This window comes from Leptodactylus fuscus, chromosome 4, assembly GCF_031893055.1.
Source record: "Leptodactylus fuscus isolate aLepFus1 chromosome 4, aLepFus1.hap2, whole genome shotgun sequence".
Taxonomy (NCBI): Eukaryota; Metazoa; Chordata; class Amphibia; order Anura; family Leptodactylidae; genus Leptodactylus; species Leptodactylus fuscus.
Genome location: NC_134268.1, coordinates 43,079,222 through 43,151,310, shown reverse-complemented (window position 1 = coordinate 43,151,310; position 72,089 = coordinate 43,079,222). Strand labels below are relative to the sequence as shown.

At 42.8% G+C, this 72,089-nt stretch overlaps 2 protein-coding genes across 2 annotated transcripts; both read right to left on the bottom strand.

Moving 5' to 3' along the window:
- Positions 1–40,175: 40,175 nt before the first annotated feature.
- Positions 40,176–48,637, bottom strand: LOC142201284 (aquaporin-4-like). Its single transcript, XM_075272118.1, has 4 exons — positions 48,272–48,637; positions 44,262–44,426; positions 41,240–41,320; positions 40,176–40,440 (listed from the first exon to the last, which is right to left on the bottom strand). The coding sequence occupies exons 1-4, from the start codon at positions 48,635–48,637 to the stop codon at positions 40,252–40,254; spliced, it is 801 nt and encodes a 266-aa protein (XP_075128219.1). The 3' UTR covers positions 40,176–40,251.
- Positions 48,638–56,291: 7,654 nt separating this feature from the next.
- ZFAND1 (zinc finger AN1-type containing 1) lies at positions 56,292–70,699 on the bottom strand. Its single transcript, XM_075272117.1, has 8 exons — positions 70,580–70,699; positions 69,093–69,135; positions 67,842–67,881; positions 67,161–67,288; positions 66,517–66,608; positions 65,681–65,802; positions 58,259–58,414; positions 56,292–56,476 (listed from the first exon to the last, which is right to left on the bottom strand). The coding sequence occupies exons 1-8, from the start codon at positions 70,632–70,634 to the stop codon at positions 56,306–56,308; spliced, it is 807 nt and encodes a 268-aa protein (XP_075128218.1). The 5' UTR covers positions 70,635–70,699; the 3' UTR covers positions 56,292–56,305.
- Between the last annotated feature and the right edge of the window lie 1,390 nt (positions 70,700–72,089).

Below are 72,089 nucleotides of genomic sequence, written 5' to 3'. Positions count from 1 at the left end.
AAGGGCAAGCATAATTTAAGAATAAGATTAAGACTTGCCATACAAATCAGATAAAAGTTGGCCAAAATGGTGGAACTAGGCAGATATAGACAACAGATGATTAAAAAAATGAATGCAAACAGTGAACATTTGTGATGTGTTTTTTTTTCTAAACTGGCCTGATTGGGCAATTTAGTTGGATTTGTTGATGATGGGATCGCTTGTATGTGTAACGCCCCCATCAATCAATAGGTACCATCATAGCTGAAAATAGGACCCCTGAGCCCCGATCACCTTCCCTTGCAGACTCAATGGTGCCGAGTTCCTCCACTTCATCTGGGTCAGCGCTGCTATCAAGAAGGAATCTGAAACAGTGGGAAAAATCATTTTGCATCACTCCAAGAATCAATTGCAAGTTTACACAAGTAATGTTGGAAAGTGGTTATGATGTAAAACATCAAGTAACAAGAAGTAAGACATGTCGCAGGATGTTTGTTTTAATTACAGTTATGAATCATATTCTAGAATAAAATTGAAATAATGTTCATACATTATATGGCAATTAAAATATACAGAAGGCCGTACTGAATTCTGCTATATAGATGTCACATGCAAAAGGAAACCACGCAGATCCCATTATACTCATGTGGAGAGAAAGTGCTGCTTTCCGGACTTTTCTCTCCACATATTTCGTGTGGAAAACTAGCGGTAACCACACGGACCCCCACAGATTAGACATTAGGAAAAACTTTCTGACAGTGAGGGTAGTGAGAGAGTGGAATAGGCTGCCACGGGAGGTGGTGGGCGCTCCATCAATGGAAATCTTCAAGCGGAATCTGGATAAACATATAGCTGGGATGATTTAGGAAAACCTGCACTCGCAGGGGGTTGGACCCGATGGCCCTTGAGGTCCCTTCCAACTCTACCATAAGATAAGATAAGATAAGATAATTATAGTCTATGAGGTCCACGGGTTTCCCAGATAACTGCTTTTTAATGCATATAGGTTTTCGTTTGGGTGGTCCTCAAGCGGATTCCCCAAACAGAAACCCGAACGCAGATGGGAATAGGGCCTTAATTTGCACTACGCATAATGTGTCTGTATTGTGATATGTACTGTATGTAATGTGTATATACAGTGTTGTTTTTTCCTTAAATGTGTTGTACCATTGTGAGTCAGGAGCAGAGGTTTATTAGGAACTGGTCAGTATGTTCTGGAAAAGAGAAGGAGATCAGGAGGTTTTTTTTAGTCCTTAGAGGAGTTTGGATGTGCAGAGAGCAGTAAAACTGAATAGGAGACCTTGCTGGTCTGGAGACCATCTTGCTAACCTAAACTCAACACAAGTAATAGAAGGGTGCAATGGGTATTGTTAAATAGTCTTTCGGACTTTTGTGACAGGGAAAGAAATGTACAAAGAAAAGCAAAGACAGCCTTAGGCTAAGGACCGCTAAAGCACTGCGGGAAGAATCGCTGCATGATCGCATTGCGGTTCTTCCCGCAGCACTTCGAAGAGAAAGTTCACAGAGATTTCCTCTTACTATTATATCTACGGGAATGCCACCAGCGTTTCCATAGATATAATTGACATGCGATTTCCAAAACCGCAACGGTTTTGGAAATCGTAGCGTGTCCGCGCTGCAATTTCTTCCGCAAAGTGGGGATGGGATTCGCACTTTGCAGATACTGTATAATGCTGCAATTTTTCCCACGGCATCTCCGCCGCGGACAAATCGCAGCGTTTCAGGCCCGTGGGGCCCTGGCCTTAGCCAGGAAAATGCAGAAACGTTGCAAAAATTGTACCTTCATACTTGGATGCGCATAACTCATGTCTCCTGAGTCTTATACCTGCAGAACCATCATGGGCACTCCAACTATCATCAAGCTCAGTAAGGTTGAACATTGGTCCAAGAGTAATACTACTCCCATCATGAACCTTGCAGACCTCCTCAGCATGACACTAGTTAGAGGAATTGGTGTAATTGTGACAAGCCATTGTGACAAGTTCAAGTACAACTACTCCCAGTCAAGTGTGTATGAATGTACCGACACATACATGGACTAGTAGCCTGAACCTTCTAAAAACCAAGTCTGCTATTGTGCCTCTGGCCAAGTCGGCTAACCCCATGGTGTGAAACTGGGCAGCTAGCACCTTGCTTACCATTCCCCAGGTGTTCTCCCCTCATGGGGGCTTCATATAAGACAGAATAGTGTTAGGAGGTGTCCTCTGCCAACTTACAACCAGCGCTTCTCTCAAGGCGGTTAGACCCATTGCTCAGAAAATGATGTTGTACAGATATGCCATGAGTGTGGAATGGGAAAAATCCCCCCAAACTATCCAAAAAATAAAAGAAAAATCTGGCAAATGGGCAATGGGTATGTAAAAAATAACTTTTAATCCAAAAATCTCATTACTATCACTGTACTCATGACACTTTTTGATGCCAACCATAGCAAAACACACAACTATGTCTATAGATAAGAAAACCTATTTGTGCAAACACTGAATATGTAGGAAATTATCATCATTTCCCTAGCTGGAGGAAAAAAGAATTAGCTTCATAAATAGAGTCCGAGAAATACATTTGGAGTGGGACCTCTCTACAATACACAGCAGCCAAAAATGAAAGAGGACCTTCCGTGTCCTCCTGCACATGCGGTTTTATACACCGCTAGAAAGCTGACAGTGCCTTGTATTCTGCCACTGTCGGCTTTCCTGTTATGTAGCCCAGGGCTGGAGATATTGGTGCTGAAACTAACGGCACCGATATCTCAAGCCCCAGGGCACAGAATGGGAACGCCAACAGTGCACTGAATTCAGGGGCTTAGCCTAAAGAGTTCTATGAGTCCTATGACAGATGGTAGTTATGCAGTGTGACCAGGGGCGTAACTAGTAAAAAATGGGCACTATACTTTTCACTGTACATGTCTCACACATGCGGCATAGTGCCCCTTTTCCTGGCCCCACATGATATAATGCCCATTTACATACACTATCATGTACCAAAGTGGCCTCCAAACATTATATTATCCCATAGCAGTACCTCCACACAGGATAATGTCCCATTGAAGCCTCTCTACACAGTATGATGTCCCATAGTTTCCCCGACACACTGTATAATGCCCTATAGTGGCCTTTCCAGACAATACAATGTCCCTTAGCGGCCCCTCCACACAATATAACATCCCATAGTGGCCCCTCCACACAATGTAACATCCCATAGTGGCCCCTCCACACAGTATAACATCCCATAGCAGCCCCTCCACACAGTATAATGTCCCATAGCGGCCCCTCCACACAGTATAATGTCCCATAACAGCCCCTCCACACAGTATAACATCCCATAGTGGCCCCTCCACATAGTATAATGTCCCATAGTGGCCCCTCCACACAGTATAATGTCCCATAGTGGCCCCTCCACATAGTATAACGTCCCATAGTGTCCCCTCCACACAGTATAATGTCCCATAGTGTCCCCTCCACACAGTATAATGTCCCATAACAGCCCCTCCACATAGTATAACATCCCACAGCGGCCCCTCCACACAGTATAACATCCCGTAGCAGCCTCTCCACACAATATAATATCCCATAGCGGCCCATCCACACAGTATAATGTCCCATAGTGGCCCCTCCACACAGTATAACATCCCATAGTGGCCCCTCCACACAGTATAACATCCCATAGTGGCCCCTCCACACAGTATAACATAGCGGCTTATGAGCAGTCCCCTGCTGGTTGTGTTCCTGTGGGTCGGCTCTACACTGTTGCATTTTACAATGACATATTGGCTTGTTAATTGTGTCCTGGACTTTTTCCCCATTGTGTACATGTGAACATTGTGCCAAATAATCCAATATTACATTGAAGTATGGATAGAGAGGAAGGAAATAACTTGTGTTCGGGGTGTATACTGTAATTAGGAATTAATTTACAAATGTTTTCCTGGCCACAATGACTATATTCATGCCAGCTTTATAAAAAGAAACATTGTGTCCACTTATCTTTGGCTGCATTATTAAATATATACTAGTTATATATGTGCATGACATCTATACAAACACATATGCTAAATTAAACATTAAGTAAGGATAAACACTTTGTTGCCACTGATTAAATCTGTACAGTAGAAGTCTATGGAAAGGGGAGGAGATTGGGAGTTCCTGAAACTAAAGAGACAACTGTGTTATATGATAACTTCATCTTTACCCAGAATATTAAAATGTAATTAAATAAATTATAGGGGTTGTCTATAGCGCATGCACGGATGCTTGTCTTCGCTTCTGCTGGCGTTCTATTGCGCAGGTGCCTGCTCGGGCTCCCAGGCGCGGCAAAAGAGAGTACAGTGGCACGGAAGTCATCTCTAGGACGAGAAGACAGGTTAGTTGGATTGGAGGGTTGGAGGACTGAGTTAGTTAGCTAGGTACGTAGGGCTAGTAGTCCGTGGGCTAATCAATGAGTGACATGAATGTGTAATGTAGAAGTGTGGTCAGTAATGTGGAACTGGATTTTTACCAATAAGGAGATAGTTGTTGTAGTTGTAGCATGCTCTCACCCCCAGATAGTCACAGCAATGAAAGATATTTTATCGCTCTGTAGTCACAATGTAAACTTTTTTGTGAAGGCCATGAACACAGCTCCATGCTGCACACATCTACTCATTCTGTATCCACTAAAAAGCAGAACAGGTCAATGCTTGGACTAGGACAGTCTCATATAAGCAGCTTTATTGTTAGACTATAGAGATGAGCGAGTACTGTTCGGATCAGCCGATCCGAACAGCACGCTCCATAGAAATGAATGGATGCACCTGGTACTTCCGCTTTGACGGCGGCCGGCCGCTTAACCCTCCGCGTGCCGGCTACGTCCATTCATTTCTATGCAAGCGTGCTGTTCGGATTGGCTGATCCGAAAAGTACTCGCTCATCTCTATTAGACTAGCATGTGCCCGCAACTTTGTCTGCGGGTCTGTGTCGGCGCCGATCCACTGTTAAGTAGCCAATCGCTCGTGCAAATGATACACCCGCGCACGCGTGTCGGCTCTGTTACATATCTCTGTAACTGCGCTGTATACCCAGGTGTGTCCCTGAAGCCCCTAAAACCACCTCGGGTGCAACCTCCCTTCCCACATGCTCCCACTATGGCCCCCGCTAGCCCCACCCACCCGTACACATGCGCAAACCTCCCACCACCACGACCACCGCCTCCCCCGCACCTCCCCCTACCCAGCCAACACAAACCCCTGCACACACACCCCCAAAACCTCAGTACCCCCCCACCACCACCGCGGCTGGGGTACATAACTAAATTGGGCCTTTTAACGTTGCGGTCTGCGGCCGATGTGGAGGAAAGTACGGTGCTGACCTGCAGCTCTGTTCCCCCCAAAACAGGAGTGGGTCCAAGAGAGAAAGTAGAAATCTTTCCATTATAGCTTTTCTCTCTGTGGATTCCACTTCAGATTTTGGAATAAAAATACATATGTAGAAATATACTGCCAAAGTGCTCATGTTTCTTGTATATGCATCAAGAACGGTTCCTAGTGCTGTCTAGTTATAGAAAGTCCATAGTTGCCAACTGTTCAAAATCTGTCAAAACAGTTCAGAATCTTTGGAGACAATCCTGGGAAATTTGGGCTTGCTGGGCGTTCATGGCTTACACAAATCCTGCCCAATAGCAGGTGGTAGCATTGGTTCAGGGAGACTGGCTTAGAAGTTTGGGGACACCACGGGGGAGTTTGGGAGTGGTCCAGGGCAGTGTTGAAAGGGAGTATGTTACCAGAAACTGACATATCACCCCAGTCCAGCAGATAGATAGGTTATTGTCACCTTAATCAAACAGTATTTTCTCCTTGTGCATTGGCGCCTCCATTGCTGAGATATTGATAAAAAGAAAATAAGCTCTTTGTAGCAACAAGGGTGTTTCCAATTTGGAGTAATAGCAATGCCCTCATTGCACCAAAGGGGTCATTTGCATATTGACAAAATAGTGATATCTGAGCACCAGGGGCACCTATTCACAAGGTGTAATCACCATTTGAATCAGAAGACCCTAACCTATCGGGGTTGAGTTGATAGGATAGGTTCTGGTGGCCGACTCCCATGTAAGTTCCTGCCACACAGTGAGTCTATTCCTATACAGCAGCCAATCCCTCACCAAAGCTCTAATGATAAGTTCTTATCATACTCAGATACTGCAGCTCAGACACAGTGTCACACTGAATGTAGAGCTTTTGCCAATCTCCAAATCTCCCCTTCCCCTTTAAGGACACCCTAGGTGGCCACCTATCCGGCCTATCCCTCAGGCTGGAGCTGCTGTTACATATAAATATAGCCCCGCTCATGCAGGCTCCAGTGATTACAGCGCAGAAGCCGTTGCGATGACTGTGGTTTCTATAATTGCTGCTCTTATACAGACTGTTCTTTAGTTGTTCATTAGTCCGGATTGTGCCGTGGATCTGGCATGGGCACAGCGACATTATGATGACTTTGGAGTTTGCTTTCTATGCTCTAATGACTGCTACTTAAGCCCTGCATTCCCGCAGCGATTAGTGCGCCAGACAGAGATGCTCGCAGTGGGAAAGGAATGTAAGGCCAATGAAGGCTGGGAAAATAAACACAGATCCCCTTTACCTTCACAGATGTAACAGTAAGCAAAATGGGAGAACGTCATTACACTAATTCAGAAAAAGACTGGTATGCTGATCAAAGCCGTGCCAGTGACAGCTCAGTGTGTTCCTGGATTGTAGTCATCAGCAGTCATGTCATTGCCAGGGCAAGTTATGAGTTAGACTCCTGACTTGTGCACTGACCACAAAATACACTGAACAGAATCTATTCATGATTACAGTGTTGGCCAAAAGTATTGGCACCCCTGCAATTCTGTCAGATAATACTCATTTTCTTCCAGAAAATGATTGCAATCACAAATTCTTTGGTATTATTATCTTCAATTAATTTGTCTTTAATGGAAAACCACAAAAAGAATTGTCAAAAAGCCAAATTGGATATAATTCCACAGCAAACATAAAAATGGGAGTGGACAAAAGTATTGGCACTGTTTGAAAAATCATGTGATGCTTCTCTAATTTGTGTAATTAACAGCACCTGTTACTTACCTGAGGCACCTAACAGGTGGTGGCAATAACTAAATCACACTTGAAGCCAGTTGAAATGGATTAAAGTTGATTCAACCTCTGTCCTGTGTCCTTGTGTGTACCACATTGAGCATGGAGAAAAGAAAGGAGACCAAAGAACTGTCTGAGGACTTGAGAAGCAAAATTGTGAGGAAGCATGAGCAATCTCAAAGCTACAAGTCCATCTCCAAAGACCTGAATGTTCCTGTGTCTACCGTGCGCAGTGTCATCAAGAAGTTTAAAGCCCATGGCACTGTGGCTAACCTCCCTAGATGTGGACGGAAAAGAAAAATTGACGAGAGATTTCAACACAAGATTGTGCGGATGGTGGATAAAGAACCTCGACTAACATCCAAACAAGTTCAAGCTGCCCTGCAGTCCAAGGGTACAACAGTGTCACCCCGTACTATCCGTCGGCGTCTGAATGAAAAGGGACTGTATGGTAGGAGACCCAGGAAGACCCCACTTCTTACCCAGAGACATAAAAAAGCCAGGCTGGAGTTTGCCAAAACTTACCTGAGAAAGCCAAAAACGTTTTGGAAGAATGTTCTCTGGTCAGATGAGACAAAAGTAGAGCTTTTTGGGAAAAGGCATCAACATAGAGTTTACAGGAAAAAAAAAAGAGACCTTCAAAGAAAAGAACACGGTCCCTACAGTCAGACATGGCGGAGGTTTCCTGATGTTTTGGGGTTGCTTTGCTGCCTCTGGCACTGGACTGCTTGACCGTGTGCATGGCATTATGAAGTCTGAAGACTACCAACAAATTTTGCAGCATAATGTAGGGCCCAGTGTGAGAAAGCTGGGTCTCGCTCAGAGGTCATGGGTCTTCCAGCAGGACAATGACCCAAAACACACTTCAGGTCAGCACTAGAAAATGGTTTGAGAGAAAGCACTGGAGACTTGTAAAGTGGCAGCAATGAGTCCAGACCTCAATCCCATAGAACACCTGTGGTGGAGAGATCTCCTGATGGCAGTTTGGAGAAGGCCCCCTTCACATCTCCGGGACCTGGAGCAGTTTGCCAAAGAAGAATGGTCTAAAATTCCAGTAGAGCCTTGTAAGAAACTCATTGATGGTTACTGGAAGCGGTTGTTCCCAGTTATTGTGTCTAAAGGTTGTGCTACCAAGTATTAGGCTGGGGGTGCCAATACTTTTGTCCGGCCCATTTTTGGAGTTTTGTGTAAAATGATCAATGATTTGACTTTTTTTTCATTATATATTAATGAAAATATTAAGATATTAATACCAAAGAGTTTGTGCTTGCAATCATTTTCTGGAAGACAACGAGTATTATCTGACAGAATTGCAGGGGTGCCAATACTTTTGGCCAACACTGTACTTCTATTAAAGAAAGAAAGGAAAAAAATGCCCATGTGTAGTGTAATGTTACTCAATAACTTACTGGCAGCTTTATGGTGAAGTTATATACTCTCCTCTGGATCACTGACCTCTCTTCTGCTCCTCTGATGCACACAGTGTTTCCTGTATGAACAGGAGATCAAATTCACGATGCCAGTCTATTAGAGCTTGGATATTTCTCTCATAAATCTGCATTGAGAGTTTGACCACCTTTTCGTGTAGGAAACACTGGCCTAGATTTACTACCACTGTCTAAAAAGCTAGATAATGCAGATTTAGACTAGGCAATCTTAAACTGCACCAAATTTACCAAAGGGTCTGATGCAGTTTGATGAATCATGTGTATTCATAGACTGTCTACACTAACTATTAGTTGGCTTAAAACATCTTGGTGCATTTGTGTTGCACAGAGACGTAAGTTAGGCCTTTCCCAAAAACCCACTCCCATTTCCCATGAGGTTATATCACATTTTTGGTTAAGTCACAAAAGTGTCTAAAAATGTCTATTGCTAAGCCCCAGGTTGCTGAAATGCAGCTTTTTTTGTTGCAGATTTTGCTTCAGTTTTTTGAGTCAAAACCAGTGCTTGGATTACAGGGCTGTGTAAAATGTAGAAAAAATTAGGGTGGGGGAGGGTCACTTCAGACAGTCAGTGAGAGGCAGAGACAGCTTTTAAAGCAGAAGCAAGGGAAAGAATGAAAAAATGCAAGATTTCACAGAAAGGAGCCAAAATTTGTTAATGGAATCTTACAAAATTCACTGATGAGAGAAATAAAAGTTGTCCTAAAGTTTAGTTACACGTTACTGAATTACTGAGGAGCAGAGAGGAGGTTTGCGCTCCAGAGAAGAGCACCTAACTTTACTATAAAGTTGCCAGTAAGGATGGATTCACACTTGTGTTGGAGACTCCTGCAAAGAGGAACTCTGAGCCCAGAAAGAGGACAGACACAGGAAAGGTGTCTGTGACTCTCTCTCTGGGATCCTTACTCCCCTTCCCTTCTCCTTGGATTTCCATAGGCCACAGCAAATCATGAACAAAAGCCTGAAATATGGAGAAAGAAGCATTTTTCTCTGAGAAGATATATTATAAAATTTCCTATATTTATTTCCTTTACTCATACTACTGATTTATGAAAAAATTAAAAAACAAAACACATATACATTAAGAGGCATTGGTGGTATGTGGGCTGCATATTATTAAAGGGGTTTTGCCCTTGTGACACTTGTCCTTTATGGGTTTTTTTTTTGCTTGAGGTCCAACTATTGGGATCCCAAAGTTTAAAAGAATGGGGGATTGAAAGTTCCCCTGAACGCTCTATGCGAATAAAGCAGTGGTATGCATGCATGACTACCACTCTATTTACTTCTATGGGACCTGATGTAACAGACTCCCAGTGGTTATACTGCACTGAGGTTATAGCAGAATAGACCCTTATGGTAAGTTCAGACAGAGTTTTTTGGACCAGAACAGGAAGCGGAGGCCGCCTCAGGTTTCAGCACTGCACCAGCATCCAACTGCGCACTCCACCCCGGATGAATGGGCCTAGTCCAGAGGAGGGTGTGTCTTCAGGCCGAATCGCGAGGCAACTCCACCTGAAGAATGAGCACCTCGCTTCTTTTTTCCGGGAGCAGGAAGAAACGGTTCCTGGAAAAAGCTCCTAAGCGGCTCCCATTGATTTCAATGGGAGCTGTCTTTTCGGTCAGGATTTTGAGGCAATTACGGCCTCAAAATCCTGACCAAAATACCCCTTGTTAACTCAGTCTTAGGCTGGTCTTACACGACCGTAATGCTTTTACGGTCCGCAAGTTGCTGGTCATCAACCTAGACTCCGCAGATGCCCGTAAACTGCCGCACTCGCCCATAGAGTTCTATGGGCGAGTCCGTGCAGTACCACGGTTGCGGCCCGGCCACACCACGGATAAAATATCCGGTGGTGTAAGAGGCTGCATTGAATATAATGTGTCCGCAAATGGTCCGCAATTGAAAACCCTCAATTGCGGACCATTTGCGGTCTTAAACTACGGTCGCGTAAGACCGGCCTTTGGGTAAGTTCATACAGAGTTTTTTGGTCAGGATTTTGAGGCCGTATTCACCTCAAAATCCTGACCAAAAAGACAAAAAAATCAATGGGAGCCGCTCAACAGCTTTTTCCGGGAACCGGTTTGTGCTGCCTCCCCGAAAAAGAAGCGAGATGCTTATTCTTCAGGCCGTATCACCTCGCGATTCAGCCTGAAGACATACCCTCCTCCCAACTAGGCCCATTCATTGGGCCTAATCCGGAGCAGAGTGCGTGGCTGGATGCCGGTGCAGTTCAGTGGCTTTCAGTCGTGGCTACCCGGGCCTTGGATCGGAACCTGAGGCAGCCTCTGCCTGCGTTTCCGCCCAGTGGGGCCTTAGCCTATAGGAGTAACCACTCTCCGATGCTTCATGTAGATGGGTCTATCATAGCCAGGTTGCACAGTGCATACTCCAGATGGAACATGTGGACCACAAGTCTCCGCAGTCTAAATCCCTTCTATAACACCCGGACTTCCATTGGTTTATAGTGAACTGAGTTTACAGCAGCATAGGCTCACGTGTAGCTGTAAGTTTGGTTCAGTTGTACCATTGTGAATCTGGGTGTTAGATCATGTATATAGATATATGGGTACAATATGCCCATCCTGTGCACCCCACATTGTTGTGTATATTACCCCTAGTAGGATCAGGGCAGCTTTTAACACAGTCCTATTGAACCTGCTGTTAACATTGATAACCTCTGGAAATTTAGATACAGAATTGGCCGCGTTCCACAGGAGGCATCAGCATTTATTTTTAACAGGTCAGTTTCTGACATTTTCTACTGACCAACAAAGGAAAGTTCTTTATTCGGCACACTGTACTACTACCAGCGTTACAGAGCGGATAATCGTACTCGGCCCGGTCGCTCCATTCACAAACTAGCCTTGTCATCACCCCACATAACTCTTTCATTTGCTAAATAGCTTGGGTAATTGAACAGTGCTCAGCAAATAGCTAAAATGGGAAAATAACACTTTGCTATTCCAAGGTACAAAAAACTCCTAAAACTGTCATTACAAAATAGATCGATGGTGGACGAGTTGGTGGACATGACAGATGACGTGTCCCATTGGGGAAATTGCTTGTGTTCTCCCACTACTTAAACTTCCTTGAACTTGGAGTAATTGAGGGCCCGTCCTGACTGTTAAGCAGCTTAACACCGGCACAGCTGCAGGTTTGGCACCTTTACGCCCAGCGGATCTATTGTTCAGATCATGGCCTGGAAGTAATGCTCATTAGGTTTGGGATTGTGGAATTTGCATTGTTTCAGAAGTGGGGGAAAGGTGATGTTGTCATTGGGATTTAATATACTATAGCTTATGGATGTCTAAAGACTTTGATATTTGGAGAAGAATTATCAGAAAACAAACATTCCTTTCTATATTACCTTCGAGAATACAGAAAGAAAAGTATTTCATTAACTGGAATGAAAAAAGAACAAAAAAGTTTCCAGTAATGATCTCCATACCTTAAAGGGATCCTATCATTAAAGCTCATTTTTTTTCTGCCTAACACGTAGGAATAGCCTTAAGAGAGGCTATTCTTCTACTACCTTTAGATGTCTTCTCCATGCCGCCGTTCGGTATATTATCAGGTTTTCTTCTGTATGCAAATGAGTTCTCTCGCAGCACTGGGGGCATCCCCAATGCTGCAAGAGAACTCTCCAGCACCGTCTTCATCTTCTTCAGGAACGCGTTTTCTTCATGACTTTTTCCAGAGGAGGCTTCAAACTTCTGGGCCTTGGGCAGCCAACTGTGCATGCTTGCCAGCCACAAGATAATGGCCGCTTACAATACTGTACAATACGAATGCGCAGTCGGCTTTGCCCTAGGCCTGAGGCCTAGAAGTTTGAAGCTTCTGCCGGTAGAAGATGTAAAGAAGACCCGTTCCTGAAGAAGATTGAGGCAGCGCTGGAGAGTTCTCTTGCAGCATTGGGGACACCCCCAGTGCTGCGAGGGAACTCATTTGCATACCGACGAAATTATATACCAAACGGTGACACAGAGAAGACTTCTAAAGGTAGGAGAAGAATAGCTTTCTTAAGGCTATTCCGACATGTTAGGCAGAAAAAAAAGAGTTTTAATGATAGGATCCCTTTAAAGCTACGGCCCTATGTAGCAAACCATAGCCATAGAGAATGGAGCTGTCTGCTTCCTGCTCCATTCACCATTCAAACCAGCTGATGGAAGGGGTTACTGGGTGTTGTACCCCACCAATCTGATATTGATGACCTATGGATAGGATAGATCAACAATACTTTTAGCCAGGAAAATCCCTTTAAGACTTTTTCCCCATATGGAAAAAATTATGGTAGGGCCAAAGTTTTACAGCAATTTGTGGACAACCAAAGTTCACTGAGATGCCATATACTCAAAGACTTTCTGTTGGCATGCTTTACTAGATCTGGATAAACAGTGAAATCTCTCCAACAGACCACCTCTTTAAGAAGATCACCGTCTCTAGAAGACCACCTCTCTAGATGACCACCCCCTCTAGATGATTATCTCTCTATAAGACCACCTCTCTAGAAGACCACCCTACTGGAAGACCACCTCTCAACAGTAGACCACATTTATTCCGGGAACAGTGGGATTTGATAGGTGCCGCGTAGGAATGGATCAATGTGATTTAGTGTGCAGCGGCTCGGAACCAAGGAAGACTGTTCCTTGGTTCCGAGTCGCTGCACACTAAATCACGTACTGTACAGGGAGAGCTGGCAGCTTGCGTTTATGCTGGAGCTTACTTTTTCTCATAGGAATGCATTGGCCAGCGTTGATTGGCCAGTGTACAGCATTTGGCCAATCAACGCTGGCCAAGAGGCGGAGTCTAATATCGTACCACAATAGAGACTGATGTGGGCCGATCATAGACTCCGCCTCCTCACAGACAAGCCTCTGGCAGAACCAGCATTGATTGGCTGAATGCTGTACACTGGCCAATCAACGCTGGTCAATTCATTCCTATGAGAAAAAGTAAGCTCACTTGTAACAGCAAGCTGCCAGCTCTCTTCCGACTCTGTCTTGTTCTATCATATTTATCATCTGGTGTTAATTTTTTGCAAACATTAGATACTACTTTGAAGGGAACCTGTCAGGTGATTTTTCTACCATAATCCTTTTAAGTATGAAGCGATTCCCTTTCAATTGGTGACTTTCTGTGATCTCTCTGTTGCAGCAAAGTCTCTTGTAAACTAACATATGCAAAAAGAGGAAGAGATGGCCCGCACATCCCGGTCTTATACATTGATCTAGTGCTTCTCAGCAAATTCTACAATACTGAACATGAGGTTCTTAGTATACATATTGATCAAGGTGTATAAGCCCACTAGCTACTTCACGGCGACCTCTTTATAGTGGGTCCCTACTCTACTGGGTGCGGCGCCGCACAGCGACCTCCACAACCACAACACGGCGCCCACAGGACGGGCGACACAGTGGTCTGGCAACACCCCTGCCACCAGACCAAGCCCCCAGGCTCCGGGCCGTGCCGTCCCATGGGCACAGCACCACAGAAGCAGCAGACACCATGTAGCACCGCACCATGTGAACAGATCTCAAAAATTCACCTTACCATGTTGCCCCAGTCAGAGGTCTGAGAGCTAGTAGGTGATGTCAGAGAGAAAAGGGGCGGTGAGAGATGTTAGCCACACCCAAGAGGTACCTAGGCTCAAGCTGCTCCCCTCCCACCTTGATTACTTCAGGTAATTTACATAAGACTTTTTATGCTTTGATAAATTTCTAACTTCACTTTGCTACAACAAAATAGAAAGGGAATGATTTCATCCTACACATGATGGGGCCTGTTTATGAGAAAAAAATACACACCTGACAGGTTCTCTTTAAGTATGAGTCCATTCCTCTAGAATTTTTTGTGTTTTAGACTATTATAAGGGAACTAATGTGTTACCACTTTTTTTTTTCTACAGTTTTGTAGCAAAAAGACATTGGGGATAATTTATCATGAAGGGAATTTTTAATGTCAGTTTGGCTGGAGAAAATGTATCAAATATTGCATGATATTTCATAAATCTGGCACATCTGGAAGTCTAAGACTTCTTGAAATGTTTCTCCACATTCTGCACAACCTCCTCACTAGAGTGCGATTGCAACATTTTTCTGTGACTTGAGACCTAAAAAGTTGCACTTTATAAATCTCATGTACAGACAGGCAAATGGCACCTACTTTCCAAACCACATTTCAAAAGATGTGCGAGTGGTGTAAAAATACAACATGTCATAAAGGATTTGCACAAATAAATTCATGAAATTGAAGATCTTTACTCTGTGACCCCAGAATAATGGAGAGCAGAACTTGATAAAATCCCAACTAAACAAGACCCTCCCTTCTTACATCACATGTATGTGCATATACATGGCAGCCTTCAGTCAGGTACCCTGCTTTACACTGGTGAGAGGCAATAACCTTGAAACAGCTCTCTGCAGATGGGTCTTTCTTCTTTTTGGAGGAGACACACTGGCTTGTCTTTAATCCCAGATTATGCCACTATTTTCAGGAAATTTGACATAGATTTATAGGAAGCTACATTCCGAAAGGTGGCGCTAGAGAAATTTCCCCATTTTACATCAAGGAGGGCTCATTTGCATATTCTTTTCTCAGAATCCTTAGCAGGGCATGCATGATCTAAAAGACCGTATACACCACAAGGTTGTCTGAAAAGGCAGTAGTCCCCTTGAATAGAAATAGTACCCCTTCTGACCCACATCTATGACCTTCATACTGATAAGATACAATAACCTCTAAAAAGCTGTCCACGGATGGGTCTGGCTTACGTTTTGGAGCAGATAGTGCCACCTCTTCTATGAAATAAGAGACATATGGAGGTAATGTAGATGGCTTAAGTGCCTCTCCAGTATGGCAGACCTAAACTGAATAATATGGATATGTACATGAGGCTTTTTTTGTTCTAAAGATGAAGATACTAGAAGGTCGGTCATCTTTATCATTAACATAATACTATGCAGGATGCAGTGGAACAGATTGTATTACTTGTAGTGGTCCATAGCAATGATATTACATTGCCCATTGGCCCAAATCCCCATGGGTCATATACTCTGGCAAGACTCACAAAACATTTACCCCAGTCTAGTACAATCTCTGTTTCATTTTTGGACACTGGTATTGTCTGAGAATAGAAATGCAGATGTTGGGAAATGAGGCAATAAGACTTGATTATTCGCTACAAAGTTCACGAGTCACATCATTCTGTTATGTTGCAATGACAAGGTTCCAAGTTTCAGCCTTTTAACTTCTGTGGTTTAAGAACATGGGGAAATCTGTCTTCTGACCTATTTACCCTTCAAATACTTAAAAAAATAGGTAGTAGATCTCAGCTCCATGTGCATCATGTTGGAGATATTTGTCTGTGGTCAAACTTAACACCTTTTGACTAGAGATTTCTGTGAGTTAAAGAAATAAAATTATTATCTGCCCCCCAAGTAACCCGACTGGTCAGGTCAGCGGTGCAAAGCGAGGTGAGAGGAGCGATTCCCGAACACATTTCTCCCTCCCTTGCAGCTGTTTGCTTTATGATTCATGTATACACTTTGCAAGTACTAGAAAAATAATGGAAGACTTAGTAAATTTGCTCTTCAGTTTGAACAATGTTATTTGCATTGCATTTGCATTAGAAAACTAGCGCAATTGAGAAATATGGGCAAAGTCATATTCTTATCGGCTTTGTTCATCTTCTTCTCTATTCCCAATACTCGGCATGGAATCCCCCAATCTGATCTATCAATCACCATCAATAACTCAGCATTTGCTCAAAAATCTCCTAAGTCAGCTGCCTCAGGATAACCTTCAACTTTGCTTGTCCTTCAGACGATACATCCAAGCCCTTTCCTTGAATTTACTCCTTTCTTACCTGCCTGTACATGTCTTAATCGTATCTTGCCTAGATTGCTGCAACATCCTTCCCTCTGGCCTTTTGTACAACCCTCTTGATAATCTCCAAGCCATTGTGAATTCCACTGCCTGGCTAATGCACTTGTTCTCTTTTCCTTTGCTGCCTCTAGTGTCTGCCATTCCCTTTAGGGGCTACCCATTGGAAATCTACAACCAGTATCTCCAGATCTCTCTGCCTAATCTTCCGTTACCTCTTCATCCGCAGCTATGGTAAGATCCCCTTGTCTGCTCGTCCCATCATTGCGCGTATCACATTGAAACCAATAGGGAAAAAAGCAGCCCATTCATTTCAATGGGGAGCGCTCGTATGGCGGCTCCCATTGAAATGAATGGGATCTGCTTTATACGCGTTGATTCTGAACGTGTTTTACGTTCAGAATCAGCTCAGCATATACTTAGTGTGAATGCACCCTAAGGCTGTATCTCATTTTCGTGCCTGAAGTCAAGGTTTATTTGTTTTGCCATTTTTTATAAACAAACCTGTTTCTTGCATAATTTGTGTCCCTGTCTTTGACTAGTTGGGTCCGCACTACTGCTGCTACCGAGCTACCTTCCACATATATGGTGCTTTGGATGTGGGCAACCCAATTTAACTGTCTTAAAGAGACATACACCCATTTTTTCCCCTCTCTTATCTCCTGGGTGAAAGTTGCAGAAAAGATTAAAAAGGAGCCGCCAGCACGGAGGACTTTGGCAGCAAAACGCCAAGATGGAAGCAGAGAGGCGACAGCAGCAAGTGCAAACCCAGCAGCAGGAGATAAACTTGCAGCTTATGGAGACGCAGACCCAGCTCAGCAAGGCTCTGGTTGACCAGAGGACGGCAGTAGAGAGTTTTGGTGTAAGAGGGACCCATAGGGTACAGATCGCTGCCCGCGCTGTAGTTCGGAGTACCCTGCAAAAGATGACGTCCACAGATGAGCAGGATTTTATTTCTTATTGTTTTGCCTGAAGTTAAGGCTGTATTTTATTTTATTTATTTTGTGCCTGAAGTCAAGGTTTATTTATTTTCCTGTTTTTTCTCTAAATAAACCGGTTTGCTGCACATTTTGTGTCCCTTTGACTGTTTGGGTCCGCACCACTGCTTCTACCGAGCTGCCTCACCCACAATCTATATACTGTATATAATACTGAACAATTACTATGTTATGCCGCTCCAGCCTTGTCTTTCTCTGTCATTTTCTCAACAATATACATAAGATAGATGGTAAAAGACACTTTAAAGTAACACAAAGTACTAAATATAAATGGAAGCCACAACCTCTAACAAATAAAGACGTGTCTGTTGTAACAAGTCATACGCAGTCTGAGACTGTAGCAATATTAGGCTTCTTCTTAGATTTTTACTGGCAGATCCTCTGGAGATCCCGGGTGTGTCTTGGTGGTTGTTCAGTCAGATTAATTGATAATAGCAGAATTCTCTTCCTGGAGCAATGTTCAGTCTTGTCAGATAGGACTTACTTTATGTTATTACATCATTTGGGGTTGTGAAGCAGATGTGAGGTTACTAAAGTGCAGCATTATAGTGCAAGAGAATATGGCGCTGTGCTGGATGGGACTAGTATAGGACAACATCCACAGAAGAGACGCCTTCAGGAAAACGGAAATGGAATATATTAATAATAATAATAATAATAATATATTAATAATATATGCATAGAATAACTTGAACCTTATGAACAATGACAACCTGCCTTTAAAAGACACATGAGAGAGGAGTCATCATCTACAGTCACAGCACCCCCTGGAGGAAGCGCACGTCATAAAGTGAGAATATACCCTTGGATACACTAAACAGAGTTTATATGTAAATGTGGATCAATAATTGATGCTATGGGAGTGAGGCGGCACACAGAGAGGGCGGGAGATGTTCGGAGGAGCACATTGCAATCTCCTTCTTCATTTTGTAATATACTAAATTATTTTTACATCATACACGACTTAAGGTGTGGCCTCCTTCATGGCTTGAGTCTAAGACGGCAGATAATTTGTGCCTACAGGCTTCAGAGCTGTAAATCCAGTCCTGCATGAGAAGTCTGGAACGTTTTGTATGAGAAAAGTATGAAACTAAACTAATTGCTGGATTACCAAATACGTCTGCAGTGCAAATCTCTATCCCGTCCTTATGCTTTGCTGCAATGTAGTAGTGTAGGTGACATGTCTAGAGACTGACTTGTGTAGCCCAGCAGTCCACAACTTTTCTTGCAACAGGGACTAGTTACAAACCATACAATTTTCCCCATGGTTGGGTTATGTAAAATTGTCTTGGATGGAACTAGCATTTGTATTAGCCAAGTGTATGTATGCAGGGGGCGAGCCATTGGGTACATGGATTCAGCTGTCTAAGTTCGGGGTAGCTCCCAGTGAGTGTTGCTTTATATTGAGCAGTGTGTTCAGGGAGCGGCAGCCATTGAAGAGAGAGTAGTCAATTCTTGGCAGGGCGCTCCTTATATGCTTGGGACCCACAAAGGCGCCCATTGGGAGCTGCTCACAACTGAAATGGCATCCTGTAGCCCAGTACCAGTTGATCCATGGTCCAGTACTGGTCCGTGGCTGGTGGTTGGGGACCTCTGGTTTAACTCACAAAGGGCTCTCAAACCTGGGCACAATTGTTGCAATCCCTGGAGATTCTGTCTACCCTCTAAGAGCAAATAGAAATGGAAAACTGTTTGGCCCAACATGTCATATCTCACGTGTCTCGATTTTTGGGGTATATTACAATAAAAAGGCACTGACATAATTCCATTGTTATCTAGCGTCCTGAATTTTTTCCTGACAATCTCATGCCCAAAAGTAATGGAATTCTTCATTGTCCATTAATTTTGTTTATGCTCAAGTCAAAAATCCTTATCATTAAGCATTATAAAGTAGCCAACTATATGGAGAACTGTGTGATACAAGTCATCTGGGCCTTCAGACATGGGGTGACATTCCATGGTAAATGTGTAATATCTAAATACATTTCACTTTACAGAACCTAAATATGTAACAAAGTCCTTCTACACTAAATTCTTTATATATGCTGTAATTTGATTGAATTTCACATTTCTCTTTTAGATCACACAAAATATAACCATTTTTTAGCTGAATGACTTATAAATGCTCCTGTGTCTAGATATTGCTGTTACATATTTGTCATATTGTCCTCGATGTTCTTTTAATTCCCTCTCGGAATGTCCACCTAAAGGATTAGAACTGGTGGTCACACATGCTCAGTAACTCCATAGAATCAATGGATCACCAGGGTGGTTGTAACAAGCCACAAAAATATGGTCATGGGTAGAGATGAGCGAACAGTGTTCTATCGAACACATGTTCGATCGGATATCAGGGTGTTCGCCATGTTCGAATCGAATCGAACACCACGTGGTAAAGTGCGCCAAAATTCGATTCCCCTCCCACCTTCCCTGGCGCCTTTTTTGCACCAATAACAGCGCAGGGGAGGTGGGACAGGAACTACGACACTGGGGGCATTGAAAAAAATTGGAAAAAGTCATTGGCTGCCGAAATCAGGTGACCTCCATTTTAGACGAATAGTGGATTTCAAATCCGGGTCATATGAGAATGTGAACTTTGTGACTATGAGACAGGGATAGCTGTACAGGCAGGGATAGCTAGGGATAACCTTTATTTAGGGGGGAATGTTATTAAAAATAACTTTTTGGGGCTCTATCGGGTGTGTGTAATTGTGATTTTTGTGAGATAAACTTTTTCCCATAGGGATGCATTGGCCAGCGCTGATTGGCCGAATTCCGTACTCTGGCCAATCAGTGCTGGCCAATGCATTCTATTAGCTTGATGAAGCAGAGTGTGCACAAGGGTTCAAGCGCACCCTCGGCTCTGATGTAGCAGAGCTGAGGCTGCACAAGGGTTCAAGCGCACCCTCGGCTCTGATGTAGGAGAGCCGAGGGTGCACTTGAACCCTTGTGCAGCCTCGGCTCTGCTACATCAGAGCCGAGGGTGCGCTTGAACCCTTGTGCACCCTCGGCTCTGCTACATCAGAGCCGAGGGTGCGCTTGAACCCTTGTGCACACTCTGCTTCATCAAGCTAATAGAATGCATTGGCCAGCGCTGATTGGCCAATGCATTCTATTAGCCCGATGAAGTAGAGCTGAATGTGTGTGCTAAGCACACACATTCAGCTCTACTTCATCGGGCTAATAGAATGCATTGGCCAGCGCTGATTGGCCAGAGTACGGAATTCGGCCAATCAGCGCTGGCTCTGCTGGAGGAGGCGGAGTCTAAGGTCGGACCTGAATGGAGACTGGTGTGGAGCGATCTTAGACTCCGCCTCCTCCAGCAGAGCCAGCGCTGATTGGCCGAATTCCGTACTCTGGCCAATCAGCACTGGCTAATGCATTGTATTGGCGTGATGAAGCAGTGCTGAATGTGTGTGCTTAGCACACACATTCAGCTCTACTTCATCGGGCTAATAGAATGCATTGGCCAGCGCTGATTGGCCAGAGTACGGAATTCGGCCAATCAGCGCTGGCTCTGCTGGAGGAGGCGGAGTCTAAGATCGCTCCACACCAGTCTCCATTCAGGTCCGACCTTAGACTCCGCCTCCTCCAGCAGAGCCAGCGCTGATTGGCCGAATTCCGTACTCTGGCCAATCAGCACTGGCTAATGCATTGTATTGGCGTGATGAAGCAGTGCTGAATGTGTGTGCTTAGCACACACATTCAGCTCTACTTCATCGGGCTAATAGAATGCATTGGCCAATCAGCGCTGGCCAATGCATTCTATTAGCGTGAACTGAGTTTGCACAGGGGTTCTAGTGCACCCTCGGCTCTGCTACATCAGATTGCTACATCTGATGTAGCAGTGCCGAGTGTGCATCAGATGTGTAGTTGAGCAAAACTGACTCAGCACTGCTAAGTCTCTGCATTCGCATAGGAATGCATTGGCCAGCCTTCGGCCAATCAGCGCTGGCTCTGCCGGAGGAGGCGGAGTCTAAGGTCGGACCTGAATGGAGACTGGTGTGGAGCGATCTTAGACTCCGCCTCCTCCAGCAGAGCCAGCGCTGATTGGTCGAGTTCCGTACTCTGGCCAATCAGCACTGGCCAATGCATTTCTATGGGGAAAAGTTAGCTTGCGAAAATCGCAAACTGACAGGGATTTCCATGAAATAAAGTGACTTTTATGCCCCCAGACATGCTTCCCCTGCTGTCCCAGTGTCATTCCAGGGTGTTGGTATCATTTCCTGGGGTGTCATAGTGGACTTGGTGACCCTCCAGACACGAATTTGGGTTTCCCCCTTAACGAGTTTATGTTCCCCATAGACTATAATGGGGTTCGAAACCCATTCGAACACTCGAACAGTGAGCGGCTGTTCGAATCGAATTTCGAACCTCGAACATTTTAGTGTTCGCTCATCTCTAGTCATGGGCAATGGTGATGTGTTTTGTGTCACCAGATAACCCCTAACACAGAGTAAGTTACTTGTATAGGAATCTATTAGCCAGAATTCAATAAGTGTAATACTTTATTTTGCCTGTGGGGGTGCTGCAGGAGTACTTGCTGCCAGGTTCCCATGCAGATTACAGCTTATTGTTGTGTGTTTCGACAGTAGGACACCCTATGACCGACTCTTTGTTGAGTGTCTGTTCTAAAACTGGGAAGTTTATTTTTGTGGTTTTTGTGCTGCACTTAGTTGTAGGGAATGTACATTTTCACGTTGTGCAGCTGTTTTTGGAGACTTTGGCTACTTTCCTAATTGCATAAATAGAATTTAGTTCAGATACAATGGAAAGGTTAAGAGGTTTGCTCTTCTTTCTTCCTCAACAAGACTTGGCTCAGCGGCAAACATCCTGTGTTTGTGTCTTTTGAGATTCAATACTGTTTTCTGTTACTAATATATGTGTATAGGGAGTCTGTCATCAGATAAATGGCCGTGCAACCATCCCCAGTACCTTGTAGGGCTTACTAAGGAAAGGTAGAGCTGCTCCATACTCACAGTGGACCTCTATTATAAGAACTGTACATGTATTGTCTGCCGGGTTCTGGTTGCCTTAATGTACCATTTTGCAAGTAAGGCTATGTGTCATCTGTTTCCTGCAACCTTGAAACTCCTGAGTCTCATTCTTGTGACAACATCATGGGCACCCCAACCCCCATCTGGCTCAGGAGGATTAAAGTCCATTAAAATGTGACCTATAGAAAGACTACTCAGCAGGCCCTCTTAGCTCTGCACCAGCCCAGGAGGGGAGATGGAAGTCCCAACAGTACAGTGTGAGCGGGGAGGAACACCCACTCCCTCTGCTCACAGTGCTCGCCCATAGACGAGTATTATCAGGAAGGGAGGGGGCGTTCATCCCCGCTCACACTGTACAGCGCGATAGGCGCTGCTGGAGAAGGACGACCTGACTGAGTGTCAGGAACGCCCTTCTGACTGTAAAGCGCTACGGTACCGGGACAGATAGCTCTTTACCCCGGGCACAGATCGGGAAAGCCGACAGTGCGCTGAATTAAATCAGATTCTCAAACCCAGGATGTAATGGATTTTGTGGGAATCCTCTAATGGAGGTGCGGTGCTTATTATACATCACTTTGGGGTTTCTTGTTCGTACAAAACCTGCAGTTTCCAACATGATTTGAGAACAATAAATGCTGTAACTCTTGAGACATGAAGCTCACTTAATTCCTCGAGCCAAGATTTCTTGAAAGGTTCCCAAGCGTTCTATCAAGTGTGCGCAGCATCGAGTATATACCCTAAGATACAAGCTGGGCAGATATAAGAAGGACAAAACTTAACTGTTCACTATCAGTAAAATAATAGCAAAAACCATCTAAAAACATGTACAACAAACCCATAGTCCAGAATAATAGTCTCAAGTAGCTAAAATTTCATGGAGTATAACGAACAGTAAGGATCATTAGAAGAAATATGGAATTTGCAAAATACATGTTAATATGCTTTGTGTATATTTTCTTATTCTACGTTTTTGTTATTATGCGGCCACTTTACCTGAGTTGTTGTAACCGCAGCTAAAATACCAGATACCTAGATAGAATAGTGGAAGACAATGCATTGACCTCTATGGCAGAGGGTGGTGGGCATGCCCTGTGACATGTGCGGTCTGTTCTTCTGGATCCCATGCTGACATGTGGTGGAAGTCCCAGCCGCACGTGACCGCTGAGGTCAATCAGCGGCCTCAGCAAAGGGCCTGAGATGTCACTATATCATGGATCTCTTCATGAGGCCTGCTAAGTCTGCTGATTGGCCCCAGTGGTCAGCGGAAGGAATCTAAGCATGTGAACATAAGCATAGATACATACTATGTTCTAAATTATTATGCAAATTGAATTTAAGTGTCATAAAGATGTCGTTTTTTGTTTTTCTGCTAAACTCATGGCAATTTTGTGTCTTGGGGCTCTTTAGATTACTAAACTCAATCTCAGACACCTGTGATGATTAGTTTGCCAGGTGAGTCCAAATTAAAGAAACCTACTTGAGGCTAAGCCCCCACGTGGCGTTCCGCAGCGCATTAGACAGAAAGTTCGCAGAGGTTTCCTCTACGGACTTTCTATTTCAATTGACATGCTGCAATTTCCAAAACTGGATTTGAAAATGTCATTTGAATGGGCTTGAAAAGTCTCCGGCCGTGTGTACTCCGCGGCGAAACAGTTTTTTTTAAAACCGGACACAGAGTCGGACATGCAGTACTCTGTGTCCGGTTTAAAAAAAAAAATGGTTTCACTGCGGAGAGCTCAAAATGCTCACCGGCGCTCATGACCGGACTCGGCTTGACAGGTTTCCATCTTCTGCATGCAGAAGACAGAAACCTGAAAACGGAGTTCAGGCGCTGGTGTGAACCCAGCGTCAGCCACTATGGCTAACATTCTTCCCTGACCTCAACCATATTGAGAGCCTTTGGAGTATCCTCAAGCAAAAGACCCATGAGGGTGTGAGGCAGATCACATCAAAACACACAAGCTCTGGGGGGCTATTCTAACATTCTACAGAGAAATTCCATCAAGAACTGGAAGTTTAATGGATACATGAATTGTGAAGGAGATATCACACAAGGGCCTAAGATGTTTTTGATTGAAATGTTTGTCCTGAAATGAACAGGGACTCAAGGCGCCAAACCTGAACACATAACACATCTTGAGACGTTCGCCCATCTGACCTCTTAATGCTGTGTGTGTATCATCACTAAGAGATAAGGGTATGGGGGCACGCGTCCACATTAGGGAGAGTGTTCGCCTACATAGGCAGTACGGAGACTTACAAGTCATTCCTGCTCCGCTAGGGATTATGGGTAAAAAATATGCAAATCTAGTCTCCTGGATGGAATTAGGAGAACAGAGTGCACTCTGTACACCACCCTATAGAGGGCAGCATCCCTGATTTAGCAATTAAATCCACATTATGATTAAAAGACTTTATAACTGAGTCGTTCATGATGTTTAAGGATGGTGTACAGAGTGCACTCTGTTCTCCTAATTCCATCCAGGAGACTAGATTTGCATATTTTTACCCATAAACCCTAGCGGAGCAGGAATGACTTGTAAGTCTCCGTACTGCCTATGTAGGCGAACACTCTCCCTAATGTGGACGAGTGCCCCCATACCCTGGTCTATAGTCTCTCACCATGCTAAATCAGTATCCCTACACTATGCTGAGGATGGCCCAATAGGCCGAAACAGCGCTGTCCATAGTTGGGAATCTGTTCCTTTTGGGACAGAAATACTGATTTAGCAATTAAATCCACATTATGATTAAAAGACTTTATAACTGAGTCGTTCATGATGTTAAGGATGCTGCCCTCTATAGGGTGGTGTACAGAGTGCACTCTGTTCTCCTAATTCCATCCAGGAGACTAGATTTGCATATTTTTTACCCACTAAGAGATAAGACAACCTATGTGCAGGAATGTTCTTGCCTGTAAGGATCTGTCTGTTATGTGCAGCACATCTATCACTGCTGGATCTACTAGGTATCTAAAAGAACAAAGAAGGGAAAAAAGGTCAGAGGGCGCAAAAACATCAAAGCTCCCATCCTGTCTAGGGTAAAAGGTTTAACCCTAGGTATAATTGTGTGTTCTCTTTTCATTTATTTACTGGTAGAAATATTTAAAGATTATACTTAAATATCTGAAAAATGCTGCATTATGTGTGTCAATAACCGGTAATACAATCCTAGGACTTATTATTTCAGCTAAAGCTAAAAAAAAGCAGCCACAGGACAGCCCTGAAATTGTCAGTGAAGGTTTGCTGCCCTCTAGGGTCACAAATTGGTATTTTACAAATCCACAAAAAGGGAAGATGCTATTTGGTGTACAGTATATACAGTAGGTTTGTATAGCCAGATAATTTGTTTGGTAATTGATAGAGATGAGTGAACAGTAAAATATTCAATATTAGTTTTGAATAGCTCCTCAATATTCGACTATTCGAATGAATATCGAACCCCATTATAGTCTAGGGGAAAAACGCTTCATTTCAGGGGATCCCACCATTCAACTCAGGAGAGTTACCAAGTCCACTATGACACCTCAGCAAATGATGCCAACACCCTGGAATGCAACTGGGACAGCAGGGGAAGCATGTCTGGGGTATCTAACATGCCCAAGTCACTGTATTATGTTGGGATCCCTGTCAGCTTGCGATATGAGGGAGCTGACTTTTTCCCATAGAAGTGCATTGACCAGCATTGATTGGCCAGTGTACAGCATTCGGCCAATCAACGCTGGTTCTGCCGGAGGAGGCGGAGTCTAAGATCTGTCCACAGCAGTTTCCATTGTGGTCCGATCTCAGATGTAGCAGTGCTGACACAGCACTGCTACACGGAGAAGCGGCAGAGCTCAGCACACACAGAGATGCAGCAGAGCTGAGTGTGCAGCATGGTTCAACACACACTCATCACTGCGGAGATGTAGTAGTGCTGGCCGTGCGCTCAGCTCGTCTGCATCTTCGGAGTACCTGAGCTGAGCGCGCGGCCAGTACTGCTTCAACTCCGATGTAGCATCTTTGGAGTAGTCAAGCTGAGCGTGTGGCCAGCTTTGCTACATCTCGTCATAGGAATGCGTTGACCAGCGTTGATTGGCCAGTGTACAGCATTCGGCCAATCAACGCTGGTTCTGCCGAAGGAGTCAGAGTCTAAGATCCGTCCACAGCAGTTTCCATTGTGGTCCGATCTCAGATGTAGCAGTGCTGACACAGCACTGCTACACGGAGAAGCGGCAGAGCTCAGCCCACATAGAGATGCAGCAGAGCTGAGTGTGCAGCATGGTTCAACGCACACTCAGCACTGCTACATCAGATTTTTTTTCCGATGCCTCTGTTGTCGTAGTTCCTGTCCCACCTCCCCTGCACAGTTATTGGTGCACAAAATGCGCCAGGGAAGGTGGGAGGGGATACAAATTTTTACTGCGTTTGCCTCGTGGTATTTGATTGTAATCGAATACCTCGAACGGCCTGATATTCGATCGAATATCTATTCGATCGAACGGTGTTCGCTCATCTCTAGTAATTGACAAAAGACTTTTTTGACACCAGATATCTGGCCTAATCTCTATAATAACTATGTCGTCTCAGTGTTTACAGCTCAATGCCTAGGTTACAGAGCACCTCTCAGGTCAGACTGAAGAGCTTTTATGTTCCACATTGCGGAAATGCAGATTTTTTGTTGCAGGATTTGCAGCTTTTTTTTTTTTTTTTAATTCAAAGCCAAGAATGACTACAAATAGGAATTGGAAATATATGGGAACTTCTTATACTTCTACTGTCTGCTTAATCCATTCCTGGCTTTGGCTCAAAAACCCGCAACAAAAAAAGTTGCGTTTCTGCAAAGGGGGGCCTCAGCCTATAGGTGGTTTCACACACACAGTATTTTAGGAGAAACTCCAAAGCAGTTTTTGATGCAGTTTTTATGCCAAATATGTTCTGGTAAAGAAAGGCATCTCAGTGTCCTCTAGCCTAGTTGTCACTGTACCGGAGGTTTCATTCTCGGGGAGTCCAGAGGCTTCTTTGTTTGGTAAGGCTAGGTTCACACTAGTATTCGGGCACTTCATCACAGATTCCGCTTAAAATGGAGGGAAAATTGATATAAGGTACAAAAGGTACAAAACCATCTGCAAGTCGATATCTGGTTTTGCTACTTTACTATTTCCTTTGGTATAATGAGGCTCTGCCCTTTTTGGCATCTTTTCCTCCAGATATATTGTTTCTCCTCTCTTAGAAGGAATTATTTTGCCTGTTGGTAGACCCAGAGCTCACTAATCCACAGGTTGCAGAACAAATTCCCCAACAGAAATGTTGCGAATTCAAAAACACTTGCGTTTTTGCAAATCGCAGCATGTCAAATTATAAGGGTGCATTCACACTGAGTAAACGCTAGCTTATTTTGTAGAGTAAAATTACACTTGTAAATTTTGCTATCCCATTGACTTCAATGACATTTTACAGGCGTATTTTTACAGGCGTATTTTTTACAGGCGTATTTTTTACAGGCGTATTTTTACACTTGTAAAAAAATATCATTGAAGTCAATGGGATAGCAAAATTTACAAGTGTAATTTTACTCTACAAAATAAGCTAGCGTTTACTCAGTGTGAATGCACCCTAACTCTGGAAATTCTAGATTTTGGTATAGGTATAATAGGGGCAGAAAGTCCACAGAGGAAAACTCTGTAGAAAAAAAACGTAATGTGTTTCCGCCGGAGTATTTTCTGCAACGTTTTTTGGCTGCAGCTGGCTACATGGCTGCCTTAGGCTTAAAGGGATTCTATCACTAAAACACTGTTTTGTGTGCTTTAGACGTCGGAATAGCCTTTAGAAAGGCTATTCGTCTCTTACCTTTAGATGTGGTCTCCGCCGCACCGTTCCTTAGAAATACCATTTTTTACCAGTATGCTAATGAGTTCTCCGCAGCAATGAGGGCGGGCCCCAGCGCTCAAACGTATCTGTGACGCATCTGTGACGCCTGAGCAGTCGGCTCTGCCAGCGAGACACTGGTAGAGCCGACTGCGCATGCCGGCCGGCGGCCATATTTTCGAGGCTGCAAGGCAAGACTGCGCAAGCATCAGAGCTGATGAAGAAGGAAGACGACAGGGAAGGGGAGGATACAGTGAAGAATAAGGCGTCACTGGAGCGGGTTGTCGGGCAGCAGTGGGGACGCCCCCATCGCCGTTTGAGCGCTGGGGCCCGCCCTCATTGCTGCGGAGAACTCATTAGCATACCGGTAAAAAACGGTATTTCTAAGGAACGGCGCGGCGGAGACCACCTCTAAAGATAAGAGACGAATAGCCTTTCTATAGGCTATTCCACAAAACAGTGTTTTAGTGGTAGAATCCCTTTAAACAGGAGAATAGCGTCTGTATAAATTTTTGCACTATTGTACAGTTCGAACAGTAGATGTCACCAGCATCCTAAACCCTGGAACACCTTGGCCTGAGCTACAGCTAAAACTTTATTCACTCTGGGCAAACATACAGAGAGGTGCACCCTATTCCCTTGTGTTGCACCCCTATTCCTTTATGGCCAGCCCTTACACATACAGGAATTTAATTTCTGGTGCCTATCATTAGCATTCACTGTCCTGTGACATCAGAGTAGCCTCAATAGTATTTATTAAGCATACAATGTACCATATAGCTGTATATTTCTATACAACATTATGTGTGTTAAAGGGGTTTTCTAGGCAGAAAATATTTTTTAAAGAGGACCTTTCACCACTTTTGGGCACAGGCAGTTCTATATACTGCCGGAAAGCTGACAATGCGCTGAGTTCAGCGCACTGTCGGCTTTCCCGATCTGTGCCCGGTGTACAGAGCTTACGGTGCCGGTACCGTAGTGCTCTATGGTCAGAAGGGCGTTTCTGACAGTCAGTCAGAGACGTCCTTCTGCCTCACGGCGCCTATCGCTCGTTACTGATAATACTCGTCTATGGACGAGCAGTGTGAGCAGAGGGAGGGGGCGTTCCTCCCCGCTCCACAGCACAGCGCGATTGGCGCCGCGAGGCAGAAGGACGTCTCTGACTGACTGTCAGAAACGCCCTTCTGACCATAGAGCACTACGGTATCGGCACCGTAAGCTCTTTACACCGGGCACAGATCGGGAAAGCCGACAGTGCGCTGAATTCAGCGCACTGTCAGCTTTCCGGCAGTATATAGAACTGCCTGTGCCCAAAAGTGGTGAAAGGTCCTCTTTAAGAAGGCTTGTTAGTGCTATCAGTGGGTTAATAAGTACACCCATATATCTTTAACAGAGTTTTGAGTGATTTCTTGGTGTCTCCGGAAACTCCTGGCATCTACTGCATTTGTTTACCTCGTGTTTGCTTCCTGGACAGGAAGACACATAAGTATTGATGAGGTTGGGGGGACAGTACTGGTGGCGTTCCATTTCGGAAGTGGTGAAATGAAACATCACCGAATTATCAGAAAGTTTCCCTGGAGCGGTCACATGATGTGGGCAATTATACTTTTTTTTTAATATAAGTAAATTGGAAGTTAGGTGGGGGAGGGGTTTAGACTAGCGGTTAAATCTTATATTATCCCAGACAACCCTTTTAAAGCAAAGGGTAGGTTCATATCTGTGTTGGATTCTCCGTAGGAGGACTTATAATAGTATCAGGGGCAGGGGGAGGTTTGGAATAATTTATATAAAGTTTTCTTGGGATAGATCATCAATAAGAGATCAGTGTCCCCATCCGCCTCACAATTGGTCTCTGTTGAGCAAATGGGGCTCTATGGCTAGGTTTGATGTATACACCTGCAGTATTTCCAGATCATATGCCAAACGTAGGGCTCCGATACAATGTCTCACATATCGCCATTGGAACTTCCCAGATTTGCCAGGCCAGAGGGCTGTTTCATTGAAGTTAAGAACATTGGATGCTGGTTTCAATATGTGATAGCGTCCTCTTAGTTTACATCCAAGAAAATGTAGGACACTGGACATTACTGGAATTCAGGCATTGTGCACTATATGGCGGTAAGGTTATACTCATGCTGTGGTAATCGTGCTTCCCAGTCACCCATATTCTGTGTCACATCGTGCAGTATTCTGTACATTCTCTTTATTGCTTTAACCTTTCAAGACTTAGCAAGATAATAATTTTAACCAAGGGAGGAAGCAAAATTCACTGACTCACCGTGTGTCATGAGAATGCCGCCTATACCTGTCAGCTATGTGACCTGCTGATGTCATGTACAGTCACCTATAGACAGGCGCAACTGGGTATGTCTACATACTCTGCTTACATACTCCTTACCAGGGGTGTCGAGTAAATAGAAAGGCTTTCACTCTGGATGTATGTACTATAATAGTCCAAAATATAACATAGATAGATAGATAGATAGATAGATAGATAGATAGGAGATAGATAGATAGATAGATAGATAGATAGGATATAGATAGATAGATAGATAGATAGGAGATAGATAGATAGATAGATAGATAGATAGATAGATAGGATATAGATAGATAGATAGATAGATAGATAGGAGATAGATGGATGATAGATAGATAGATAGATAGATAGATGATAGATAGATAGATAGATAGATGATAGATAGATGATAGATAGATAGATAGATAGATAGATAGATAGATAGGAGATAGATAGATAGATAGATAGATAGATAGATGTTAGATAGATGATAGATAGATAGATAGATAGATAGGAGATAGACAGATAGATAGATAGATAGATAGATAGATAGATAGGAGATAGATGGATGATAGATAGATAGATAGATAGATAGATAGATAGATAGATAGATAGGAGATAGATAGATAGATGATAGATAGATGATAGATAGATAGATAGATAGATAGATAGATAGATAGATAGATAGGAGATAGATAGATAGATAGATAGATAGTAGATAGATAGATAGATAGATAGATAGATAGATAGATAGGAGATAGATAGATAGATAGATAGATAGATAGGCGATAGATGATAGATAGATAGATAGATAGATAGATAGATAGATAGATAGATAGATAGAGAGATATTAGATAGATAGATAGATAGGAGATAGATAGATAGATAGATAGATAGATAGATAGATAGGAGATAGATAGATAGATAGATAGATAGATAGATAGATAGGCGATAGATAGATGATAGATAGATAGATAGATAAATATTAGATAGATAGATAGATAGATAGATATATAGATAGATGATAGATAGATAGATAGATAGATAGATAGATAGGAGATAGATAGATAGATATTAGATAGATAGATAGATAGATAGATAGGAGATAGATAGATAGATAGATAGATAGGAGATAGATAGATAGATAGGCGATAGATAGATGATAGATAGATAGATAGATAGATAGATAGATAGATAGATATTAGATAGGAGATAGATAGATAGATAGATAGATAGATATTAGATAGATAGATAGATAGATAGATAGATAGATAGGAGATAGATAGATAGATAGATAGATAGGCGATAGATAGATGATAGATAGATAGATATTAGATAGATAGATAGGAGATAGATAGATAGATAGATAGATAGATAGATAGATAGATAGGAGATAGATAGATAGATAGATAGATATTAGATAGATAGATAGGAGATAGATAGATAGATAGATAGATAGATAGATAGGAGATAGATAGATAGATAGATAGATAGATAGATAGATAGATAGATATTAGATAGATAGATAGATAGATAGGAGATAGATAGATAGATAGATAGATAGATAGATAGGAGATAGATAGATAGATAGATAGATAGATAGATAGATAGATAGGAGATAGATAGATAGATAGATAGATATTAGATAGATAGATAGATAGATAGATAGGAGATAGATAGATAGATAGATAGGAGATAGATAGATAGATAGATAGATAGATAGATAGATAGATAGATAGAAGATAGATAGATGATAGATAGATAGATAGATAGATAGATAGATATTAGATAGATAGATAGGAGATAGATAGATAGATAGATATTAGATAGATAGATAGATAGATAGATAGATAGATAGGAGATAGATAGATAGATAGGAGATAGATATAAATGGTCAATTGGTAACCCCCCACACATCCAAGAAAGAAATGGCAGGAAACACAGGTGTATAATGCAGAACTTTACTGATATAGAGGCTCAGGTGCTTGATGGTTATGATATAGGCAAAGATACTTGGCAGTTACAATTGAAGGTCCAAAAGCATAGAGGGAAAAGGTAGAAGCCTTGACAGTTTCCACAGTAACTACAGTATATACATTATAAGCTCTGGGACACTGTGAGGCCCCTTTTTTTTTCTTTTTTTTTTTTTGCTTCATAAATGTTTGTTAGTTTTCTTCAAAGTAATAACAAAAACACACAGATATGGACTTGCAGGACCTGGTAGAATAGACAATAAACTAACCACGCAAGCAGCACTTTTCTCTCCATGTTTCATGCAGACACTGAGCGGAAACCACACGGACTCCATTATAGTCTATGGGGTCCATGGATTTCCCAGGTAACCACTTTTTAATGCATATAAAAAGTGGTTCCCTAAGGGGGGGTCCCTAAGCAGACTCTCCGAACGGAATACTGAACGCAGATGTGAACTGGGCCTAACTCCTCTGTCTTATGGTCTAATCATTTTGTAGCCCGTGTCCCACCCAAGAGTCAGTATGGCAGAAATAACATCTGGCTTGATCTTGTATTACTGGCTTACGCCTTGCTCAGCTTCCACTAGGTCTGACGTGGATTCTTTTAGCTACGGTAGGTTCCTCTCTTCTTGGCCACTTGCCACACACAACATCTTTGTAAGCTGCTGGCAGCCACCCCTTTCCACAAAATGGCCTTCGGTGAGCCACTTTACTTGGTTGGTATTCAGGGGTGGCTTGTATACTTGTTTTCTAGATTTGTTAGTGCTTTGTGTGTCTTATTGTGCAATGTATGATGTGTATTGTGATATATATCCTGATGACTGTATATTATATCACTGAGTCATCTCAGCAAACACAGTTCTGTCTGGTATTTCCTAGAAAGAGGACAGCGCCAGTGGCGTAACTACCATCATAGCAGCGGTAGCAACTGCCACAGGGCCCGGGACATTAGGGGCCCGGTGACAGCTGCTACCATTATGCTCGGAGGTCTTTTCGGACCCCCGAGTATAATGATCGGGGCCCCCTGTTGGTGGAATACTTTCCACCAACAGGGGGCCCCGAAGCTGCAGCAACGGCTGAGACACAGGAGCTGCAGCTCTGGCTCCTGTCAGCGCTGCAGGACGTTCCCCCTCTCTCCCCCCTCCCTTTCTCTGCTGTCCTCTGCCCACCAATGAGAGGAGGAGGCGGGGCTTATCCCTGCCGTCCTGCACAGAAGAGAAGAGGAAGAAGCTGCTCCAGGAAAATGAAACTGAAGCTACACAGGTACGTACTGGGGTTACTATACTTATTACTATCAGGCATTTGGGGGGATTACTTGTGTTTTAGTAACTCCATGTGCCTCATAGTAATAGCAGTTAACCCCATCATCTCCCTCACATTAACCCCTGTTTGCCTCACCATAAGAGTTACTGATATGTGAGACATTTGGGGGTAATAGTAATGAAGATACTTTATTATTACCTCCATGTCTCTCACATATCAGTAACTCTTATGGTGAGGCAGACAGGGGTTAATGTGAGGGAGATGATGGGGTTAACTTCTATTAATATGAGGCACATGGAGTTACTAAATTGTAATGCACAGGACCAGATTTTTTTTTATCCACAATTTGTCCTGGTATAGCGGTCAGCGGTGACGTGACAGTATTTAGTCCTGTAGGGGCCACTAAGGGACATAATACTGTGTGCAGGGGCCACTATTGGGTATAATACTGTGTGCAGGGGCCACTAAGGGACATAATACTGTGTGCAGGGGCCACTAAGGGACATAATACTGTGTGCAGGGGCCACTATGGGACATAATAGAGCGCGCAGGAATGCGTAGGAGGGACTCGGTCGAGATCTTCGGTGTCGGGGGGGGCCCCATGTCAAAAGTTCGCCACGGGGCCCCGCCATTCCTAGTTACGCCACTGGACAGCGCCATGATTCTAACCAACCGGGCAGAACCCTGTTGTGTTGTAGTGCGATGCAGCCTGTCACCAGAACCCAGCACACAGTCCCACAAAGAGACTCAGGGGACCCTAAGTTACCGAACAGTGTGTTCTCCTTGTAAATCACGGTCTCTGATTGCTCCAAAGAACTAGTTTGCATGTTGACAAAGAGTAATATCTCAGCAACAGATGCAACGATTCACAAGGGGAACACACTGTTAGGGTGCATGCACACTACGTAACGCCGGGCGTGTATGAGAGCCGTACACGCCGGCATTACAGCAGACTGCCGAACACTTCCCATTCACTTCAATGGGAGCGCTCGTAACAGCGGCGTTTACGAGCGCTCCCATTGAAGTGAATGGGAAGTGTTCGGCAGCACTGCTGTAACGCCGGCGTGTACGGCTCTCATACACGCCCGGCGTTACGTAGTGTGCATGCACCCTTAGATGGATTAGGGTCCGGGCTGATTTGCTGAGTTCTGGTGACAGACTTTCTTTAAAGTGATAGCACCCTGTGAATTCAATATGAAGTATGCCAGTTTAATAACATATAAAGTGATCAAATGGCATAGATCCATAAGTAACGCTGTCCTATAAATCATCTAGAAAGTTCTGTAGAGGCTCAAAAGGCAGTAGCACAAAATTCTTACTTGGCATAAAACTAAACATTGTATGTGATGTTGTGATGTGCAAGATGTGAGAAGTGCAAATATTTCTGGGAAAACCATAAAAGAATTAAAAGAGGAACAGAAGTTAATAGATCTCCAAATGCAATGAAGATCTTTCTGGAAAATAGAAAAAAAAAAGGTCTCTGAGCTAGAAATACTAAGCCTGTAGGGTTGGGTGGAAATACCATTCACTACTTGCATGCATGTGCTGATGGCAGGGGCGTAGGCAACAGCTTGTCAGGGAGGATCAGCACCAGAGGTGTAAGTTGCAGTTCCTGGGGCCTAGTACAGAATCTATAATGGACCCCTACTTACCATGGGCCATTGTGAATAGTGGTATATTTTATGTGACAGACAGAGGTGGAGTCTGGAGCTCCTGGGCCCCACTGTAGAATCTACAGTATCTACTTACCTTGTGCTATTTAGAATAATGGTATATTGTTTGTGGAAGAGGGGCCTATTGAGTTCCTTTCAGGGCGCAGGACCCAGTACCAACTTCTACCTCTGCACTCCATATAACCACGCCCCTGAGGACCATACACAGCCCACAGAACAAGCTTCTCTGTACATATAACTGTTGATGCCATGTGTTGGACAGACACATTTAAATTGTCAGCCAAATTCTCATTGGATGACCACATGTTCCTACCACCGAGCTGCCACACACCGCTGCGCTTCTCTTTCACCACCAGCATTCCTCTTCTTCTCTTGCCCTAGAAGTACATAAAGGTAGCGGCACATGTACAGGTATTTTATACTATGGACAAATCTGCCACAAAATCTGCCACAAAATCTGCATGGTGGGCCACACGGTGGCTCAGTGGTTAGCACTGCAGCCTTGCAGCGCTGGGTCCTGGTGTTCAAATCCCGCCAAGGGCAAAAAAAAACATCTGCAAGGAGTTTGTATGTTCTCCCCGTTTTTGCATGGATTTCCATCCCATATTCCAAAAAGACATACTGATAGGGAAAAATGTATATTGTGAGCTCTATGTGGGGCTCACAATCTACATAAAAACAAAACAAAAAAATCTGCATGGCATGGGGATTTTGATGTGGTTGTAGAAGTAATGCAACCCACTGGAGGATGGGAGTAGTATTTAGAGTTGTTGTCAACTGACTCTTCCATCCCACCTCCCAAGTTGGCGCAATGTTGAAGTTGCCTGTGATGCACCAGATGTTGGTGGTAGTTTCCTCAGGGAACTTCCAGTTGTGAGAAGTCTTCTCCTAAGCCAAGTGATGGTGGTCAGAAGGACCCTTTATGGTAAGCACAGGAATGACTCAGGAGACAGCAGTGCAGTTGAACAATATGGTGAAACTGTACTTGAGGTACCAGCAACCAATGTAACTTCCAGTATGAAAGTAGGGATGAGATGTGGCGCAATGAGGGCGACATTATAAAATAAATGCTCAACATCTTGTAAGGATAATGGAGACTGGCATTACTAAGGCTAGTCTTCATAGCCCCAGAGTCAGTGGAAGGTACACCTCATATATGACAAGACGGACACCTCCTCATGACTGAGGCACCAGGCTGTGATCCTGAGGAGGGGGGGAATGTATACCAATTTTTACATTTCCCCCATCATTTACAGCAGATTTCTGGCGTAAACTGTAGCCCTGCCTTTGCACGCCTTTGTCATGTCCCCATTCAGAAAACTGACGTACCAGACAAAGTAAATACGGGTCATTATTTTAGTCTCACCTTTTCCTTATCCACCCAACATATATGCTTAGCCCTTTAAATTCAACACCAAAGTCGCTGTATTATGTAAAAGCATCACTATAGTCAATACACACCCAGGGGTGAGAAATACCCCAGGTATTGTCTGCTTATATAACTACTGAGGATTAACCTATTTTATCCTCTTGTACATTACTATAAACTCCCTTAAAGGGGTTGTCCCATCACAAGGATCCTATCTATACTGCTAGTTTATGTGGATTTAAGACTTTTCCTAAATGCATTGCTTTATCAAAACCGCTATCTTAACTTATTCACTTCATTGTTTACACTCCGTTTCTATGGCCCTTGGGATTATCTGTTCATTTGTCAAGTGATGTAGCTGCCTGCTCTCAGGGGGGAGGGGCTGAGAGCAGCTCTGAGCTGTTTGAGAAGCTCCGCTACTTAAATGACACAGATTGGGGAGGTGAGAGCTCTGGGATTTCTGAGCTCTTATCAGTCGGTTTAATTGAATTGGCTGATAAGGGCTGAGATAGGGAGTCCATTACCTCTGTATGTAATGCATACTGACTCAAATCCAACTCTGCTACATTACTTCACACTGTGGTAATTCATTTACAACCAATCCCGTGCAAGTGAAACCCCGCCCACCTATGTGCTGAGTAAAGCAGGAAGTGAAGAGAGCACAACAGCCTGCAGGTTAGTGAACAAGCGTCATGGAAATACCCCTTTAAGGGAACTTAAATCACCCTGTTTTAAATCCATCTGTGTCTCATCTCTGGTGCTCCCGGCCCCTGCGCAGTTCTTCGGTGAAGCTGAGGATGTACGCTCCGGCTACACTGCACAAGTGCCGGAGGTACGGCGCATGCGCACTAAATCCAAAGTGTACACCTCTAACTTCAGTATAGAATTGCCCCGAGCTGATGAGTACAGCAACAGGGTGAGTCTGAAGCTTTTATATTTTTTTGTGGGCACTGATGACTTTATAAGAGGACGATTTGGGACACTAAATCCCTGGTCTATAAGGAACTGTACGTGGTTTAGTGTCCTGACAAATCCCCTTTAATACAAGATTACATATTATCATAAAAATGGTGTGTGGGTGTTCAGATAATTTTGGCAAAGTAGTAAATCCATCAACACTGCCATACACACTAGTATCCCTACGCTGTGCTGAAGAGATCCAACAGATTGAAACAGCGCTGTCCACAGCTGGGAATCTGCTCCTTTTGGAATAGAAATACTCGTTTGGCAGTGATCCGCGCATTATGTTATTAGGCTTATTGAAAAAAGTCATGCATGATGTTAAGGGGGCTGTACTAAGAGACAGCAAACAGAGGCACTATTTTCCTAATTACATCCTGAAAAACAGATTAGCATATTTTTCCCATGATCCCCCAGTGAAGCGAAAATGGCTTGTAAGTCTCCATACGCCTGTAAAGGTGCACACTCCCTAAGGAGTGTTATTATCCCCTGATACATTTCATTTCATACTTCGGATAAACGGTACATAACCATGCAGAAATCAAGAGGCAACTTTATAAAATAAAATTCGAATTTATTTGTAAGAAATGTTCCAAAATGTATTTATATTAATACAAGCAACAAATGGTTAACAATAATAAGAACTTCTATCTTTTTCAAAGCCTTTTTGACCATACCGCTCTATAAAGTGTAGCAAACTTTTAGTTATTTTTATCCCATAGTGCTGGTGAAGGGAATAAACTTTGCAATATATGTCACTAAAGAAAGTGCCTGTCTCTAACTATTCCTCCTGTCTTACTTCTTTTTTGAGTATTTCATTCTGTATTCTGTACACAAGCAGATCAGTTTACAATGAAGTGCCTGAAGAAGGGACGCAAGGAGGAGAGAGACAGAGATATGAGGCTGTCTACAGCATTAAATGAGTCATTTCTCTCATAAACCTAATAAACCTGCTGTGTTGTGAAAGAAAACTGTCTCTCTATAGTGCAAATGAATCTCTGCTTTACGATGCTCTCCTCCTCTTCCTCCTCCCCTTCCCCTCTCCATAGACTTCCATTGTACAGATTTGATCAATGGCAGACAGGCACTTTTCTTTAATAACGTATATTACAGTTTTTGTATCTTCACTTGCTCAATGGAACTATGAAAAAAATACAAGTTTACACTGTAAAAATTGATGTCAGCATAAAGTAGATACATGGGAAATGTTAGTTAGCGCTACATGGCTTACGGCAGAGCAGTTGACATTTTGAAAATCCTTACCTTTTGAAAAATTTCTGTAAATTTTCCATTTATTAATAAATAAACACAAAACAAAAAAGTCACGAGAAAACAATCTCAGAACTACTTGAATAAGTAACGTTATCCTCACATATAGTGACATGTCAAATTTAGAAAATAGGGGGTTAAGCCTTAAGGCCCAAAGTAGGCTGTGTCCTTAAGGGGTTAAAAAGTTATTTATATAACCATGCTTAGTAGCGCCCTCTATCAGCAAGAGAGGAGAACCACTGAAGAGAGAGAGGGAATCATGGAAGACCAAGATTCTTGTGCACGACTAATGTGACTCCAGGAGCGATCACAACTGATCGATGGAGGTTTCAGGGGCTGGATCTGCATCAATCATTGTGACAAGATATGTATACCCCTATAAACATGTATGACAAGAAACTATAGATAGTAGGTATATAATAATTGTAATATAAAAGTACAAAGTATACCCTATGAAAATAAATACACACGAGAAATAATTCTGCATAACAATAATAAGAGATGTCTCCGATGAGCCTTACTACACATTACATCTGATGTGAGGGTCTATTGTATATTTAATGGTCCAGAGTCTGGCAGATGGATAAGTTTAGGGGTCTTCCTATTCTCCTACGCTAAAGGCGTTGGCTTGTGCCTTACACTATAAGGTGGTAAATTTCTGGATCTCTATCATAAATTTACCATGATAACCATCTCCTTTGAGAAGACCACCTCCTCCCTAGAAGACCACTTGTTGCACTGTATATATATATATATATATATATATATATATATATATTTTTTTTTTATTTTTTTTTTTTGCTGAAGGATACTTTAAGCTGTTTAAAGGGGCTAAAGCTCAATTTTTGAAGTCCTGGCTACCCCCTTTGACGTCCCCATGGATAGGAATGAATGTCACCTCATGTACTAGGAGGCAAACAAGCTTGGCAGTGGGAAGTGACAAACCAGCATTCCCCCATGGTGTAAATTCATCTGTACGTATCCTATCACATATTTTACATTTTTATACACTTTAGAATATAACATCTAATCTACAATTCTCATGAAAATGGTTGAGCAGTGATACAATGCACAGTGTATGTGATTACTGTCCCATGGGATTTCACCATTTCTTTCTGACCGCCACATCATCCATAACACATAGGCGCACTGGCATACCAAGTACTAATCCGATGGTGTTATGCCGTTGTCTCCAGCTTGTTATATTCACCCCCCGGTCTCACAGTCAGCTGCACAGCTTCTTCTTGGTTTGGACTTCTCCTGAAGCTAGCCTGCATCCGCAGTTTGAGTTCAGGATCGGGACAAAACAAGTACTCATAGACAAAACTGGCAAGAATGCCGCCCATCATGGGACCAAGCCAATAGATCTGTTGGGAAAATCAAGCGTATATTAATAAATGAGACAGATCGCCGCAAGGTGTCATGAATGGTTCAGGAACTAAAAACTGATATCTTGATGGGGATAAACCAGTATGATGGACACTAACAGATCCCAAAGGACCCCATTGACCATAGTGGGGTCCATCATATCCAGTATGGCCTCAGTCACACTTGAATTTTGTTTCATTATCCTGACTATGACTATCGCCATATTCACACGAACATAGTATAAAACGGCCATGAAAAATGTAAATGTTTACAGAGATCCCTCATAGATTTGAGTCTATTGAGGGCTCCATGAAATCAGGTAAAAAGAGGAGATGACCTACTTTTTGATGGTCTGTTAAAAAAAGACTGTCTATAAACTGGCCAAACAATTTTGGCGCAGTCAGGGTAAAACTAGCAAAAAAGGTTTTTTTTTAAAGTACTCTTTTGTATATTCCCAGCTTCACTTTAGCTCCCCCGTCTATATTTCCCTGCTGTTTGAGTCCCGTTGTTTGTGAGTTCAAGCCCCCTCTACACTTCAATAAAATGAAAAAAAAAAAAAAAAAAAAATTGCATGATATTTGGTGAATAAAGAAAATGTATTGATTACTATTTACAGTTTCCACCTAAATGAGGGGCAAATAATTTTAGTGAAGTTTAAGGTCAAAATCAGCACCATTTAGGGTTGAATATGGATAAATCTTTGGAATAAAATAATCTTTTCAGTAATATTTTTCTAATTTTAATGTCACGTTTAGGGAGTAAAGAACATTTCCCCATGGCCGCCATGCTACGACTTACCCAATGGTTTTGCCATTTGTTAAACACAACGCTGGTCCCGAGTGATCTGGCTGGGTTCATGCTGGCTCCGGTGAACTGAATCTGATGAAGAAGATAGGATAAGCTCAATGGACTTGTGTATAATACCATATATTGAAGAAAACAGTTTGTACAACAATAATGCGCAAGTAGTACAACCTAATAAATGTACACATGGACACGACATGACACAATGCTTTTTTGTACAGATGGTCCCACTAGTTATATATTGTCCTGAGAGCTGTGTGACTTACTATGATGCATTTGTGCATCAGAATGGACACCCAACAGATCCCAATATAGTCAATGGGGTCCATTGGGGCACTATTTTAGTGGTCCGTGTGGCCCATGTTCTGGTCCTCTGACAGACAGGTTTTATGAACAGGAAACTTACTCGGTCCAGGAAGAGGCAGCAGGTATTAGTTGATGATGATGTCATCGCGAAAGTCACATTCCTGCTGCCGCTTGTATAACTGGTTACTTGTAGGACTACAAGTATGAGCAATGCACGAGACTGCTTACACAACAACAGCTTAAATTGTATCTACCGCCTACAGACAAGGGATGGGCTGAAGCCGTCCTGTACGTGGAGAGTGGTCAGGTAGCTAGAACCAGTAACATTACTAAGGCGGGTGACGTGACATGTTTGGGATTGACACTTCTACTGAACTCTTAGTAATAAAAAGAATTCTATTCTCTACCTAAATGTAACAGATTCTTCGTGGCCATTTTTCAAGCAAAATATTTATAATTATAATTTTATTTCTATATCGCCAACATATTCCTTAGCACGTTACAAATCATAATGTTCATGTACAGACAAAATGAGAGATTACAGAGTAGACGAGTTCTATGACACGCGCGCCGTCTTGACAGTGCCCTCGAGCCTTTACTCATTGGGAGAGTAGGTTGTATTCATGCGTGAAGCATGCCACAATATAAAGTGGTAACTCATATGCACACTGATACTGAGGCAACTACTGTATTTGGGGATTTTATTTCTCCCACATTTAAGTCCACAGGACACTAGTGCATGTTCTGAATTTCACATGCACACTTTTCTGAACCAGGCTTGCATGTATATAGAGAAGTCAGGTGGAATAACCACTGGCTGACATCTAATGTGGTATATGGCCACTAATAGTGTGGGTGCTATACATGATGCAATTGTTGTGGCTTGTTTGCACTGATTTGGCTGCTATTGTGCCCATGACCTTAGGCTTTGGCCTCCGGGGGGCGCTGCATATTATGTCCCAAACATTGCGTCCTAACGCTGTTCAGCATTGGGGCTTAACTTTCTGTGCCTCCTAAAGGCCTTAGCGGAGGTGACCATGGACAGCACTGGCCATAGGTAAGTCAAAATTGACTATTACCTGCTGGAGTAATCGAATAGGTAGCGGCCTAAAGTCACTCTGTGGGGGTCTGAATCCGGGGCACTTACTGTGTGTGGACCTGCAATGGCGACAGTGTATTGTTGGAGGCAATATAAAGTGTGGGGGCATCAGTAAAGGGGGAGTTATTTCATGTGGGGGCCCGTAATGGGGATTATACAATTTAGGGGCTTGAGGGACCACAGTCAAAAGCTCACTATGGGGCCCTGTCTTTCCTAGTTACACCAGTGCTTAAGAAAAGTCATCAATTGAGGATGTGTCCGACACCCAAGACCCCTGTGGATCAACTATTTGAAGCAGCAGAGGTGCTCAATGATGGCCACTTCTACTTCACAGGCCATGTGACATTACGTTCATTGGTCACATGACCTGAATGCAGCTTAAAGGGGTTGTCCCATCTCAAGGTCCTATCTATACTGCTAGCTTATGTGGAGTTAAGACTTTTCCTAAACACATTGCTTCAGCAAAACTGCTTTGTTTGGCTGTTATCTTAATTTATTCACTTCATTGTTTACACTGCGTTCCCATAACCATGGACCTGAGGATGGTCTTATCTCCTCGGCCAGGACAAGTGACATAGCTCCCTGCTCCAGGAGGGGAGGGGGAGCTGAGTGCTCCGTGCTTGTATTTCTGAGCTGTTTATCTCTCTGCCCCAGACAAGTGATGTAGCTCCCTGCTCTCAGATGGGGGAGGGGGAGCTGAGTGCTTGGTGCTTGTATTTCTGAGCTCTTTATCTCCCTGCTCTTCCAGTTATAGTCGGTTAATTGATTTTTGCTGATAAGGGCTGACATAGGGAGTCCATTACCTCTGTATGTAAGCACAGACCTAAAACGGAGTTTATTGCAAGCTGACTTGTTCCTGTAGCATGTAAGTATGGGATTCTCATCAAATCCATCTCTGCTACATCAGCTTCACATTGTGAATCTTCCAGTGATACTGTGGTAATTTATGCACAACCATCTCTCATTACTGACTGCAAACATGAACTGCTATGAAGAGAGATAGCAGAGCTTTGCCTGGGAGACAGCAAGGGAAACCCCACCCTCCAATGTACCGAGAAAACCAGGAAGTGAACAGAGCACACAGCATGCAGGTTGCTGAACAGGCCAGTTGGGAATACCCCTTTAATCCCATCCAAGTGAATGAGCTGAGCTGCAATACCGAGTGCAGCCACTGTAAAATATTCAGTGCTGTTTTTGGTAAGTACGGAAGGCACGACAGCGCTCACGTGAATGATGCAGCCTCTTCAAACAGCTGATCGGCCAGGGGCCCAGGTATGAGACTCCTGCCGATCTTTAATTCGTGAGTCTTGTTCTAAGGATAGGTCATCAATTAATAAGTCCTGGAAAATCCTTTTAACCTCCTTGCCGTATTTATGTATGTATGAGATGCCTTTTTTAAGGAATGTCATTATAATGATGGACACCATTACAAGTTAGTGGGATCTGTAAGGTGCAAGAAATAAGGCATTATGTCGTGATTTCCATCTATAACAGACCACAACGCAGATGTGAACAGAGCCGTATATCTGATGTATTTTATATACCATTCATGTACCATTTCCTATATATGGATTATAATCCACTACGACATGTCATATAGTGTACACTTACTGCAAAGAGGTGTCCGATGGTAACTGAAAAGCCAATAATGAGAGGAATGGGCACTTTGATATCACTTCTTTTCTTATCACAGGAAGCAAATATTGTGAAGACCAGTTGGAAGGTGATAATGGTTTCCACCAGAAGGGCTTGTCCATGCGAGACAGTGTCATGTTCCTGTAATATTACACATGGTTAGCACAAAAGCTGGTGTGTACTGTGTATTAGGGCGGGTTCACACCTCGTCGTCCAGTCTGTGTAATCCGGACGGTTTCCGTCTTCTGCCCCGCGAAACTGGACAGGAGACGGAAACCCAGCGGTCAATTTTAAAACCCATACACTTGAATGCGTTTGCTGTGACCGCCTCTATGTGTCTTCTGCCTGTCCAGACATGCAGGACTTTGTGTCCGGTTAAAAAAAAATGGTTCCCCGTGGAGAGGCAGAAGATGCTCACAGGTGGTCACCTTTGCAAACACATTCAAGTGAATGGGTTTTAAAACTGACCACTGGGTTTCTGTCTCTATCCAGTTTCGTGCGGCAGAAGTCAAAAAATGGACGGATTACACAAACTGGACGATGATCGCAGGTGTGAACTCGCCCTTAGGAGTATATGTAATGGCTTACATGGATTGGAACTGGTATTGCAGTTCATTCTAATGCTATATTCACTCTAGTGTTTGGCTTTCTGTTCTTCAGGTCAACTTGGAGACCCGAAAAACACAAAACCTAATCCACTTAAAAAGTGGCTACCCGTGGAAACCCACGGACCCCATAGACATAGACATTTTTCAAGCGAATTCAGGGACGTAATTCCCGAAGAGAGTACAGACGCTCGTGTGAGTCCAGTGTTATACAAGTAAATAAGGATAAGTTGCAATCCTAAACACAGCCAGCACACAAGAGTGGCGCTGTTCCGGGCGAAAAATGACTCCCTTCTGTGTTATTTTATCCAAACCCTTTTTACCCATCTAAGCAAGTTATACACTATCCGTAAAATAGGGGGTAAATTGCATACTGGTGAGGGTGATATAACAAAGAAGGGCCTCTTTTTTCCCGAGGTATAGCACCACTCTTGTGTGTGGGCTTTCTTTAGTATTGCAGCCTGACCCTGTTTTATCTGTACATGAATAAACAGCAATACCAGTTTACAATCCATGGACACGAGTGGCACAGCTTCGGAAATGAAAATACAACTTTATTAAAGTCTCCAACAACCTCTAAAATGTATTACCATTATAATTCTGTCATTAACAGGATTAGATAGGAGAAGCCCTTTATCCGATTAGGCTGTAACATATATATGAGGAATATTACAGACAGATTATATACAGTCCTATGAAAAAGTTTGGGCACCCCTATTAATCTTAATCATTTTTTGTTCTAAATATTTTGGTGTTTGCAACAGCCATTTCAGTTTGATATATCTAATAACTGATGGACACAGTAATATTTCAGGATTGAAATGAGGTTTATTGTACTAACAGAAAATGCGCAATATGCATTAAACCAAAATTTGACCGGTGCAAAAGTATGGGCACCCTTATCATTTTATTGATTTGAATACTCCTAACTACTTTTTACTGACTTACTGAAGCACAAAATTGGTTTTGTAACCTCAGTGAGCTTTGAACTTCATAGCCAGGTTTATCCAATCATGAGAAAAGGTATTTAAGGTGGCCAATTGCAAGTTGTTCTACTATTTAAATCTCCTCTGAAGAGTGGCATCATGGGCTACTCAAAACAACTCTCAAATGATCTGAAAACAAAGATTGTTCAACATAGTTGTTCAGCGGAAGGATACAAAAAGCTGTCTCAGAGATTTAACTTGTCAGTTTCCACTGTGAGGAACATAGTAAGGAAATGGAAGACCACAGGGACAGTTCTTGTTAAGCCCAGAAGTGGCAGGCCAAGAAAAATATCAGAAAGGCAGAGAAGAAGAATGGTGAGAACAGTCAAGGACAATCCACAGACCACCTCCAAAGAGCTGCAGCATCATCTTGCTGCAGATGGTGTCACTGTGCATCGGTCAACTATACAGCGCACTTTGCACAAATAGAAGCTGTATGGGAGAGTGATGAGAAAGAAGCCGTTTCTGCACGTACGCCACAAATAGAGTTGCCTGAGGTATGAAAAAGCACATTTGGACAAGGCAGCTTCATTTTGGAAACAAAAATTGAGTTGTTTGGTTATAAAAAAAGGCGTTATGCATGGCGTCCAAAAAGAAACAGCATTCCAAGAAAAACACATGCTACCCACTGTAAAATTTGGTGGAGGTTCCATCATGCTTTGGGGCTGTGTGGCCAATGCCGGCATCGGGAATCTTGTTAAAGTTGAGGGTCGCATGGATTCCACTCAGTATCAGCAGATTCTTGAGAATAATGTTCAAGAATCAGTGACGAAGTTGAAGTTACGCCGGGGATGGATATTTCAGCAAGACAATGATCCAAAACACCGCTCCAAATCCTCAGGCATTCATGCAGAGGAACAATTACAATGTTCTGGAATGGCCATCCCAGTCCCCAGACCTGAATATCATTGAACATCTGTGGGATGATTTGAAGCGGGCTGTCCATGCTCGGCGACCATCTAACTTAACTGAACTTGAATTGTTTGTCCAAAATACCTTTATCCAGGATCCAGGAACTGATTAAAAGCTACAGGAAGCGACTAGAGGCTGTTATCTTTGCAAAAGGAGGATGTACTAAATATTAATGTCACTTTTCTGTTGAGGTGCCCATACTTTTGCACCGGTCAAATTTTGGTTTAATGCATATTGCGCATTTTCTGTTAGTACAATAAACCTCATTTCAATCCTGAAATATTACTGTGTCCATCAGTTATTAGATATATCAAACTGAAATGGCTGTTGCAAATACCAAAATATTTAGAACTAAAAATGATTAAGATTAATAGGGGTGCCCAAACTTTTTCATAGGACTGTATAAGATTTATATGTTATAGAGATAGACAAATAAATAGATAAATTTAGATCCATAGATAATTATAGATAATATTTAGGAACATCAATAGATCATTTTATAGATTGATAATTATAATGGTGACTATTCCTGGGGACCCTTCTTCGTTATCTTACCCTCCCAATATGCAAGTTATACCCTATTCTATGGTTGGGGTATAACTTGCTTGCATGGGTAAACCCGTTTAAAGGGGTTGGATGAAATAACAAAGAAGGGAGTAATTTTTCCCCAGGAACAGCGCCACTCTTGTGTTCTGGCTGTGTTTAGTATTGCAACCTAACATACATATATATATATATATATATATATATATATATATATATTTTATTCGAAAGATGGATAAATAAATAGATCCATAGATGATTATAGATAATATTTAGGTACATAGATAATTATTGATAGATAGATAGATAGATAGTTGATACAGTAGGTAGATATATAATAAATAAATAGATAATACAGTAGGTAGTTTGATAGGAAGATAGATAAATAAATAGATAGATATGAGATAGATATTACATAGATAGATAGATAGATAGATAGATAGATAGATAGATAATATTCAAAAAATAAAACATCTGCGACAGCACAAACCTCAGGGGACAATTCCCGCAATGTTCATGGCAGTAATCCAATATCGACAAAGTCAAAAAATATCTCTGCCATCTCTGTAACTTTGCCATGATATCATAGAAAAACAGAGCCAAAAACACGACATACTGATCCTTAGCCTTTGTCAAGTGTATAGTTTTAGATAGATAGATAGATTGATAGACAGATAGATAATATATAGATACATAGATTGATTGATAGACAATGACAGATAGATAGATAGATATAGATAGGATATAGATAGATAGATAGATATAGATAGGATATAGATAGATAGATAGATAGATAGATAGATAGATAGATAGGAGATGTACTATTGGCCTCACAAGCTTAAGACATAGTCATCATCACTTATAATCTTTATCCTTAGTCACAGACAAGGACACAGTTCACATTTCTGTGCTTACTGATCTCTCGGCCGATCACACTTACCTTGGTGATGCCAACTGGCCACTTATCTTCTGGTGTAATGAGAGCGATCACTCCAGCTCCAGCTATAGCAGCCAAACATTGGGTAACAATATAAAATAGTCCTTTGGCCACTGATATTTTTCTGGTACATATCATAGCCATTGCCACTGCGGGGTTCAAGAAAGCTTCACATATGTGTCCAAAGCAATGAATCAATATAGCAATACTCAGTCCAAAGCAGAAGGCTATATGAGTGTCAGAAGGACCCGGTACGTTCATCCCAGCCGTGGATCCTAAACTGATGACCAGAAAAAGGAAAACTGCCAGGAACTCTCCAGCCATGGAGGTCCAGAATTGTCTTGTCCATATTCCCTTGCAGGCCGTCATCTTTCACCCACTGTTGGCAATGGACACTCTGGTGAGCAAATGGATAACACTTGAGGAAGGGGGCTTGGGTTTTACACACAAGCAGCGAAACTGGTTGAACCAGTGGTGACGTTCTGTTGATACAGCCCCTTCCCTTTACACCAGAAACTTCACGCAGTAAATACCTTTTTTTATCTACAGCCTTAAGGAATTTAGATTGTTCTCTTAAGGGAAGGCTTGTGAAAACATGGACAAGAGGGAGCAGAAACTTACTAATAGGGTTGTTGGGTTGTTTCTCTGTTGGTCCCCACCCAGATCACCTTCCAGACTCTCCAGCATTTTACCTAGTCAACATATATCAGTAGTTGTGCGGACGTCATGACCCTATAATGGATTCCTTGTAAGGTAAACTAGAAAAGGCAAACACATATTAATAGCCAATACCAGGGAGTGGTCGTAGTAAATGTCACTTTAATAGAAGACTTGTAATAACTGTGTATGTAACTAACGCAACCAAGATAAAGAAAATCTATAGGAATAGCTTAAAAGTGTAATCTAGTTTTAAATGACGCTCTGCTTTTTCCTTAAAGGGTACATGAGTGTTCATGAAATGTTCAAAAATCAGGGTCCTATGGGGAAAGTCAGTTCTATGACTGTATAAATCTTCATACATGGTGTTCTATCTAATAGTCCCATTATAGCTGCAGCACATTTTATCTTTGTCTCTGAGGCTGTAGGCAGTAAGAAGCAATGTGCCACCATCCCATATTATTACCACTACTGGATTATGTATGTGTAACTCTGCCAGGAGTAACTGTAAAATAGCAAATACCTTAGAATAGCCCAAATAACCATAATATAGGAAATCCAGGAATACTGAATTGCAAATACCGTATTTTTCGGACTATAAGACACACTTTTTTTCCCCAAAATTTCGGAGGAAAATGAGGGTGCGTCTTATAGTCTGAATGTGGGTTTGCAGCATGGCCGCGCTACTGCCACCACTGGTTTTCTTCAGCGGCAGTAGCGCGGCAATCTGCAGGCCCCGGCAGCTAAGACAGTCCCCGGCATCTGCTGTAATAGACCGGCGGATGCCGGGGAGTGTCTTAGCTGCCGGGGCCTGCAGATTGCCGCGCTACTGCCACCGCTGGTTTTCTTCAGCGGCAGGAGCGTGACTATACTGCAGGCCCCAGCAGCTAAGACACTCCCCGGCATCCGCCGGTCTATTACAGCAGATGCCGGGGACTGTCTTAGCTGCCGGGGCCTGCAGATTGCCGCGCTACTGCCACCGCTGGTTTTCTTCAGCGGCAGTAGCGGCCATGCTGCAAATCCACTCCTCCTCCACAGGTCCCGGCAGTCAGTTAGCCCCCCCACCGGCCCCATACCTTTAGTGATGCAGGCCGGCTCCTGCACGGCGAGGCCGCAGGAGCCGACCTGTTCCGATGACACCCGGGAGCCTAATGAAGGCTCCGAGGCTTGTCATAGATATATATTACTATCGCGGCTGGTCTATGACCCTCCGCGATAGTAATGTATAGAATCTCCCATAGACGGCAATACACTTGTATTGCCGTCTATGGGACTTGCAATCAAATGATTGCAGGTTCAAGCCCCCTAGGCAGGGGATATTAAAATAGTAAAAAAACAAACAAAAAAAAAACACAAAAAAAATATAATAAAAAATAAAATAAATAAAAGTTCACCTCCTTTCCCTAGAATACATATAAAAGTATAACATTACTGTGAAACATACACATTAGGTATCCCTGTATATGCAGGCATAATGCAGCTAAAAAGAACGCTGACACAGGAAAAGAGCAAATTATGAGCAAAGTCAAGAACACTGCCTGCTGACTGTGACTAACATCACATTAGCAATAACACAAGCAGCCAGAAGTAGATTTAAGCACACAAAGTAAACTTTTCTTACATTGAAAGTTGTGAGAAGTACAGATTGTTCAGCGCAGTTTCCAGATGTGTGTGTGGAGGCTGTGAGGAGAATCAACCCCTCCCCCTCTATTCACTTATTAAGGCAGAACAGGGCCTCACTCTCCACTCATTGTGAAACATCTTTGCCTTTTTTAATGGTATCAATGGACAGGACTTCCCTAGTAACAGGGATTAAATAGGAAATAAGCTAAAAGGAAGACACCTAGTAGCAGAGACTTTAGAAAGGTTTTCCGACAGAAAGCAGAAAACTTTTTTTTTTAAATAAAATTATATTTTGGTCCAGAATCACATGCTCTAGTAAATGAGACTAAGTTAGAGACCGTTTAATTAAGAATCTGCTGGTTTGTGGGATTATCTATGCAAAACCAGAACTGTAGGTAACTATGGACCATTTCATAAAAAGCGATTAAAATGCTGCAGGTCACTTCCTCCTATAGAGGTCAAGTCCATATGTACTTATACAAGATAGGTCATTAAAGATCTGTGGAGGTCCAACACCCGGCTCCCCTGTGGATCAGCTGTCTGAAGTGGCGGTGACACTCCCTGAGCTTCACAAGCTCATTGTGCACATGGCCTGACAGCAGCTCAATCCCATTCAAGGGGGCTGAACTGGGATACCAAGCGCAGTCACTACACAAATGTAATGGATATGGGATAGGTCATATTTAATAAGTCCCCCCAAAAAACCTTTAAACTGAATTATAGAAAAACCGAGCACCATGCGTTTCTTATACACTGAAAATACCTACACATTGGGGCCCCAACATAACCTAACATTACTCACCTCTATCTAATATCCCGCCCGTTCATCCTAATACTATTGTAAGACTTGTGACGGCAAACAAGTTCTTTATGGAGAATAACAACAGTGATCAATTTTCCAGGCAGTGACTATATATAGTGTTGTAGATTATCCCAGACGTTTCGGTCAACAACCTTGGTGGAAGGAAAAGAAAGCTTTCTACTGCCTGGTGAGTGCTCCGGACGCCATATTGAAATTAAGCAAATTTTATTTCCCCTTTAATAATACTGTAACTAAATTAATGTATTTGACCCTCTAAGTTTGTGTCACTTTTAATGGGATCAGGCTGTTACATGCATACATTCCTTTCATAACATATTAAAGCCTGGACTTGATTTTCACACAGGGAACATTTTTTCCCCTTCACAAATAAATTGTACTGTTTGTAGGAAAAAATATGGACAAGTTTTAAATGTTAATATGATATAATTCACATTCCTGTATGTGCTACTGTATATCGTGTGCTAAGGGGACCTATAGAATATAATAGGCAGCATGTGAATGGGCAGTTCTTATGTTGATGCAAGATCTGAATGAGTTTAACAGGAGAAAATTGTGATGGGTGACTAGATGACTAGGTCAGAACCTCTCCAAAATGACGGGTCTTGTGGAGTGTTCCGAATATTCAGAGGTTAGTATCAAAAGTAGTCAAAGTGCATGCAAACGGAACTGAGGACAGGGTCATGGGTGCCCATGGCTTACTAATACATGTGGGTTACGCAAACCAAGTACTGGTAATTTCAGATCATCTTGTAGCAGTACTCACTGGTAACTTCAGATCTTCTGGTTGTAGTAGTACTCACTGGTAACTTCAGATCTTCTGGTTGTAGTAGTACTCACTGGTAACTTCAGATCTTCTTCTTCTTGTAGCAGTACTCACTGGTAACCTCAGATCTTCTTCTTGTAGCAGCACTCACTGGTAACTTCAGATCTTCTTCTTGTAGTAGTACTCACTGGTAACTTCAGATCTTCTTCTTGTAGTAGTACTCACTGGTAACTTCAGATCTTCTTCTTCTTGTAGCAGTACTCACTGGTAACCTCAGATCTTCTTCTTCTTGTAGTAGTACTCACTGGTAACTTCAGATCTTCTTCTTCTTGTAGCAGTACTCACTGGTAACCTCAGATCTTCTTCTTCTTGTAGCAGCACTCACTGGTAACTTCAGATCTTCTTCTTGTAGTAGTACTCACTGGTAACTTCAGATCTTCTTCTTGTAGTAGTACTCACTGGTAACTTCAGATCTTCTTCTTCTTGTAGCAGTACTCACTGGTAACCTCAGATCTTCTTCTTCTTGTAGCAGTACTCACTGGTAACTTCAGATGTTCTTGTAGTAGTACTCACTGGTAACTTCAGATGTTCTTGTAGTAGTACTCACTGGTAACTTCAGATCTTCTTCTTCTTGTAGCAGTACTCACTGGTAACCTCAGATCTTCTTCTTCTTGTAGCAGTACTCACTGGTAACTTCAGATCTTCTTCTTCTTGTAGCAGTACTCACTGGTAACCTCAGATCTTCTTCTTGTAGCAGCACTCACTGGTAACTTCAGATCTTCTTCTTGTAGTAGTACTCACTGGTAACTTCAGATCTTCTTCTTGTAGTAGTACTCACTGGTAACTTCAGATCTTCTTCTTGTAGTAGTACTCACTGGTAACTTCAGATCTTCTTCTTGTAGTAGTACTCACTGGTAACTTCAGATCTTCTTCTTCTTGTAGCAGTACTCACTGGTAACCTCAGATCTTCTTCTTCTTGTAGCAGTACTCACTGGTAACTTCAGATGTTCTTGTAGTAGTACTCACTGGTAACTTCAGATGTTCTTGTAGTAGTACTCACTGGTAACTTCAGATCTTCTTCTTCTTGTAGCAGTACTCACTGGTAACCTCAGATCTTCTTCTTCTTGTAGCAGTACTCACTGGTAACTTCAGATCTTTTTCTTGTAACAGTACTCACTGGTAACTTCAGATCTTCTTCTTCTTGTAGCAGTACTCACTGGAAACTTCAGATCTTCTTCTTGTAGTAGTACTCACTGGTAACTTCAGGTCTTCTTCTGATTTTCGCAGTACTCACTGGTAACTTCGGGTCTTCTTTGATCTTTCTCGAGATGATCATTTGAACAGTAGTTCTCCGCTTCCTTCCTTATCTTTCAGGTTTGGTTTCCACTTCAAGGCATTTGAAGTCATTTTAGCTGAGCAGCCTACAATTTCCGGCACTACTTTGTATGTTTTTCTTTCTCCAATCAACTTTTTAATAAAAATAAATTTTTCATCAGATCAATTTTTGGATCAAACCATTTGCCCATTCTTTCTGAAAGAAATGAACTATAATGCTCTATAATCAAACTGTGCGACATTTACTACCTTCTACCTTAAATATGGGCCAAAAGTGATCCCTGTTATTGCACAGACTGAACGGCTTCACAATGTAACTCCTCACTGCTATTATACTGAACCAGCCCATCAGTCAATAGAATGTCTGTATTATTTGCCCTGGATTTTTCCTCTACATTTACAAGTTGTTTGCTATTCAGAAATATCACTTGTACCCAAACCATTGATTTATTAGGTAAATGATGTTGTACAGCAGGGTTTTGACACTGCCGGTAATGGTTCATAATGTAGTCATTCTGTGACACTTTCTTTGGACTTTTGTCTGGTTTTCTTGACATGTGCGCGGTGTAGGAATCTGAACCGATTATCAGAATTATTCAGTAAAATGATATACAATTTAATGTACTTCTAAGGGAATGGAATATCATGTAGGTCAATTCATTCTAAATGCTTATACATTATATGCTGTTAATGCTCTGTCTGATAAGCTGGATATGTCACACACACGATGGTGTCCATGTCGCAGCTCGATTTTCCTGTGAAAAACAATGGAGTCTGTGACGCAGGAGTAAAGCCAGCCTATAGGCTTTATTATTGGGTACAGGCTCTATTATTGGGTACAACCATGTATAGGAGTTTGTTCCTAATGTTTGTCCCAGGTAAGAGATATGAATTAATAACAATCATGAAGATAATTTAGTAGGATTGCATCATTCTAGATCTATGGCGATCTGTAAAAGAACTATACATGAGGGTAAGACTGGTACACAAAGCAAGGAAGTATCAATGAAGGAGGAAAAGCCAACATTGAACAATGATCATTTACCATAATGCAACATTTTACAGGTGGTGAGGCTTGAAATGCATTCTTTGGTTTCTAAAGGGTTAAATGTCTATTGAACTAGGGCAACACGGTGGCTCAGTGGTTAGCACTGCAGCCTTGCAGCGCTGGAGTCCTGGGTCCAAATACCGCCAGGAACAACATCTGCAAGGAGTTTGTATGTTCTCCCTGTGTTTGCATGGATTTCCTCCCATTCTACAAAGACGTACTGATAGGAAAAAAAAAATCTACATTGTGATCCCTATATGGGGCTCCCAATCTACATTAAAAAACAAACAAAAAACGTCTATTGAACTATGTAAATAAACTTTCCTTGGTATAAGGAGGCCAGAAGGACTTACCATGGTAAAGAAGACACTTAAAAACCATACACAATCCATGAATGTTGGCCATCTAAATATACCGCCTGCGAAGCTAATGTGAAACATGCATTGAGGTGATCTGTACATATATTATGTATTATTATTTCTTCTGTGATTCCTTAAAGAGGACCTTTCATGGTTTGGGGCACAGGCAGTTCTATATACTGCGGGAAAGCCGACAGTGCACTGAATTCAGCGCACTGTCGGCTTTCCAGTAGTATATAGAACTGCCTGTGCCCCAAACCATGAAAGGTCCTCTTTAAGGAATAGTTCCTTTTTTGGTTGGATGTCACTTCATGTTAAAGTTATTGGAGGCGAGGATTAAAAATGTTCATAAGGCTGAGGCCTCATAACGAAACACAGAAAAAAATTTATCATTGCGATTTCACAGTTTTCCTCTGCAGACTTTCTGCCTCTATTACACCTATACAGAAAACGCCAGCGTTTCAGCAGGTATAATCGACAAGCTGTGATTTACAAAAACATGAACTTTTTTTTTTTAAATGCAGCTTTCCCGCTGCAGATTTTCTTTCTGCAATGTGTTCTGGCTAATCCCATCCACTTTGCTGGTATTGTATAAAGCTGCGTTTCTTTGCTGCAGCGTTTCCACTGTGGCAAAAAAGCTGCGTTTTCTGAACTGATATACTACTGTGTATTATTACAGCCACTTTCACCTATTTTCTCCTACTGGTGCTTGTTTGAGGAGTGAGGCTACTGTTATTCAGCTATATATATCATTCATCCATCCATGTGTAAGTGTTTTTTGATTTCAGATTAGAATTGCAGTAGATTAGAATAACAGAACATATAAATTTTATCCTATAGATAGAGTCAACGCTCCAGTGAAATTTATTTGGGTGCGAAAAAAAAATAAAAGGAAGAATTCTTTCTGAAATAGAAGTGTTAATAGTTTATTTTTATCACTTAACAAAAGTAAGAAAAGAGAATTCTAAATCCCATCAATATTTGGTGTGACCTTTGCCCTTTGGAGGAGGAGTCCTGATATGATATGGCCTCCACAAAGCAATGATTTCAACATTATCCAGTCTGTCTTGGATTACATAAAGAGACAGAAGGATTGAAACAAGCCTACATCCACAGACCTGTGCTTAGTTCTCCAAGATGGTGGGGACAACCTCCCTGCCGAGTTCCTTCAAAACCTTTCTGCAAGTACCGAGAAGAACTAAAGGAAGGCAAAGGTCACACCAAATATTGATGGGATTTACATTTCTCTTTTCTTCAATCACTTCATTTTGTTAATTGACAAACTATTAACACTATTTTTGCAGAATCCCCCCCCAACCTCCCTAAAAATTTTGCACAACAATGTAAATCTTATATTATATGAAAGGAACATGATAAAAAAAACAAGAAGATATTTATTATACTGAACACAGACATTTATAAAATGCATCTATGATAAATACAAACTGGTATTTTCAATTGCATTGCACTCATTCTCCAAATACTCAATGATAATATTTCCACCATTATACAAAGGATTCTCCGGACTGGTAAGCCATATATCTATAGAGCTGTCCATGGGTAGCGTGGCTCCTGTCTCCGCATGGCACACTCTCAGCTTCTGTAAGACAAGTAAGGACACTATGGAATATATATATGTACTCATGTAGTTTACCGTCTTTGGCATTTACATGTCAGTGAATGGAAACATTGTACTTCAGCTTCTGGATATAAACATGGCTGTTTCCATTCACTGACAACAGGAAGAAACCAGATGTTCTAGGCGACAACAATGTCTTCACTGAATTTATTTCCACTTACATAATTGAGGAAGTGAGTACAAGGCTGGTTCAATGCGTTGTACTCACTTCCTCAATTATGTGAGTAATTATGTAAGTACGTTGTAACCGTTATATAAGTGTATGGTCATTAATATGATATGATAATAACATTATAACATCACCCAAGTGGGTTCCTCCCCCTGTGGGTAAGCAAAAGCCATTGTAGCTTTTATATAGCAGTGTTTTGTATGTTGTTATGATCTGTCTCATCTACAATTCATAAAGGAGATAATACATCTCCGAAACGCGTTGTGTGTTTTGAGCTTAAAACAAAGACTTTGCCTCTGGAAAGTGCTGGAAATTCTTCACTCCATGACTCCAATGGTTATCTACATTGCCTGGATTTCTTTTTTTTCGTCCTGACGCCGAGACATCCTGCAGCTTCCACATATTGGATTGATACGCGTGGGAAGTAGCTGTGACTTATCACAACTAATCCAGGTGAGCGACAAACCATAACACTGGCAGCAAAGTGATTATATGTCCTTGTGTCTAACTCTATACCTGTATATTGCAGATTCACCTCATTCACTGTCTATGTAATGACATACATGTAGGATGTGTATCCTCATCCTTTCCACTATATTTTATTATCTACTATCCATCACTGTGTCGTACTAACAATATCATGCTAAGTGGCGCTTGGCGTTGTTTCTCTTTTGTCTAAGGCCTGGTTGACATCTGCGTTCAGTATTGCGTTTGGGGAGTCCACTTGGGGACCCCCTGAATGGAATCCTGAACGCATTAAAAAGCAATGAAAGCACATGGACCCCATAGACCAGGGGTCCTCAAACTGCGGCCCGTGGGCCACATGCGGCCCGCCAAGCACTTCTGACTGGCCCCGCCGACAACGTCGGCAGGCGTGCATTTATAATGAAGCACCTGGGGAGCTCGGGCCAGGCCATGGAGCGCACTTCACTTTACCTATTGGAGGGCACCGCTCCCGATGTCTGTGCGACCTGCTCGGCCTCCGGCCCACTGTTTAAAAAGTTTGAGCACCCCTGCCATAGACTATAATGGGGTCCGTGTGTTTTCCACGTGAATCATGCATTGGGGAAAGTGCTGTAAGAAGTCCTTTTCTCTCCGCATGATTGGTGCGGACACCACAAGGAAAACACACAGACCCCATTACAGTCTATGGGGTCCATGTGCTTTCGCTGCTCATTGCTTTTTAATGCGTTTAGTATTCCATACAGGGGATCCACAAGCGGACTTCCCGAACTGAATACCGAATGCAGATGTGATCCAGGCCTTACACTCAATGTACTGTGTGAAGCTTAACCTCTGTCCTCTTCTCCTAAACTTCTGTCTTATGTGAACTAGCCTTGGAGGGTGAGGAGGGACAGGACATGGTTGCTGCCATAGAGGAGAATATATTGCTTTTCTAATGTATTTTTCATGCTCTGTAATTCTGATATAAGAGAAAAGAAGAGCCAGAAAAATCAGCAGATAATTCCCTATAAGACTCCTCGCATCCCCTATTAGTTGTATTACTTGGATTCTGGGTTTTGCGCTCCTTTATCTAACACAGGACAGACAATACACAGTAACATGACATCTACCTTAGCCGAAGCTTTGTTATTGTCATTTTTCAGGCTTGATATAGAAGCTGCATAGTCCACAGCTTTCCCAATACTCCACTTCTTACAGAAGAACATGGGTTTGCTTTTGTCCTTTTCACCCTTGGGCAAGTACACTTGAAAGTAGATCCTTTCCGACTGCAATGTACAAAAAAATAGGAGATTATATGGCAAGCAAAACTGGTTACAGGGGACATGAGCCCCGACCATAAATAACCGAGCCAAAATACTATTCATTTACATATTTAAAGAGATATACTTGGTATACAAAGCTTGGCTCCTGCTGCAAGTATGTGGCACGAAGTACAAATCCTCAATGTGTATTATTAAATCTTGTCCAGAGATTCTTAACCTCTTCCCGCTCTGCGCCATACTATTATGTCACACTGAGTGTATAGTTAATGTTCAGTGCTGTAATAGTATGGCGCTGTAATGATGCGGGGTGCCAGTGGCATTACTGCTGTCCCAAGACTTCCCACTGGAGTCAGAAAATACTCCAGGTGACTAACTCACCATCAACCCCCATGCTTAACCACCGCCCCCAACCACACCACTACCCATCCCCATCCCTTCCCACCCCCACCAGGCCATAGAAAAATTGTCTTGCTGAAACTGGTCCGTGATGGAAAAAGGGTTGGGGACCACTGCCCTATAACGCCTAGGAATCCTAGGTGTGATGTGTTGCAATCCAATATAACTACGGTAGTATCTACAAGTCTAAGACTGTAAGGTTATGTTTACACTGTACTTTGAGTACTGCCTACGGTTTTTATTTCAAGCACAACATACAATACAGCTTTAACACCGACTTACAGCTCACATGCATAGTAAACACGTGTAACAGCTGAATTGCCTAGTAAAATATGCTACTTACTATGGCAAGTAAAAAATGCAGTTATTCATGAAAAGCGCTGTGTGACCTAAGCCTTCATCACTGGGGCAGATTCACTATAAATGAGCGACATTATCTTTCCAAAGGGACATTTTTATGGTTTTATGACCATAAAAATCTACGCCGGTTATGAGCAGGTGTAAATTTCTTAAGAGAAAGGGCCTGCGCCTTGTCAAGAACCTGGTGAATCCTCCGCTGTCACAGGCAGGTCTCATACATTAGAAAAGCCAAAAACATTACACTCAGCAATCTGGAAACTAAAATGTGTATTTTTATTTATCAATAATAAAATTTATGAATTGTTCAGAGAATATTTTAGGGTAGAACAAAATGACCATTCCAAGGGCTTGTTCACATGGAGTAATTTAGCGGTGATTTGGTGGATTCGGTCTCACTCCGTCCTGAATCTGCCTCCCATTGTATTCAAAACAGGACACGGAAAAAATAAGTGTCCGGCTCGATCTTGCCGCAGATTCCATGGCCGACTCACCAGCAGAATCCAGGGTGTAAGACACTCCATTAGGCCAATACATTTACGCCTGAAGAGTGAGTGAAGGCTCTGACATGGGAATGTGCAGAACTTACCACCATGTGAACTTACCCTGGTAAGACAAGTCATCCTTAATCTGTAATCGTTTCTCACGATACTGAAAATTGTAAAAATGTAAGAGGACTATGGCCACTTATGTGAGGTATGTCCGGGGTGCACATTGTATAGTAAGGCTGATAGTTATCTTCTGCTCCAGGGCAAATACAATGAGTAACAAGAGACGCGACATCCGGTCTCTCCACAGACTGGAATATGTAATAATTTCTATCAAGATAAGAGCCATTGTATACATACCACACACAGCACATAGTCTACATGATATCAGGTGCAGGGGACAAAGAGGGAGAATGAATGTGTCATAAATCAACAACTGCTGCAAGAGCTTACTGTCTGAATGAATGTCTAAATAGAGAATTTTGTCTTAGTAATTTACATGTATGTTGTGGCAATACATTTACAACAGGGTCACCCGGCACCAAATTTATTAATCACTTTTCAACACATTTTTTTTTTTTTTTTTTATAATGTAAATTGTGAGCTCCATATAGGGATCACAATGTACATTTTTTTTCTTCCTATCAGTATGTCTTTGTAGAATGGGAGAAATCCACAGAAACACAGGTAGAACATACAAACTCCTGGCAGATGTTGTTCCTGGCGGGATTTGAACACAGGACTCCAGCACTGCAAAGCTGCAGCGCTAACCACTAAGCCACATTGTTTCCCCAACACATGTAATATTTGCACATAACATGGACATAAATGGAAAGATGCATGGCTTCAATGGCAGCACTGTGCATCCAAAGATTTGCCAAGATTTGGTGCATGATTATGGTGTAAACCAAGCCAGAATAGGTGTGAAGTTACCTTAGAGCAGGGGTGCTCACACTTTTTCAGCATGTGAGCTACTTTATAACATGACCAAGTCCAAAAATCTACTACCCACTTCTTGTGGGCGGGGCGTGTCTGTGGGCGGGGCCGGGCAGAGCGGGAGAGCAGGAGACAGCAGCTTTCTGTGGCCGCCCAGGGACACCCGGTTTCTGCTTGTTCACAGCGCAGGCTGAGAGTTATCTCCGGACACTGGCAGGCTGGGGCTGCGGCAGCCGTGCCTGCCAGTGTCCGTAGATGACTCTCAGCCTGCACTGTGAAGAAGCAGCACCCCGGCCCCCTTCATCCCTAAGAGTGGGGAGCGCGTCATCCCCCGGAGCTGCTGCTGCTTGGCCTGCAAGTGTCCGGAGTGCTTGTTCACAGCGCAGGCTGAGAGTCGACTCTCAGCCTGCACTGTGAACAAGCACACACCGGGGATCCCTGGCTGCATCCCGCGATCAACCCATACGTCCATTGCGATCGACCGGTAGATCGCGATCGACGTATTGGGCACCCCTGCCTTAGAGAGTCTAAAATCACATCAGACACTTTGATAAATCTGGCGCGGTTTAAGATGGGCTAGTCCAGGGGTCAGCAACCATCAAGACTCCAGCTACTGTGAAACTACAGCTCCCAACATGTTCTATTCATTTTCATGGGCGTTCCAAGAACAGCAGAACAAGTATGCATGCTGGGAGTTGTAGTTTTACAACAGCTCTAGTGCCACAGGTTGCCTACCTTTCCTTTAGTGTAAGGGTTTGCTCACACAGCGAAATTTGTGCAAGCTGAAAAATTCAGCTTTAGGAATTTGAAGCTGAAATTTTCTGCTTAAATAAGTTCTGCTGTGGAATCTGCCACAGAGCCTGCAAATTCTGCACCAGCCAGGTGGAATTCTTCAACCTCCCATTCACTTCAATGGGAGTTATCAGACAGAAACCACCTGAAGATTGAGCGCGATGCTTAGTTTTTCTGGTAACTGAAAAAAAAATGAACGGCTAACTCTCAGGGAAATGAATGACAGATTTCAGGAAAGTATTTTTAATCTTAAGAGGCATTAACCCCTGCCTGACATCCACCGTAATAGTACTGTGCAGCCATCATAGTTACCAGGTCTCCACTGTAATGTACATCACAGACCCGGAACTAATGCCCACGATCAGCGTTCACTCCGATTTCAGGCTGATTGCAGTGTGGTCCCCTCAAAAAAAAAAAAAAAAAAAAAATTCAGGGCTCAACCTGCCAATCAAATGGTACGGCTTAACCACTTCCGGACCACCCATAGACTATAAACGTCCAGGAAGTGGTTGCCCCCTTGAGTGGCTGGCTGCCTGATACAGTGCTCCAAGCTGGGAGCAATCTCTATCTTTCCTTTTTCACTCTTTTTCTCTGTATCTTCAAGAAACCGGTAACTAAGCAGACTAGCACTATGAATTAGCAACTATAAATCTAATGGAAGACCCTGTGGAGTATTTTGTTCCTTTTGTATCTATTGTTAAAGCATGGACAATGACTCTGTCCTGTGCACATGTGCCTGTTACCATCCCCCCAGGAGCTAAGCATGGACAGCATATCTCACCATGTGGCATGGAGGAAAACCTACAAGGAAGTGTGGACTTCTTCTTTTCAAGGAGATGATTTTTGGTGTCTATTGCTGATGTGTGAAGATGCCTACAGCTGACTGGTATTTCTTTCTATTACTGTGGACACGTGGGACTCTGTTACAGCCTGGGAACCATCACCCACCTACCCATGTGTTTATGGAAGCTTGGCAAGAGAGCAGCACCCTGTCTACCTGGATGGCTGCAGACCTCTCTGGGCAGTAGAACACAGTGGTAAGAAGAAAGGAGGAGGAGGAGGGCTGTGATGAAGGACATTTGGGGCATATTTTGTGGTTAATGGACAATAGTGCTGATGCAAGATACCAAACTATCAGCTGTGAGCAGGAGATCTCACCACCTACCAAAGGAACTGCTACATGTTATCGTGATAGCTGCATATGTCCCCCACCTTTGCAAAAACGTTTCTGGCTGTTATATCTACATGCTGTGACCCCCCTCCTCATGTCCTCCAACCACATTCGGCTGTATTATTAACATCACTTCACACAGAGAACTAAATGATCTTGCAGTGTGTCTGTGTTCCTTTCTTTTTTAGTTGCTATAATTCCTAGTATTTCTCTATCTGCCATGAGCTTGTATGTGTTTTTTCTCTCTTGTTTATACTACTGTACCATCTATGAAACTGTATCACTGAAATTTCCCTATTGTGGGACTATTAAAGGAATATCTTATCTTATCTTAACACAGCAGCTGCACGGAGATCGTGCAGCTGCTGAAGCTGGGAGCCGAATGTAACTTCAGCCGGAGTTCCAAGAGAAAAGGCAGGGAAGGTTTATTCCCTTCCCTGCTATCTCGATCGCTGTGTATACAGCACTCAATGAGCGCTGTATACACGGCTATGGGCGCCGCCATGATGGGGCCACTCTCTGACCCGGTGGTCACGTGATCCACCGGCCTCAGTGTCTTACAAGAGTTGCTAGGTCCTACAGGACCCAGATCAGCTCTGTATACTGTGTATACAGCGTGCAGGAGGCTGGATTCCTCCTGCAACTGAGGCTAAATGTACCAGCCCCAGTTATAGGAGAAATCAGCCTCCCTAACAAAAAAAAAAGTGATCAGATGTCCCCAAAGATCTCTTATGACACAATCTGGAAAAAAAAATGTAATAAAAAAGTTAATAAAAAAATGAAAATAAAATTATTAAAATAAATAAAATAATCCGCTAATAAAACGCCGTTATTAAAGGTTATAGCCTCACCCCCAACGACACCATACAAAATAAAAATTACCGTAACAGAGAGGAAAAACTATTTTATAAAGTTTTTCAGTAGCACTTTGTGTTATTAAATAATAAAAAAAAAAATTAAAAAAAAAAAAGTGGAAACCAGGCACAATTTCCCTCCTATTTTGTTTATATTTTCCCGGATTTAAAAAAAATGAAAACACATTCGAAAATAAAAACATAAAAGCAAAGCCATATGTGTCCCCGAAAAAAGATGCCAAAATTACCGTATTTTTCGGACTATAAGACGCACTTTTTTCCCCAAAAATTTCGGAGGAAAATGAGGGTGCGTCTTATAGTCTGAATGTGGGTTTGCAGCATGGCCGCGCTTCTGCCACCGCTGGTTTTCTTCAGCGGCAGTAGCGCGGCAATCCGCAGGCCCCGGCAGCTAAGACACTCCCCGGCATCTGCTGTAATAGACCGGCGGATGCCGGGGAGTGTCTTAGCTGCCGGGGCCTGCAGATTGCCGCGCTACTGCCACCGCTGGTTTTCTTCAGCGGCAGGAGCGTGACAATCTGCAGGCCCCGGCAGCTAAGACACTCCCCGGCATCCGCCGGTCTATTACAGCAGATGCCGGGGACTGTCGTAGCTGCCGGGGCCTGCAGATTGCCGCGCTACTGCCGCTGAAGAAAACCAGCGGTGACAGTAGCGCGGCCATGCTGCAAACCCACTCCTCCTCCACAGGTCCCGGCAGTCAGTTAGCCCCCCCCCCCCACCGGCCCCATACCTTTAGTGATGCAGGCCGGCTCCTGCACGGCGAGGCCGCAGGAGCCGACCTGTTCCGATGACAGCCGGGAGCCTAATGAAGGCTCCCAGGCCTGTCATAGATATATATTACTATCGCGGCTGGTCTATGACCCTCCGCGATAGTAATGTATAGAATCTCCCATAGACGGCAATACACTTGTATTGCCGTCTATGGGAGTTGCAATCAAATGATTGCAGGTTCAAGCCCCCTCGGCGGGGGATATTAAAATAGTAAAAAAAAAAAAAAAAAAACCCACTTAAAAAAAATATAATAAAAAATAAAATAAATAAAAGTTCACCTCCTTTCCCTAGAATACATATAAAAGTATAACATTACTGTGAAACATATACATTAGGTATCCCTGTGTCTGAAAATTCCCTGTCTACTAATATTTTTATGTACAGTGAACGTCAAAATCAAAAGTGCTAAACTGCTGGGTTTTTCTCTCTGTTTTGCCTCTGAATTAAATAAAAGGTGATCTAAGCAATAAACATTTCCCAAAATGGTATATCTAAAAAAGTACACCTGGCCCCACAAAAAAAACGCCCTATACATCCCCGTACAGCTGCAGGGTCACCTGTCAATGTGGCCTTGCAGCTGTTCCAAAACTACAACTCCCATATATTAAATATTTTACCATTTTTTGCCTGAAAATTTTTTTTCCCTATTTTTCTCCTCTAAAACCTGGGTGCGTCTTATAGTCCAGTGCGTCTTATAGTCCGAAAAATACGGTAGTTGAATGAGACATACGAGAAAAATGTTACAGCCCTCAAAACTGCACATACAAATAAACCCGAAAATGTGTCTGGTCCTGGACCACAAATTGGCCCGGTACTGAAGTGGTTAAACATAATATGACACTACTGCAATATGCTAGAAAAATCCCTGCAATTCCCAGCACAGCCACTGGGAGGCCACACAGTCTCACACATTCTGGTGCAGGATGGAGTGTGGTGATGGGTGCTGGCTCTCTTTTTCTTGCACTAATCACACATGTCAGCGCAGGTCTTAAATAAATAATAATAATAAACTTTATTTATATAGCACCAACATATTCTGTAGCACTTTACAAATCAGAGGATGACATCCCTCTTTTGGCTGCTCCTTGTGAAACAGAAGTCCGATGAGACTGGCAGGTGCTATGTACACTGTGTAGTTTCTTGCAATGAGGGGCATTGTGTTGCTGGCGCACTAAGAGTACATGCACAGGTATTGTGTACAATGCTATGGATTTCGAATGTTGATTTGAACACAGCAAATCTTGTATTATGTTACCAGGTCCTCTTTAAATTTAATGGAAGCCTTTGGAGAGGCCCTTGGACCAATATAAAGTGTGCAAACCTGAATTAGCCCGTGAGCCCATTCCGGATACGCCAGCACTTTATAACAGTGAGGGAGACAACCTGTCTCCATTATAGTCCAACTGTTGTAGTATAAATGGAAGCCATGATGCTAAAGTGAACAGAGGCTAAAACAAAGAAAACAGTGCTATGGAGAGCGTCTTACCTGCGTTATAGATTTATCCCCCAGCGCATGTAACTTCAGCTTCATTAATGCCACCTTCGCTGCAGTCTCGGCATTTTTTGCCCCTCTACGCACTTTACTCGGAGGAGCAGACTTTTTGGAATCTAAAAATCACATCAGTGTTATATAGTAAAAAGTTGCTGACAATTTATCTGCTGCTCCGACCCTTCAGGTGAAGCAAAAAAATAAATAAAAAATGACATACATATAAAGTAGAATTCCCACAGATATGGGATCTTTGGCAGCCATGTAAATCAAAACTCACTTGCCCTTAATACATTAAAAATTTTGACAGGTTGGGTGCCTGACCTAAATGTCAAAACTGAACCTAAAGGAGCTGTTCGGTGTCAATGAAAACTCGACTAAAGGTAGGGGAGGGGTTAAACAACAGATAGCATTACTTACCCCTCCCCGCTGTCACAGCACTAAGTCTCTGCTGCCACCTGCTGGTGTTTGTTAGCAGCAACGTCACATTGTCACCATCACTGGTCTCAGCAGTCCAGCACTAAGACTAGTTACTGGCTACAGCAGCTGATCTGCAGGGGTCCCAGCTGTCTAATACCGAATGCCTATACTGTGCACCGTCCATCAATTTTTGAAACTGGGAAACTCCTTTAAGACAACTGTCCTATACCTTGTACCAATACTGGTTAGCTATCTTGGTCTCCAACCTGTAACCACATGTGATAAGTGTGTGCTAGGAGTTGTAGTATTGTCCCTACATTACGGTGATCCTCCGCCATTCCCCTAATGCATAGCATCACTGAATATGGTGCCGCTATATAAATGACTGGAAATAAAGGAGAACTCCGACATACCCACAATCTCTTTGACCAGCTGTTGGGTTGCAGACATCCGCGGCTTTGGAGTCTCCAGTTTCTCACATTCATGGTCTGGTTGGTGACGATGCCTGGATAGGACAGAATACACCATATAGAACAATGTAGTTTTAAAGGGGTTGTCCCATCACAAGGATCCTATCTATACTGCTAGTTTATGTGGATTTAAGACTTTTCCTAAATGCAATGCTTTATCAAAATTGCTTTGTTTGGCCGCTTGTCAAGTGATGTCACTGCCTGCTCTCAGGGGGGAGGGAGGGGCTGGGAGCAGCTCTGAGCTGTGTGTGTCTGATAAGTAGCGGAGCTTCTCAGCTCAGTGAGAGCTCCGGGATTTCTGAGCTCTTATCAGTCGGTTTTACTGAATTTGGCTGATAAGGGCTGAGATAGGGAGTCCGTTACCTCTGTATGTAATGCAAACTGACTCAAATCCAGCTCTGCTACATCAGCTTCACGCTGTGGTAATTCATTTACAACCAATCCCCTGCAAGTGAAACCCCGCCCACCTATGTGCCGAGAAAAGCAGGAAGTGAAGAGAGCACAACAGCCTGCAGGTTAGTGAACAAGCGTCATGGGAATACCCCTTTAAGGGTCATGCGGAGTCACATAAATATGATCAAACAAACCTCAAGCAGAAATGTTTGTTGCAGAAAGGACATAAAACCTCCACCAATTCCTTCCCGCTGCAGCCTGTGTAAGAACAAGGGTACTGTGTGCTGCCTTCAGACTGTCCACCGCCGCTGCCTGTAGTCACCTGTAGAAATACACCGCTATACATATAATGACATACTACACAGTCCAGACTGTAGCCTCTAATTCACAACCACCACCATATGTGCTCCAGGAGGCTCGGCTAGTAAACGGACGGCTGTAAATCACCCTGAACATATCCCAGACACTGGCTGCTACCCCGCAGCATGAGGAGGGGTACACATTACATAACACCACGGGAAGGGGAGTCACTTAAAGAACTTAATGGAGTTATAGTGGTAAAATTATAGTAGTAATGGGAATTACCACTGTATATTTGTCATTTAGGAATATGGTAACAACATATGTGTAAGCGGCAATAATTGTTGTAAATGGTCACCAAAGGGAAGGGACAAATACAATGAATATATAGTGGAACAGATGAGGACTTAAACATAACAAATAAAATATGAGTAATTGCATGCTTAACAATAGTATTACATTATAGATGCAAATACTGCCCCCTGCTGGGTATTCCAGAATGAAGCACAAGTAGATCTTTTCATTTCCCACCATAAGTTTGCTGTTCTAATTGAAAGAAAAAAATCTTCACTTACCTCGGGGCAGCCATGGGAATCTCTGCTCCGATGTGTGAGGCTTTATGGGGGGAAAAAAATGGCATTTTAAAAGGTTTTCATATAATGTATGGGTCAATGCAATAGAACATGGAAAAATGCTGAGACTGATCCGGGTAAGCTGGGATACCACAATGGCACTTCACTGTATGTAGGGTCGTTCACATGGTACTTAACTGTAACATATTATTGGATTATGGGAAGTAATGGCTTCCTTGCTTAGGCTCCATGCGCTATTTACGGGTTTCCTGCGGCTGCTTTTCCATCACTGTTCTAGTCCAACCTATTGCACCTAGTAAAATGAGACTTGTTGTAGGTGGGACTGGCAAGACTGACACAATTACCATAAGTGTTCTTAGCACAGGCGGTGCCAGGAATGACAACAATGAAAACAACTTTTATCTGGTTGCAAGCACCCCAAGGGAGATCCCAATATCTGCAAATGCTCCAAATCTTGTGAGTGCACCTTGTCCAATGCTGCCCCCTGGTCTTCACTGGTGGATCCAAGGTCCTGTGATGTCACTGCTGGATGTGGGATCATCCTCGGGATATTTGTGACCTTATTAGTTTATTGTAGAACAGTTTTTTTTCTCCACAATGCTAATTCTGAAGTTATAAAGGTATGTCTGCACATGTCCCCCCCCCCCCAACAGTCATGGTAACAGCTCTGCTACTATTCAAGTGCATAGTAGAAAATTCTAAGTAGAAAATTCTAAACCACTTGAGCAGATTTATCCAACCTAGTACAAATGACAGTGAAATAGTTGTTCCAATTGGGGTCCCGTGTGCCTTACCCTTCGTTCACATCTGCGTTGGTATTCCATCTGGGGGAGTCCACATGAGACACCCCCCCCCCGAATGGAATACCAAACACAATTGCAATCGGTGTACAGTGAAAGCACACGGACCCCATAGACTATAATGGGGTCTGTGTTCTTGCCACACTCTGCCAGCACGAAACACGCAGACAGGAAAGTAGTTGGTGAACAACCGTACTTTCCTGTCCGCATGTTCCCTGCAGAGATCTGGCAGCAAGCACATGGACCCCATTATAGTCTACGGGGTCCTTGTGCTTTAAATGCAGAGTGCTTGCAATTGTGTTTGATATTCTGTTTGGGGGGGGTCCTCATGTGGACTCCCCCGGACGGAATACAAACGCTGATGTGAACGAGGCCTTACACTGACTGGTATAACAGACTCACTTTCCACCCTGTATTCAGAAATTTCACTCACCAAAACACTCTTGAGCAGCCGTCGCACACAAAGGGGAGGAAATCTATTAAAAAACAAATTAAAATAGTCACATATCTAATTACAAAAATGATTGTGGTTCCCATAAAAACAGACAACAGTTTCAACTTTACCATAAGAAGTAATCAAACTTTGTAAGACTCAGATCACATTGTGCTTGGGGTGTACAGATGTAGATGGGTTAACCCAAACTTCTGCAATTGGTTAAACTGCTGCAGCCTGATATCTTATTGAAAACAATGTAGAACTACACACAGAAGGTAAGACTCAGTTCACATCTGCATTATATAATCTGGTTTTCTGTTCTGTTGTAGGAAGGGAAGACCGGATTAAAGAGTGGAGATACATCCATCTACTGACGCTGGCTTCACACCAGCGTTCAATCTCCGTTCTGACGTTTCCGTCTTTTGCATGCAGAAGACGGAAACCTGTTGGACCGGGTCCGGCCATGAGCGCTGGTGAGCATTTTATGCTCTCTGAGGCGAAACCGTTTTTTTTTTTACATCAGACACAGAGTACTGCATGTCCGACTCTGTGTCCGGTTAAAAAAAAAACGGTTTCACCACAGAGAGCATAAAACGCTCACCAGCGCTCACGGCCGGACACTTTTCAAACCCATTCAAATGAATGGGTTTGAAACATGACTGCAGGTTTCCGTCTCATGCCCAGTTTCGGGCAGGAAACAGAAACCTGCAGAACGGAGACCGGGCGTAGATGTGAACGAGCCCTGACAGACAAAATCAGATCCCCGAGACCACATTGACTATATTGGGGTCTGCCAAATGTCTGTTATTTTTGCAGGACTATTCTGTCTGCAATTTTATGATGGACTCTGTGACAGAGGCTCCTAATGTAGATGTGAACGCGGCCAAAGCTTCCACTGACCCTGCACCATCAATTGTGAATGTAAATTAGGGATCGGATTACTAACCCAAACCATTATACACAATTCTGATCTGCTCCAGTGCCTGAAAAATAAGCCCAAACCCTTTGTCTGAGAAGATGATAAAATAAATAAGACCCTGTCTTATTTTCAGAAAAACACAATAGTATATATGGCAACTATACACTAAAAATATATTACCAGTACAGATATCCATCTATGTGTGTGCATATATTTTATATATGGCTGCTATACAATACACATGTATCATCAGTACAAATAACTAGATGTGTATACATAGTATATATGATAGGTATATATTACACAAGTATCTGCTGTATAGAGAACTATGTGTATATATAATATACATGACAGCTATACACTACACATGTATCAGCAGTACAGATAACTGTGTATATATACTATAACAGCTATACAATACACATGTATCACTAGTACAGATATCTATGTGTGTATATATAGTATAAATGACAGCTATACAGTACACATGTATCCCCTATACAGATATCCATATGTGTATACATAGTATATATACAGTACATATATATCCCCTCAGATCAGTTACCCAGCTGTCCGCAGTGCTCCACATCACAGTGCTGCCCGATCTCCAGCTCCGCCATGCTATCTGTCGTGTGATGGATGTGTAGACAGCGCTCAGCACACACCGGCTTGTTTTCCACTTGTCAGTCTGAGACGCTGCTTCATGACGTCATCATTGGGCGATCTTAGGACAGGTCTATCAGCTCCACATACACAGTCTGAGATCAGAGGCGGAGGAGGGCTTCCCCTAGTGGCTGGACGGCGGTAGTAAAGAGAATCTATGTGGTAGCAGGACTCTGGTAGTGAGTTATAGCAGCAGTACAGTCAGTATATAGCCTGCTGTATATGGCAGCAATGAATCCAGCCTGAGAGATCTCCATAGTCATTGCTTTTGTTTCTATATCATAACTTAAAACAGACTATAGACTGAAGGGGCCCAGCATCAGTTTCCCCATAAATAATCCATTTCTATTTGGCTAATCTCCCCTGTACACTTGTACCTATATACAGGTCTGTAAATAACAGTCACTTATGGTACACATATAGCTACACTGCAATAATAATGCTAGCCTTTGCCCGAATAGTAGATCATAAGGCTGTGATCTTCCATTAGATAAGTGCCTATGGGGAGATCTGTAGGAACAGTACATGCTGTTCATGGTCAGGGGTATATTAGAGACATACTTACCTATAGTCAGAATAAAGACTGGCCCATTTTTGGGTGCGACACATCCCTTTTCATAATGTAGACAGGCCAGATTTATTACTGAGTCTCTGCCAGATTCATGGTGTAGAAAAGTCGCAGACCTCAGATTTACAACCTTCTAAATGCAACTTTTAACAAAAAATTGTCACAACTGGCGTTTTTGCGCCCCCCCCCCCCCCCCCCAGCACCACTTTCAGGCAAGCGAAAGGAATGCAAGAGTTGAGCTATTATTATTATTGTTTATTTCTATAGCACCATTAATTCCAGGGTGCGTTACATTTGGAGGTTACATACAATACACAGAATATACAGGTAGATATAATACTAACAATGACAGACTGGCACAGTGGGGTTGAGGGCCCTGCCCGCAAGGGCTTACAATCTATGGGGGAAGGGGGATAGAGACAGAAGGAGAGGGGGAGACTGTACAGATGGCAGTGAGGTGATAGTGTTATTGGAGGTTGTAGGCCTTCCTGAATAGGGGAGTCTTCAGGGCCTTCTTAAATCCTGTGATTGTGGGGGTCAGTCTTATGTGTCGTGGTAAGGAGTTCCAGAGTATGGGAGATGCACGGGAGAAATCTTGCAAGCGGTTGTGTGAGGAGCGGATGAGAGCAGAGCGGAGTAGGAGGTCACTGGAGGATCTGAGGTTACGTGTGGACAGGTAGCGGGAGATTAGTTCAGAGATATATGGAGGGGACAGGTTGTGGATGGCTTTGTATGTTAGCGTTAGTAGCTTGAACTCAATTCGCTGGGCTATAGGTAGCCAGTGGAGGGACTGACAGAGGGGAGCAGCCGATGAGGATCGGGGGGTGAGGTGGATTAAGTGAGC

Coding starts and splice junctions, on each gene's coding strand:
- LOC142201284 (XM_075272118.1), bottom strand. CDS start 48,637: ATGACGGCCTGCAAGGGAATATGGACAAGACAATTCTGGACCTCCATG. Junction 41,321..44,261: donor CCATCGGACACCTCTTTGCA/GTAAGTGTACAC, acceptor CTTCTTCATCAG/ATTCAGTTCACCGGAGCCAG. Junction 40,441..41,239: donor ACAAATGGCAAAACCATTGG/GTAAGTCGTAGC, acceptor TTTTCCCAACAG/ATCTATTGGCTTGGTCCCAT.
- ZFAND1 (XM_075272117.1), bottom strand. CDS start 70,634: ATGGCGGAGCTGGAGATCGGGCAGCACTGTGATGTGGAGCACTGCGGA. Junction 67,289..67,841: donor ATTCCCATGGCTGCCCCGAG/GTAAGTGAAGAT, acceptor GTATTTCTACAG/GTGACTACAGGCAGCGGCGG. Junction 65,803..66,516: donor GCTGGTCAAAGAGATTGTGG/GTATGTCGGAGT, acceptor TGTGATTTTTAG/ATTCCAAAAAGTCTGCTCCT.